This window comes from Ammospiza nelsoni, chromosome 3 (assembly GCF_027579445.1).
Source record: "Ammospiza nelsoni isolate bAmmNel1 chromosome 3, bAmmNel1.pri, whole genome shotgun sequence".
NCBI lineage: Eukaryota > Metazoa > Chordata > Aves > Passeriformes > Passerellidae > Ammospiza > Ammospiza nelsoni.
In genome coordinates, this window is record NC_080635.1 from 2,499,754 (window position 1) to 2,558,190 (window position 58,437).

The following is a 58,437-nucleotide window of genomic DNA, read 5'->3' on the forward strand; positions in this document are numbered from 1 at the left end:
CTTTTCCATGGTGCAGAAGCTCTCCGTGGCTGCAGGATTCCTGAGCAGGACGGGGAATTGCAGGTGTAGCCGTGGCTGCCACGGAGGTCATGGATAAATCCATCCCTTGGGACACAAGAACTAGCAGAGTATCAAGTGTTGCTTGCAGGAGCTGAGCCCAAAGCAAAATCGGGTGGTTCATCAGTGCTGTGGAATTCCTTGCTGAGTTTATTCCCACAATGGACTCGTTAAACCTTTGTGTGAACAGTTGTGGTTATCCTTATGTGCCTCCTGAAATTCCCTTGATGTCCAGTGAGGGTGAGCACCTCACTGGGATTCTCACTTCTTCCAAAAAAAATGCTGAGTTCACAACATTTTGGCCAAAAAAAAAAAAACCCCAAAACCAGTATTTTCTAAAGTTCTGGGCAGAGAGAATGACAGGAAACCAAATTAGCCATGATATTAAAAAAAACAAAAAAGCGTTATGAGATTTCTCACAATGAGTTCTATACTGAGAGGGGAAATAAATCTTTATTTTATAAATCTTATTTATCTTATAAATCTTTTTTTTTTGTTTTCCTTGTGGTTTTAACACACGGATTCTTTAGTCACTGCAATTTGAGGAGGAATTCCCATTTTAAATTTGCCTTAATATGTCTCAGCTCCACCCTCCTTCATTCAGTAAAGATTAGCGTGTGTCATGTACTTTATCCAGGATAAAACTGGGCAAAAGCTCAGCATTTCCTTGTCAGAACTTGAGTTCAGGTTTCCTAGGAAAAACACAACAAATACAGAAGCTTTTCCTGCAGCCAGTGATCTTTTTGGGTTGTTCTTCCACTTCTCTTGTGCCTGTGATTTTAAACAAATGTTGATCCCAAGTTTTCTCTAGAGGCCAACAAAAACTCCAGTTACTCTAAACCTGGCGCAGCTGAGTGTCAGCTGAGCTGTTTGTTTGTTCTGAGCTTTTCTTTTTGCTGAATTTCAGGCTTGCCCAGCATGTCTCCCGTGGCAGAGAAGGACAGAGCAGTTGTTCAGCTCCTGCTCGGCGCTGGCACGTGCCCACGATGTGTCCTGAGGTTCTGCTCTGTGGGCTCACAGCTGCTCTACAGACACCCACAACAGGTCTGTCCTTTGCTGTCCTTTTCCCCGAAAGGAAAAGGAGTCGTGTAAAACTCTGCTTGTGCCTTTAATGGGATGGAAATTTATGGGAAAATGCAGATTTGGTAGGGGGATGAACTGAAGAATTGCAGGGCAGAGGTTGAGGATAAATCAGAGAAATCCTCCTTGGCTTCTCTAACCCCCTCTCTTTATGCTTTGTGTCTGCTGGTGTTTGTCTTGATTGTTTTACCTTTGCTCAAGTTTAGACTCTCCACAATTCATTTTTAACACCTTCCTTCCCCACCTTTTTCCCATTTTTTATCAGTTATTTGAGGCCTGTTCATTCATTGTACCATTTTTTATCCTTTTGCATCTCTACCTGCTTTTCCTCTGAGTTGCAACAGCACAGTAACTGCTGTCTTCCCTACTGAAATCCTCTTAATGAATCCTTTTTCCTGAACTATGTCTTGTCTCTCATCCTCCCAGGAATCAGAGATGTGCAGCTAATTGTTGATTTTTGAAGGCTTCTCTCCTGATACAGAATTCTTACTCTGTGTGTTTCATTTTACCCCTACCTGTGTCTGCTCTCTCTTCTTTTTATTATAGTGACCAACTTCTTCTTTGCTCTCTCATCTTTTTGTTATAGTGGCTGACTCTGTTCCTGTTGAGTTGAAGGAATTAAATTCTAACATGATCTAAATGACAAGAAAGCATTAAATGTCTCTTTTCATGGAATAGTGTTGGGGCAAAAAATAAAAATGTTTCTGCAAGCCAGGTCTGGAAAATGTTGTCATTCTTGGGTGATAGACAAGTCTATTCAGCAATGTTTTCTCTGGAAATTTCTATTCTGAGAGAGATGCAGCTTGGAGCTATTGAGTTGTGTCTTAAAGGTGTTTTTGGGCATAAATTCCCTGTTGTTAATGACATCCACTGAGCCTCAAGTGGAGCAAACACAGTTGCACTGCCCTGTGGGATGGTGTGTGTTAAAGAGGAGAAAAACCAGGCTGCGTTTCCTCTGTTTGTGCCAGGATCTGCTGAAGGATCTGCAGGAATTGCTGAGGAACAGCCAGGAACAGGAGGGCACGGAGTGTTTGGATGTGTCTGACCCCCCTTGTAAGAGACTCAGGCTGGAGCAGCAGGAGGAAGGTGCTGCTGAGCTGAACCACAACGGGGCCACCCCACAGCTCCCCCCGGCTGGGGACACTGGCAATGCTGGCAATGCTGCCCTGGACAGCTCTGCTGGGAGGGTCTGCAACGTGTGTTTGGGAATTCTCCAGGAGTTCTGTGAGCCTGACTTTGTTAAAAAGGTACATTTTTCACCTTTTGGGGTACTTTTGTGGAGTTTCTTTATGCTGGGGCCTACAGGACAGAGCTGGTGACTGAAAACACCGAGCAGTTTTTTTGTTGCTTCTTCAAAATAAATGTTTTCTCTTTTCTTTTGGAAAGAAAGAGACCAGACAACAAACCAAAACATTTGCCTGTTTTGAAGATTTGAAATGTAGATGGCAGAATCCTGCTCCAGCCTGCTCCTGGGCGGGGTTTGCACACCCAGCAGTGCATCTGGGAAGTTGCATCTGTGGTGGTGGCACCAAATTTTGCCCAGGATTTGTCACAAATGCACTTTTTTATTATAAAATAGCAGTGCAGGTGCAATGGGATGACTGCAGGGAGCACACTTTCCCAGGGAAAGGACCAACAGCCACGTGGTTATGTGGATTTAGGAGGTGACCTGAGGTTCAGCTGCTTTCAGGGAAAACCTCTGAGGAACTCTTCACTTTTTATGTGACAGGAAAATGAGGACTCATCAAGTGCTGCTCTCTGCACCACATGTTTCTAATAACAGCATGAACCTGACTTCATGAAGTACCACAGGGCAAGAAAATGTTTTGGTGATGCAGCACATTGTGGATAATAGAGAAAATGTGAGTTAGGAGAGAATGTGGGCACAGAGCCCTGCAAATGCCATCTCTGAGCAATTGTACTGCTCATGTGAGCAATATCAGCTGGATATTTCCAGCTGAAATATCTTCTAGAAAACTCACACTGGCACCTGAGATATTTAACAGAGTTTTGATTGAAAAGGATTTGATTTAATAGCAGGAATGTATCAAAAATGGGACTAGACAGAAAGCACAATACATAGTTTCTGTTGCTGCAGGACATAATTGTTTCTTTTTTGTTTCCATGGGCAGGATCTGTATCTTTTTACAGAATCCACTGCTGAGATTTGTTTCAGAGCTACTCTGAATGGAAAATCTGACAGCACTGGTTAAGGCACCACAAAACCTACTTATTTATAAAGAAATTTCCTTCTCTGAGATGCTGGTTCCACCTAAAATTTCAATATGCAATTGGTCCTGGCCTTAAAAGAGTGAGTTTGGTTGTTTCATAGCACCAAGGATGGTGGTGACTAGTAACTTTGTTTAACAGGACAGAAAAGCTTGTATTTCAACAAGTTGTTAGTGATTACTTTGGTTTGTATGATTAGCATCTCTCTGAGACTGTTATAACATCAATTCACAGTGATTATTCTAGAACAAAAATTACCAGCTGAGTCCCATTGCTGTGGTTTCACACTAAACTCCTTCTCTTGCAGGTGTGCCAAAAAGTGCATTCTGCTGACTACCAGTTCACCAGTTTTGTATTTTCTGTGTCACTGCCCCCACAGCTGTCTGTCAGGGAGGTAAGTAACTTAAATAACAACTTAAATAATTAAATACATATTTAAGAAAGTAACTTTGGAGTGCGTGAGCTGGAGGTGGTTTGCTTTTTAATTGTTATTGTTTAAAAAAAAAACCCCAAAGCCCATGCTGGAGGTGAAGTCTGCTCTCCCCTTCCTTCTGGGTGAGCATTATTGTAATTAATAAAGGGCCTGAGTCACTTCAGCTTTCAGTTAGGCCAGGAGTTACCTTCCATCTGAAGACCTAAAGGAGTTTGTTAAAACCCTCAGGTGCAGATGCCAGCCCTGCTTTGTGGATCTTCTCAGAGCTGCCCAGCTGGTCCCTTTCCAGGGATAAAGGGTAATTGGTAGTGCAAAATGCAAACGAAGGAATTTGAGGATGAACTCTTGAAGTGTTCAGCATTTTAAATGATGGGAAAATACACTTAGTTGTGAGATATTTTGCAATCTTGCTCTGCTTTCTAATATAAAACAAAATACAAGTACTGTTCTGAAAGTGACGTAAAAGTGGTGTTTTAAAGGGCAGCACGTAAATCTGTGCAGGGGGTGCCTGCAGTGGTTGAGATGCTGCAGTGCAGAAGGCAGAAAGAAGTGAAGATGGAGTTGGATTTCTGTGTAGAGCTGTGCTGAGGTCTCTTCTGCTCCCACACAGTTTGGTGAATAATCTGCTGCCCGTGTGGTGCTGATTTGTGCTCTTAGCAAGTGCCACTGCCACAGCTATCAAATATTCCACTCCTAAATCCTCTGCCACATAAGATTCTCTGCTTCCCATCCTAAATTTGGCACAGCTGGTGTGTTTGCTTTGTCCTTCCTGAACCTCCCTGATTCCCACTTTGGGCTTTGATGCCTCCAAAAGGTGAGGTCTGTCAAAAAGCACTTCCAGGCCAGGTGAGCGTTGGGATGCCTGTGGTGCTGTGGCAGACCCCCAAAGTTAGGTCAGGCTTTAGTGGGTCTGAGTGCAGCTTTAAGGCCGGCTGAGCTGAGGTGCTGCAGCAGCTGATGTTTGCAGGAAGCCTCGGCAGAGGGTGGTGTTGCATTGCAGTTCTGGGGACAGCAGGGGAGTCAGAGCTGTTCTGTGGCCCACACAGCAATAGATGGAGGGAAATGAGTGAGTAGGAACTCCAAAACTGGCTCTGTTCCCTTTGGAAGCACTTCTAGTTCAGGTAGGAGAAGGTTTGGATTAAGAAGTTCCTGCTGTCCTTTCTACTCCATCCCTCCGCTCTTGTCAAATGCTCAAGCATCATGTCTGCTCCAGCTGCAGGGCTGAAAAGGGGTGATGGAGGAGGAAGAAAAGGGTGATGATGGAAGAAGAATTTTAAAAATCATGGACCTTATTTACCTCCTTTCTAAGTTTATCACTCAAAAATAAATAGGTGAGAAGCTGTTTTACAGCCACAGAAAAGCAGCAACACACAGTATGTGAAAATGTCTGAAAATGTCAAAATCAGGTATCAGAATATCTCATCATGCTTTGTGCTGAAAAGAGGCTGTTTGTTAAATTCTGCTTTTAATTCTTTGACGTGCTGTGTACAAAACATGTGGAATCCTGTCATCAAAAGCACCCAAAGGCAGCCTCTCTCCCACTGCCCTCTGGTGTGATACACAGATTTTCTCCATCATCTTTTTTAACAAAAATAAAATCAGAAACTGCCTCTGAGTGTTACCTTCATCCCATTTAATTATGACACTTGTCATCCTGCCAAGTGTAAAAGGTACGAGGGAAGCTGGAGAGGAGCAGGACATAAAATCTGCATTTGCATAGTATTTGTGTCTGGGATGCAAGGAAGCAATTGCCTCTTCCACAGCAGATTTGATTGAAATAAATCATAAATCCAGGAGTCCCAGGTTCCTGTCAGACAGCTCTATTGGGATGTGAGGTGAGGGGTGCCCTTCAGAAGGGTGGCAGATCACTCCTGATCCATCATCCTGTGCCTGCTGCAAGGACATTGATGCAAATAACATCTGCACTCATGGCTCCCTGCAGGGCTGCTGGGCCTCATCCTGGAATTCCCCATCTCCAGGCTCTTTGCTGAGGCACTGGAGCAATGCTGGGGCTGGGATTGCACCTGGGGTTTCAGCTGTGCTCCCTCAGACAGCACCAGAATCCCATCCTGGATCAATAAGTGCCTTGTGTGCCACTGATGTGTTTGCTGCTGAGCATTGCCCTGCAGGCTTCAGCTCTGTAATGAGCATTTCTCATTTTCAAACCTCCTCACAAACATGAAGTAATTAGGAAGGAGAGGGATCTGATCCCTTGCTCCATGTTCAGCTGGGAGGGAGGGCGGGGGTTTGGCTGCCTTGGTGGTTGGATGTGATTTGGAATTTGGGATCTTTTTGGCTTCTGTGCTTGCAGTACCCTCATCTATTGTTTCCCCTTAATTGGAGGGGAAAAGTAATTTATTTAATTCTCTTTCAACATGGAAGTCAAGAGAGAGAGGAGATGAAATTTGACCTGTGCTCTCATTTTAGCATAGCTACTCCCATGCAGAAGTTTTGTCTATTTTGTAGTTTTATCCCAAGAAAACAGGGAAGAGGAGTGTGATGAGCCTCCCCTGAGTCCTAAACATCCCAAACCTGCAAGTGCTCTAAATCAAGGCATGAGAGAGGTTCCTCTGTAAATTGGCATTTGTCAAATGCAGCTTGCTAGGCCCAGCTCTGTGGTTGTCACATCCTGTAGTTCAGAGCTACGTTCAAGGAATTTCAATTGAAGCTATTTTTATTTATGATTTTATCTGGGTTATTATGCAAACAGGATTACAGTGTGCTTCAAGTGAAGCAGCCTTACTCATGCTGTCTTCAAATGCAGGACAATGAATCACAGTGGATTTGAGCAAACAGCATTTCATCACTGCAACTGCAATTGTTTTGTTCAGCACTGTGAGGGTTTGTGTATCGTGGATTTAACAAAGTTTGTGTCCTCCCTCTTAATTCCCAGCACTGTTTTTAGGGTTCCCTCATTATTTTAGGTGCACCAAATGAAGGATAAAAGACTTATTTTGTTGATTGAGTTCCTTATCAGCATGAAAAGGGATCTCTGATGTGGTTCCTTCTGATATCCATGTGATCCTGAAGTTTGAGAGCTGTTTCCAAACCTCTTCCTCAGAATTATTTCCTTGACAATGCACAGTGATTCTCTCAGCAGAGTTTGGGGGAGGTTATTCCTTAAATACATGAGAAATAAAAGGTGGGGAAGGGGTTTAAAGGCCTGCAGCCTACAGACTGAAAACTCTTTCATTGTGGTGGATTCAAATCAAACAATTTGATTTTTGGAGTTTGTCTCCAGTGGGGAGGGTGACACAGGCTGAATTAGGTAAGTGCTTTCCTGCCAGTCCTAGTGTATTTTTTAGTAGAGGAGAACTGAAACTGTTGTTGTTCTTCATTGTAGGAAGTTCTGAGGGGAGTTTTTCTCTTTTTACTAATTGTTAGTGAACTCGAGCATTTGTACTGAAAGTTCCCTCTGATTTCTAGAATTATTCCTTCTGTTCCTCCCCTTTTCCAAATTTAGCCTATTCACCTAAACTGTGTTGGGTGCAATTCTGTGATCACCAAGTAAGACCAAGTATATTTTAATTCCATTTTTTTATATTGGATGATAGCTGAATTTGAGGGTTTATTAATTTATGCCAATCAGCTTTTACATCCCATTCATTTAGACACTTTTTAAATTCTACATGGAAGATAACTGATGACTTAGAGTATTTTTGTAGTTACAATATTAATAGCAAGTTTCAAAGTGTTCAATGATGCCTCTTTTTTTTAACCCAGATAGGATTTGATGTGAAGAACAAAGTGATGTCTTAGAAATAGGATTTGATGTGAAGAGCAAAGTGATGTCTTAGAAATAAAAACTCACAGCAATCCCATCTTTCCACTTCTGAAGCAAAACTAAATTCCTGATACTTTTTTTCTGTCAGGAATTTAAAAAAAAAACCCTTTGCAAAGAGTCTCTCAGATTGTTGGCAGTTCTGAATTTCACTTGTTTTTGTTTTTTCCTCTCTTTTCCCTGGGCATGGCTGGTGACCTGCAGCGTGCTGCTTGGCTGGGGGTGAAGCAGCAGATGAGGTGAGCCATTGCTCTTGCTGTCTGTCTGTCTGTCTGTCTGACAAAGCTCTTCATACAGACACCATTTCTCTACATTAATGCTGATTTATAGTCCCATTTACCTGATGCCTACAAAGAATAAGGTGGCAGCTGGGTTTTGTGTTTTGGTTTTTCTTTTTTACCGGGTTTGACCTCACTTGGGGTTTCTTATCTCTGCTCTCTAAGCTCCCAAACAAGGGGTTTGAAATGCATCTCTCCCTTCCTCAGCTTTTCTCTGGGCAGCCTCTGGAAAGACTTTTGCAACTTCTGATCTCCCAGCAAGCTCTGGCATCAGTTTCCTCAGTGCACAGAAAATCAAATAATCCATTTTACTTGGCAGTAGCTACTTAAGTTCCTCCTGCAATATTGTATGTCATGTATCTATTTCTGACAGACCCCTGTGCAAGTTATTATTTCTTTGTGATTCAGAAATCTGGGCCTTCCCTTGGCTAAGGATGACATTGTTCAGCTGAAGGAAGCTTACAAGTGGATTATTCATCCCCAGCTGGCAGAAGAGTTGGGTGTTCCTGCTGATGGAAAGGTTTTGTATAAATAACAACACTTTTGTTTCTTCATTCTTTTTTCATATGGGGGTGTGTGTGTGTATTTATGCACTTATGCACATGGTGGGGAAATAAAAATTTATCCTTATTTTCCTTATTAAGAGAGAAACAAGATGAGTGCCTTGTAAATTCAGGGGGGAAGTTCTTTTACCAGAGCTCTCCAAAGGGGAGTCCTGAGAGCCCAATGTTCATTTTTGTACACACAGATCTTTGCATCTTCTGAAAGCACCACAGGCCTGGGCTAAATCTCTCGTGCCATCTCCTTTTGTTAGACTTTTCCAGTGTTCTCCTTTCCAGGATCCCTGTTTTGCAGAGGCTGAGGAATGCTCCCACATTCCTTCCCTGCTCTGCTGTCACTGCCAGCACTTGTTCAGGTTCTGTGGATAAAACAGATGTCTGAAATGTACTGAGAGAGCAAAGACTGGTCCTTGTTCACTCTAATGAACACTAGAAATGGGCTTGTTGAGACCTGCACTATCCAAAGCAGACAGTGGAAATGTTTTTTTTTTCAAACTGTTTCCAACTTGCAGATTCTGATTAATATCCTTAAAATCTTTCTGAGAGGCACTGACTGAACATGGCAATCAGGTGCTGCCAAATTCAGCAGCACCTTGAAATGTCTTGAGTGTAAATTTTCTGCACCGTGGCTGGCTGTAGGTTTCACTTGTCACCAGCCATAGCACTGACCCCAGCACTAGATTCACTTAGTCTTTATGTTGATTTCTCAGCTTCCATAATAATTACAGGCTGTGTTTTCCCAGGAGTGCTAATTGAAAGCATCCCTTTTGTCTCAGTGAAGAAAACCCCACTCAGTCACTCTGAAGGTGATCCAGGAAGAACCAAACTCCTCACACACAGAGTTAGCACAAGCTCCCCACCACTCAGGCAGGAGCCACCCCAGCCATCCCTGTACCACTAAAGTTGTTTGGTTTTTTTGTGCCCTTTATCTACAAGGCCCTTGAATATTAGCCAATATTTTCAATGGCCCTCCTGAGGTGTTCTGCTATCTGAGCAACACAAGTAATGAGTGTTGTTTGCCCAGGGCCAGAGAGGGAATTGGAGCAGGAATTGAGATTGCACTGGAGTTCCTGGGCTGGCTGTCAGTCCTCCAGGATGTGTTGCCTTGCTGTGCCCCAAGGCCATGCAGGCACTGCAAAGAACCCCTGGCAGAATTCACAGTGGTGATCCTGCAGGGTTTTTATCTCCATTGCCCTCCTGGGAGGGCTCTGGGGTGTGTAATAGGCTCTGAGCCCTGGGTCTGCCTCAGCCTGCACAGGATGGCACCAGGGCAGGGCACTCGTGCCTCTGAAGGGCTCTCATGTCATCCTTGGTGGCTTCAGCAAGGCAAAAAGCTGCTCTGGCACACCTTGTCATGTCTTGGAACATAAATGGATGGGTTATGCTCTCTTTTGTCTCTGCTCTTTTCCTACAACTGCAATGAGGGTGCTTGAGAATGTCCTCCCTTACCTCCTCCTTGCTCTTTTTTCTCTTTTTTAATTTAGAGTTTGTTTGAAGTTAGTGTGGTCTTTGTTCACCCAGAAACAGACGAGGAGTGCCATTTCCTGTAAGTTTCTACATGTAACAAAAGATCTTTATCTAAATGTTGTGCAATATTGTTGGTTTGATTTGTTACACAGGACAATATGCAGTGTTTGTAAACTAGAGTGTGGCCTGCATCTAGATTCCCTCATGTCCACGTGAACTTGCAGAGCTTGAAGTTAAACTATCTCTGGTTAATTCTGCTAATAAAAAAAAATAATCTGAAATTCTGATTTGAACTGGAAGGAGAGCATTCAGATAAGTTCTTCAATTTCAGCCCTCCTCAAAGTCATTCCCTGTATAACTTTTTAAACTGTGAACAATGTAATTGCAGGTGGGGGAATCTTTTGAGGTCATACCTAAGTTTTCCTGCTCCTGTAGGACACATGGAGAGGAGGAAAGGCTTTGAAGTGAGTTAATCCAGCTTAGCTGGTTGATGAAAACAGACAGAAATTCCCTGGCCACTGCACAGAGCCCTGGCCTGGCCCAGCAGGGCACTGCTGTACACAAAGCAGCAAAACAGTTCTGTGAATTTAGCTGCCATTTCATCTGATTTCTTAAAATCTAGCTGTAGTATATTCTGGAAAATTAGGGTCACTCTTCCTGTTTGTTGATGCTTCCTGGAAAACCTAAAGTTTCACTCTGTTAATTTGCACCTCCTGCAAGTGAAATCTCAGCATGGAAGGAAGCAGAGACGTCTCTGTTGAAATGTGAATTCATTTCTTGAGACTGCAGATTTCTCTTGCAGCCTTTATTTATCTCCTGTTTTCTCTTCTGGCAATGTGTGATCTTTGAGTGCTCAATCCACCACCTTCTTGGTTTTCCACAGATGCATCTTTTGTTTGTCCTGAGGTGGGGATGAGGGAGTGGAAGTTTGGAAGGGAGCAGTATTAGGAACAATTATTACCAGTGTTTGCTGAACATCTTTCCTTTCCAGCTTCTTCAAGACTGGGCAAAAGGGGGAGAAAATTTTACTGTTCTAAATAATGATTGCCGCAATCCTGTGAAGAACCGAAGTGTTTGTCCATCCTGCACCTTTTTGTTCTAATTTATTTATTTTTACTTCTTTCCTCTGAAATCTCTTCACTGGTATTTTCTGCTCATCCTTCCCCCTTTTTTTTCTGGCATTTCAGGAATTTTGCTGTTGAGCATGTTATGGTGCCAGTATGAGTGCTCCAAGCAGAGCAGCTGTAGAGGTGAAAGCTGTAAGGAAGTTCCATTCCATTTTGCAATTACTCAGGTTATTCCATGTGACCTGACAATATCCCTTTATTCACCTCCTCTTTGTAGCTCACTTAAACAGCAATTAAGGCTTGAGACACTTTCTGAAGTGCAGCACATCACCTGATTTAATTACACAGCAGTTCCTGAGGTGCCAGGGCATTCTGCCTGTGGGAGTGGCTGGCTCTGGGCACATTCTGAGGCAGGGCTTTGGTTTGCAGGGAAATATGGTGAATTTGGGAATTATCACAGTAGTTTGACAGTCATGGTTTCTGTGGAATAAAGTAAGGCTTTGTCTCAACCTGGAGAACTCCAGGTGTGCTTTGGGAGTGGATATTTCCACTGCTTTGGGAGTGGATATTTCCACTGCAGTTTCTCACCTGTTCTTGCACAGTTGTGTGGAGGTGGGTGTGCTAAAGGACCCATGGTGTGACAGGGAAGATTGAATTGGCTCTTGTCACTTCATATTTAAGGGTAAGGTGGCACTGAAATTTTGGAAGAGGGAGTTTGCATTGCTTTGGGTCACAGACTGTTTGTATAGAAACAGCAAAACCTGCTTCCTTAGAGTCTGAGGCAGTCACAGAGGTGTTGAAAAGCACCAGCAAGACATGGTAACTTGGGTTGGAGGTCAGAAATATCTCTGCCTGCATACACAGAAATCCACAAGTCATCTCTGCCTGCATACACAGAAATCCAGAAATCAGCTCTGCCTGCATACACAGAAATGCACTAATAGGAACAGCAGCTTCCTCTACACTGCTCAGAAAAAGGGTTTGTTTCACTGACTGGGCTTTCACTTTCGTGAAACAGCCAAGTTTCCTTTCAAACAGGCACAGCACAGCTCATGGTGAGCACCTGGGGTTACTTTTTCAGTGGGAAATTGAATTTTCCTCTCCAGAAGGGACACTTTGAATCTCAGGTTTGTGGTGGGTGTTGTCTGAGAGAGGCAAGTACAGATTTCAGGGTGTCAGTGGATCTTGTCTAGAACTTAAAATATTACTCATGACCTTTATTGAGAAGGATTGGAAAGGACTGAAAGCTACATTTGTGTGCTTTTCCATCCCATCTCAAATCTGAGACATGGTGCTGGTCAGAGCAGAGAGCAGAGCTTTGTCCATGATTTCCCTGGATCAAGCAATGCACATCCTGCACCATTTTTAGGATAAAGGGAATTAGAAACTTTGAGCTAAGCTGCGGAATGAGACGCTGGATGTATGTGTACAAAACCATTTACATGCTGTGCTTGTGAGTCTGTCTGTTTCTTTCTCTGTAAGAGGAGCAGCTGATTTTCATTTCTGTGTTTAGAGCCACAGCCTGCCCAGACTGTTTCAAACCAGCAAAGAACAAACAGGTAAGCTCTCATCATTGTATTTCTGCTCTGGCATTCAGAATTTCACAGCAGTAGCCTACAACTTACCTGGGTATTCAGTCAGTGCTCAGTGTCTGCTTTCCCTTCATCAAAAAGCTCTCTGGTTTCCAATTGTGTGAAAATAAAGTTGTGTCCTTTATTCACTTCACAATTCTCAGCTTAGGAAAACCAGGAGCTTGGTGCTTTTGTTTAGGTTGTTCACTTTCCAGGCTGTCCAAAGGCCATCATTTTGGGAAGATTCTCTGTAAATACCTCCCTTAAGATCTAGGCATTTGATTGTCATGCATTAAAAGTGGCATGAAAGGTGATCCTCCAGCTCTCTGTGGGTGAAGCAGTTCAGATAAGCCACGTTGTGAAGATGAGACTCAGCAGCCAGAAGGGAGATGATCACACTGCAGTTTCCATGTGCTCTGATCTCCACGAAAGCCAGCATACATGCAGGATGGTTTTATCCTGCCTGCCTCTGAGGAGGGGGCAGAGAAAAGGGACCTTGCAATTGCTGCAGACCCTGAGCAGGCTCACAGCCACTGATGGAAAAGGGGACACACGAGGATGAAACACCAGCCAGAGGGAAGCTGCTACAAGTGGGACAGTTGGTGTGATCAGAGGGAGAACAGTAACTCCTGTCAGAGGCCACTGCAAGGCCTTTGATTCTCTCTGGTGAAGATCTGCCAGCGTTTGGCAGAGGCAGATCTGGCCCAGGAATTGTGCTGACTCTGCTCCACCTGACCCATAAGCAGCACTCTTTTATTGGAGTTGTATTGTTATAACTCACTGCTTGTGCATTGCTGCCCTTGAAAAGGGGGAAATCCCACATAAGGAGCTAAAGCAGCAGGGCCTGGCTGTTAAATCCACACAGGCAACAAAATGTTGGGGAATCTAAAGAAAAATACCAGCTCTGAAGAGCTGTCAGAGGTTTGTCCTCACAAAGAAGCTGGGCTTCAAGGGCTGTGTTAATCAGAGGAGTGGTGTAAAAACTGGCTTCTGAGGGAAAATGTCTGTGCTGTCTGTGGAGATAGTTATTTAAACCTGCTGCTGCTTTCAGGGCTTTCCTGCTCATCTGTTCTGTGAGGAAGGGAAGTGCTGTTATCTCTGATTTATGCTTGGAAGGAGAAAGAGCAGCTTTCCTGAAGACACCCAGGAACTCTCCAGAGCCAAGATTTGAATTGTCCCAAACAGTCACACAGGGTTTATTTATTTGTTTGTTTGTTTTCCTAAATCCCCAATCCAGCTTGCAAAAAAGACACCATTAACTTGGAAATTCAGGGGACAGCCATCAGGGCAGTCTCAGGGCTGGAGCACATGGCTGAGAGGGGAGGCTGAGGAACCTGGACTTCTTTCTGTTCATGGATTTAGGATTCTGGTTTTAAACTGTTTTGGAAATTTGGACCTGGGCTCCCAGGTAATTAGTGAAAGAACTACACAGTGTAAGTTTCAGTGCTTTTTTTTTCTTCCTCAGGCATATCCTTTCCTTGCTTTTCTTAGCTCTTGACTCATTTTTTTATTTCACTGTGCAGTCTGTTTTCACCAGAATGGCAGTTATAAAAGCCCTGGAGAGGATAAAAGAAGAGGATTTTCTCAAGTAAGTAAATACTGAAACTATTTCTTAGTATTGAGCTTTAATATAGAATTAGGGAGGGGAGGAAAAAATCCAGTGGGTGTGTAGTGGTAGAGTGGCTTTAAAAGAACTTTTGATTGTTTAAATTCTGTTGGTTTACTGCTTAAAACATGTTTTCTTTCTGGCAATAGAAAATAACTCCTGTTCTTTTAATTAAAAGGATGATTTTGAACTTTAGAGTTTGTAAGGTAAGCTTCCCTTTACAAGAAATATTCCCATATTTCTAAAATGTTAGGAGTTGAGTTTCCAGAAAACACCAAGTGCTGTTAAATGGTAAAAAAATCACACACAGTGGCCAGCCAAAATAGGCACTTTTTACTGCTCTGGTGATGCTCCATCATGTTCTGGTAGTGATAATGCTTTACTCTGTTTTCATTTTTAATACAGGCATTTTCCATGTCCCCCGAGCTCACCAAAGAACCTCTGTGATGCTCTGGAAATCCAGTGCAATAATGGTGCAGTTTTTGTGGCTGGTAAAGTGATCCCATTCTTTGCTGCTGTCTTGTCTTGAAGGGAACTTTGTAACCCTGCCCTGAGACCCAGAGCATTCTTGCTCTTTGTTAATCCCTGTAATGAGGTGTAAGGAGCAAAGAAACAAACCCAGCTCTGTCCAAGAGTGCCTTGAAAGGGGAAGAATTATATTTGAGCTCTGCTGAAGATATTATTTTGTCAAAAGTTAGAAATCATGGATCCCCTCAGAATAATGCTTTGAGAAAGGCACCTCCACACCAGAAGCTCCCAGCAGTGCTGTTCCCTTCCCTGGGGTTTGATTTGGATTCAGAGGTTTTCACCATCTGGATTTCTCTGCTTATTATCCCATCCAAACCTGCAAATCTTAATGGGATTTATAAAGGTTGGGGTGGGACAGGTGGTGCAGCAGCAGCTCAGGCAGTGCAACATCCTGAGTTGAGATGGTTGAACTTTTCTATCCTCTGCCTGCCAGACTATCTGCCACTCTCCTTGTCCTTTGTAGGAACAGCTTATTTAAATACATGCAAACTGAATATTGCTGAAAAGAACCCAACCTTTAATTTAAATCAAACATACTGTGCTGATAAAAATCCTGAATATAAAGAAATGGAAAATGAAAAAGTGCAAAAGTGAATGGCAGGGTAGGTGATGTTCTACATAAACCATTCCTTATTTTTAATTACTGATTAGGCAGCCAGATGTACATTTTGGTGAATCCAAGACATCCAGTTCCTTTTAGGCTTTTCCAAACCCACTGCTTTATTTTAAGTTGCTTTATTGGGTAGTTTTTGTCAGAATTCAACAGCATGAAGAGCAAAACAGAGGTTTTGCTTTCTGCCTGTCATTTAATTCTGGTCTTTATTTATAGTTTACATTTTGCTCCAATAAACAATCCAGGCAGGTGTTTAATTTTTGAAGACCTAAATCCAGAATAGAATTTATTGAGTACAGTCCAGATATTTTGCTTTTATAAATGAGATGGGATCTTAATTTGTAAGCACAACATTGTCCTCTTGACCTTACCTTTAGTGTTTACACCCCAACCTTTTTTAAGGATTATGGGGCTGTCAAACCAAAAAACACCTTCTGTTTTTTTAAACCTACTCTTGTTCAGTTCAAAAGGTAAAATTATTAGAATGGGGAGCTGAGAGGAAAAAAAAAAAAAAAAACCAACAAATCTAATTCTCTCCTTTTTCTGGTTTATGGAAAGAGAATTTAGCAGTGTGAGGCTCCAGTGTGATGAGTCACCCTACTTTCATTATTTACCCCAGTAAAACTGTGTTACTCAGTTTCCCCATTTGTTTGTGTGGCTTTTTCTGCTGCTCAAACTGCAAAAAGGAAACATTGTTCGAGATAGGAAAATATGATAGGAAACCCCAAACCCTGAGATGTCAGAGGCCCAAAGCAATGCACAGAGCTGCTCTGAGCTCCTTTGCTTTTCTATTTGCAAGGTTTCAGGTTGAAAGCAGTTTAAGCTCCTTGGCCTTGATGAATTATTTCCTTGCTTTGGGAATATTTTCAGTTCTAATCAAACCTGTGCATAAAAAAGCTCATATTGGTCATCCACATCAGGTTGTTCTTGTGTTATAGCCTGCCATGGAGATGCCACCAAAACATCCCTGGCACCACCCAAAGATGCCAGTCTCTTTACCTGGCACCTTCCCAAGACTCCTGCCATTCCTCCTCATTTATTATGGGGACTTTTCACTCCTTTCATGGTGCTCCTTATAGAGAGCCAAAGCATTTTAGTGTGGGTTTCTTTTCTTAAGCCTTGAGGCAATGGCAGAGCTGGTTTGGGTTATTTCACACAGGAGGGTGGTGCCTGGAGGCAGGGCTGCAGCCACAGGCTCTCCAAGCCCACCCTCAGTGTCCATCCTGCCCCTTCCCTGGACACAGCCATGTGTGACCCACACTTTGGTGTCATGCTCCTGCCATTAAACAATCTGCAGCTCTCAATTTATTTGCACAAAGCTCCCATGGAAGTGAAATGTGCTGGGCAAGAGTGCAGCTTTCACTCATGGCTGTGGAATGGGTTAGGAGTACCATGGTTGTCTTTTACAGGAAGATACAACAAATATTCCAGGAATTTACCTCAGACTCCCTGGATTATTGATGGGGAGAGAAAGCTGGAATCTTCAGTGGAAGAATTGATTTCAGAGCATCTGATGGCAGAATTCAAGGCAGACAGTAAGTCTTCAGGAGATCTCCTTCCATACATATTTTTCATCACTACTAGAAGATTCTTGTTAATATGAGAGTATAATGGAAAAAAATGATGTTTCTTTATCCCTCTTGTTTCCTTCCAAGTTAAAGCTTGTAAACTTTATTTAGCTGTGATCTGGGAGTAATTAGGTCCTTTCATCCTGCTAAAGTAGCTCCTCAGTGGATCTGATGGTGCAGATATGTTGGTTTCATGTGGTAGTGGTTTTGCTCAACCAGACTTCACAGTTAGTAATTCATAGAATGACTTGTACCAAGAAGGTTTTTGCCACAGGATCTGCCTGGCTTTTGAGCCCCTCATGTTTCTGGCCATTTATTTTCCTCAGTGCATAAAGTTCCACAGGTTAAATGCTCATCCAGGGATTGTCCAGATGAAATAATCACTGCCCATCATTTGTCATCTGACAGACTGGAATTAGAGACATAGAAGGCCCAAGGAAAAGCTGCATTAAATAATAGCTTGGAAAAAACCCTGCTACTTCCTTCTCTTATACTCCCAGTGGATAAATTAGTCTGGTTGTAGCAGTCTCATTCAGGCCAAGGAATTGGGAGAGCTCTTCAAGAAACTTGGGAATAAATAGGAATTCCCATGGTTTGTGAAGTGCAGGCTCCAATGTACAAAGCAGATTTTGCAAACAAGTTTAGAAAGAAAGTATTTCACCTTTTAAAAGCTGTAGAGAGAGTTAAAAATGTAAAATAAAAGCTCACCTGCCCTGTTCAAATCTGTTACAGGCTTTAATTTTAGTTCCTCTGGAAGAGAAGACGTGGATGTGAGGACACTAGGCAATGGTAAGGCTTGGGAAACCCCTTGTGAATCACAGAGATGAAATGGGTGTGTGGAGCTCCTCTGACAGATCCTGCTGAATGCCAAGTGTGTGACCAGGCATGCTTTGGAATTTTATCTCAGAAGTTATTCCCAATGTCCAACAGCTTCATAAAACCAGCTGGAAACAGGAGCCCTTTTCAGTGGCCTTGGCTGCATGGGAAGGCGTAGTTAGTTAAAAGTATTTTATTTTATTTTATTCACTCCCTACTTTTCAGCCATTTATGTCAGACTGACTCCTCTCTTGTTTTCTGCTGGATCCTTCAAATTCCCTCACTGTAACTGCATGAGGGAATTGTTTTCTTTTTGAACTTGAGTCCTTTCTAAAGTTCAGCTGCTTTCCTGGAGCTGCTGTAGCCAAGGGAGGAGGGAAAGAAAAAGTAAAAATGAACAACTCTGTGTTTCAGTAGCTGTCTGATCCGTAGTGTGATTCTTGGCATGGCTTGTGCTGGGGATTGTCCTGGCCCTGAGCACAGAGTTACAGCTCTGGCAACAGATGTTGAGCTGAGGGAGTGGGATTTAACATTGCCGTGCACCTGGGCATTGCTGTAGGTGACAGAAAATAAGCTAATTAGCTTTTTTTCTTATTTTATTTTTTAATTAGCACAGACTTGTACAAGATGTCTTCTGGGAAGTCATAATTTGCACTTATTGCTGATACTGGGGTTTAGTAGCCAAAAAAACCTCCCTTGTTTCTTCCCTTGCATCTGATGCTCCATCCCTGAGCCTGCCAGTCCTGTCCCTGTTAGTGTAGCAGCAGACAGTGTTCACACCTTGCAGCCTGGCTGTGGAAATGCAGCATTAATTTAGAACAAGGTGTTTGTGTGGTTTATTTTGTTGCCAGGACGGCCCTTTGCGATGGAGCTGGTGAATCCCCGCAGGATCCGTTTCAGCGCCCAGGAGATGAAGAGGCTGCAGCAGGTAAACCACGTGTGCAGCACGTGCTGCCTCTGCAGCCCAGCAGCTCTGCTAACTGAGTGCTCTCTTTAACTATCACAGGCAATTAATGACTCTTCAGACAAAATACAGGTTCGAGATTTGCAGCTTGTCACCAGGTCAGTGTTCGTGGCCACGCGAGGGATTTCAAAGCGGCGCTCGGGGAGTTGGGAAGTGCTCTTGCTCACTGCCTTGTATAATTATGCTTCTGTTAAGTGAGTAATTAATTTCTTTTGTTTAGAGAGGCAATTGGTCGTATGAAGGAAGGTGAGGAGGAGAAGACAAAGACCTACAGTGCCTTGATATGGACAGACAAAGCGATAGAGAGAGAGGACATCGCGTTTCTCGATGATATCAAGGTAGCAGGAGCTCTTGTTGCTCATTTAAACAGTACCTGTCCTGCTGCCCTAGGAAAGGGTTAAATACAGGCTATCCATAGGCCTACCTCTTGCTCTGTGCTTGGTTTTTGTTCTGGTTTTGTTTTTTATCATCAGGGTTTCTCTTGCTATAGGGACTTCCATACCACCCTTCCTTCCTCTACCAGTCACTCCAGCAGGACACAGGGGTTGGCTGTCAGCAGAGACCACAAATCCTTGTGTGATGTTCACCTTCCTGGGAGACCAAATCCTGGGAGAGGAGGAAATCTCCACCCCTTTGTTACCTTAGTAGTGTCCTGTGTAAGTGAAAGGAGCAGAAAAGCTCTTTTGTTCTGCTCCAAAGCCATTCTCCCACAGTTGCAGCACTCTGGAGGTGGAAATGTCTCATCAAGAGTGCAAAGAGGCCTCAGGAAGGCTCAGCATGTGCAGGAATGAGAACTTTCTCCAGATGTTGGCCTGATGGAGAAGTGGGTTCAGTTTTTGGTGTGTTGCACCATTTGCTATAGGAGCTGCCCATGGGCTCATTCTCAAAGCCATTAAAGCATTACAGATCGGGCAGACAAAAAACTGCTGGGAAGTTCTTCCTTCAGCTTCCCTTGCTCCTGACAAGTTGCCTTTCACACTGCTGCCTCTCCTTTAGGAAAGGGAGTTGGGAATGAACTTTTGAAAAGACTGTTCTGAGATCTAATCTCATTTAAGGTTTTCCCCCCTCACTTTTATTTCTAGGGGGTTGGCTGCAGTTTAGACAAAGCATTTTGTGGGTGGGATTTATTTTTTTCTTCTGATTGCCCTGAGGCTCTGAGCGAGCTGCTGAATCCTGGAGTCATTCCAGCAAAGGGCTATGGAGATTTCAAGGTTATTCCTCTGTATTTGTGATTCCATTAGTTTGTGTTCATGTGAGGCCTCTGAGAGGGCTGTCCTTTTTCCTTTGATAAACTTGGAAAAAACCGGTCTTGCCTTGAGATTACTCGACTGATAACAGCAACTTAACTGATCTTGAGCACAAGGTAAAAGAGATTGGGACCAGTTAACACCACACACAGTTCCTACAATCCAGGCAGCCTTTCACCTTTCCTCCCTCATGTGTTTGGTCCCTCCTTGCCCCAGGAGCTGAGGCTGGAGCAGAAGACGCCGCTGCGGGTGCTGCACCGGCGGCCGCTGGCCGTGCGCTGCCGCCTCATCCACAGCATGAGCAGCGAGTACATCGACCAGCACCACTTCAGGCTGCACCTCAGGACACAGGCAGGAACGTATCCTGGCACCCTGCAACCTGCCAGGGAGGGCCCAGGCAGCTCCTGGGGGCACTGGCTGCCATGAGGGGGTGGGATGGTTGGGATGGATGGAGACGAGAGGTCTCTGGAGCCAGGTCGTGGAACTTGGGGTTCCAGGGCCCTGGTGGGAGCTGCCAGCCACAGCTTGGGCCCAAAAGAAGTAAAGAGAGAGCTAAAGGGAGAGAAGGCAAGAGTGTGGTACAGAGAATGAGAGAGTAAAAGAAAGGATAAGAGAGCGAAGTTCCCGTTACAATACAATAAATGTTCTGTGCTGAATATTCTAATTCTCACTAGCCAATCTAATACAAGATACAAATCCTACAGCATTTACATACAGCCTGTAAGAATCATTACATTACCACACTGTGTTACATTTTAAACCCTACAAACTCCTCTTTGGGCCCCTTCTGCCAAGCTGTAGGGTCTGCTCTGACCCTTGGGCCTGTCTGCAAGCAGAGGGTGTTGTTCCATCAAAAGGGGATCACCTTCAGCCAGCCACACCGTTGTTTTCCAGTTGTTCAGTAACTGAGGTATCTCAAAGCTTGCTTTCATTTCAGTCTCACTTATAGTTTCTATATTCTCAAAATCTTTTGCCAGACAATCATATTTATAAGGCTTTCCTGTTTCATCTTCCCCAACATAAGGGGAAGCTCCCTGCTCAGGTGGCTGTGGTGTTTTGAAACCCTTGCTCCCCACAGTGGTGTCTCTGCCCAGTATTTGCTTTTAGGTCACAATAGTGCATTATTAAGTTTTCATTAAGTATGTGACAGATATAAAATTGTGCTGGTTAAAATACACTTCAGCTTTTTCTAATTTAACTGAAAACTTTTTGCCTCCAAAAATTACCTTTTCCACAATATTTCATGTACTTCAGTGCAGACTGGAGATCACAGCTATTTCCAAGTTACAGTTTTGTCCTAAAGTCACTACTCAGTTTGGAATGAAACAAAATAAAGATGAGCAGTGCAGTTTTTGGCACCAGAGTCAGAAGCCAGGAATTAGGTGCTCTCCTAAAGAAAGGTATGGGCTCAACAGGATATTAACTAAGAAATTACTTAGGAGTAGAAAAAGCACTTTTCCCCCCCGTTTTGATTTCTTTGGTGTGGAATGCACCTCTCCTTAGCCAGAGTTTTCCAGCTACATTAAAGAGTTTGTGCACGGAGACTTTGGGAGAACCAAGCCCAACATTGGGTCCCTCCTGAACAGAACTGCTGACATCCTGGAGCTGGATGTAGAGGTGAGTTGGTTGCTGTTTGTCTTTCCTGGAAATTACTAAGGGAGCTGCCCCGGTTTGATGCTTTCCATGGAATTGCTCTAAGTGGATCAACATTCCTTAGCACAGGATGTATTTCCTAGTGCTACTCCCCTTTGCACATGCAGCCCAACAGAGAGTGGTGCTGCCAGGTGGTAGCAAAAGGAGCTGTGATTCCCTGGGTATCTATAAAACACCAACTCTGCTGCCTTTTTTTCCCTGTGCTTTTCTAGTCTGTGGATGTTGACTGGCCTCCAAGCCTGGCTGATTAACCCTGGAGCTGGGATGAGGAAGCAGCAGCTCCCTGGCAGCAGCTGGTGACCAGACACTGTGCAGGACCTGTTACAGCCTGGGTGCCAAGGGTGTCCCTGGAACACTGGCATCAGGGTGATCTGCCAGAGGATACCCTTGGGCACCACTTTACACACTCAGGACCGGGTATTGGTTCAATCTCAAGCCTTACTTTTATTTCTTCTGTACATAAAAAGATTTTGGGGAGCCAATGTCTATAACCCTCCATCAAGCAAGGTTTTATTTTAAACTCTTTTTCTATTGGATACTACAGCTTTCCTTGTGTGGATGCAGGTAACACTGAGTTACCTGAAACCCACTCCCAACTTTTCCTGACACTGCTTTTTTTTTGTCAGTGGCAGTAGAGATAAGCAGATTTGTCTCTCAGAGTGCTTTTTAAAGGGGAAAAAAAAAGTTTTCCAAGGAAAACTTTGCACTTGAAACCAAGTTTTTCTCATTTAAAAACATTGGGGATGCTTCCTAGAAACAAGAGTTGAGGCTTCCTCAGCCCTTTGAGGAGTAGGAATTCCCCAGTGAGTCACAATGTACAAAAAGACTGGGAACTCCTGGTGGGTGATGGGAATGTAAAGAAAAACAGGAACACCGAGAATGTCAACGAGCAGGCAGAAACAGGAGGTACCACAGGGTGCTGGTATCGAGAGAGAGAGATAAAAACCTCTGATCTAGCAGCATAATACATTTCTTCTTGTACCTCACCTTGGATGGATGCCTGGAAGAGCTGAACACAGCCTAGGAACTGGAATAGGGAAGATCTGAGGTTTTCTTTGGTTATTTTAAATGTTTCCTACCAAGCACCACCAACATCTTTAGGAAGTCATTTTTTATACCAGTATCATGTTAATCCATTAGGGAGGTGCTTCCCTGAAGTACAGAAGAGTTAAACTATCAGCAAGAAATTAAGGTTTGGAATTTCAGATCTCTTTGTTAATATTTTGGGGCTAAAAAGGGTAACATTTGCCACGACAAGCCACTGTGTGGGGACAGGGAGGATCACTGGGATGTCTTCCCTTGAATTCAGTGATGCTCCATGACAGCTTGAGCTGGAGGCTCTAAAAGTGTTAATAAATACATTTTTAAGGAGCTCCTTTAAGGCTCTGCCTGTGCTGGGCTGTCAGAACTTGTGTCTGTAACATAAGTAATTCAGAAGCTCCTGTTTTTCTAACACAGAAACTTGATTCAGACAGAAATACTATTTTTGGTTTTAATATTAAAGCTCTTATGAGCAACACATTCCATGAGTAGTTCTCAGATAATAATCTGCAGCCAGGAAGGAAATGTCATTAATGATAGAAAACTAAAGAAACTGAATGCAGAAAACAAAAGGGAATTTCATATCTTAAAACTCACAGTGAGCTAAAATACAATTTATAAATTCCATAATCTACAAGGGAAAGCAAAAATGTAAACAAGACTGTGCTCTCTGGACACAACAGGCATGGGAAGAGCTGCTCCAAGGGGAAATGGAGCCGGGGGGGAGAGGGAAAGGGCTGCCAAGGACACACAAGGCTCTTCCCTGTGCAGCCCCTGCAAGGCAGAGAGCTCCTCCCAAACTCCCAGGCTGGTTATTTTTATGGGAAATCTGAAGTATCCAAATGGGGAGGGTGGAAGCTGATATGCAAATATCCCTGAGCTCTTGAGGCAGTTCTTGGGCAGAAATGAAACTGAGAAATGTAATCTGGGGGTCTGAACTTTGTTTCCAGTCCAGTTTTGCAACTGTCACACACTGAATATTGCAGCAATAATATTCTTGTTGCACTTGGGCCTTCAGCTGATTTTTAGGAGTATTTTGGTGAGTGCTCAGACTGGGTGTTTGGTGAGAGCCAGATTCCATCTTGTATTTCCCCAGCTGGACACCTCTAATGCCTCCCCCTGCATTTTGGTTTTGCATCAGCTCAGCTGGGCCTGGAGAGAGCTGGACTGGCAGCACAGCTCAGCCAAAAGCATCTGTGCCCTGGTCCCCTCTGCCTAAAAACCAACAGCTCTGCCCCAAAACCTGCTCAGGCACATCAGCCCTCACATGCCTGAGGTTTTACAGCAACAGGGAGCAGAAAATACCCCAAAAAAGCCCAGGATAAGCAGCCCAGAACCTACCTTGTCCCTTTCCCTGCCTGCCCGTGGTGAGGGACGTCACGAGGCCAAGGAGCTGCAGAAGCTGAGCACTTTGTATAACCAGTTTCTTTTAATTACCAAACCAACTCGTTTATAAAGGAAACCAGAGCTTTGAAAATATTTAATTATACAGTAAAAACAAATTATACTACAAAGAGCTTTATAAAGTGAGCAGAGGGTTTTCTGAAGTTAGCAAAATGTTTACATTTAATATACTTAAAACTGAGAACTTCCAAAAAAAAAGAACAATAAACAACACGATTCAAACTGTCTGTGTATTTCTTTGGCCTTTCTATTGCTTAGGAGTGGAGGAGAGGTGCAGAAGTGAGGAAACACTGCTTTAAAACAGTTTTCAGTTTGTTGTGCACCTGGAGTCGGGGGAAGCAGTTTCCAAAGCTCACCTGACTGATGGAACTCCAGCAGCAGCACTGGAGTGCTCCCAATGCAATGGATTCCTGCAGGGAAGGCATCCCTGCTTTCCTGAAAGCCACAGAGGGGTTCTGGAGCACCTTTCCTTGTGTACAACTCTACATCTCAAGTGGCTTGTTTGATCTGGGGGCTGGGTCGAGGACAAGTTGTTGCTTTTTTTTGTTGTTGTGCTCATAGTGCAATTTTGCATCACCAAAAGGTGACAAGGGGGACCTTACCTGCCCTAAAGAGCAGCTGTGTCCTTTAGAAATACTCAGACATTTCCCTGTGTTGCTTTTAAAAAAATAAGAGCATAATAAAGTTGCCAAGGCCAGAGTGTCTTACCCAGCCAGGTACCTCCAGCTGGAGGTGTCAGGAACAGCTCCTGCTCAGGCTAAGAGTGAAGACTGGGAATCAAGTGGGTGGGAAGAACTTCTGGTCCCTGATACAGAGGACAGAGGAGTGGTTTTCATTAGTACAGACTGAAATGGCTTTAAAAGTTGTTAATAGAGGTGAGGCTGCAGCAGGGCAGCCTCTGGCTTTGCCCTCCTGGGAGGGGGTGGTGCTGGGGAGGCAGGACCTGAGCCTTTTTGAAGCAGTCACTTGCATAGCAGGAAACTGCCGGGATACCTGAGGAAAGAGTAAGTGGATACTCTGGCTCCAGAGATTCCTGCCTTTCCAAATCTCACTCACATGGCAGCTGCACACACACACACACACAAGCTGCAGAGCAGTATCAGCTTCATTCCTAAAGCTACAGGGGCATGGCTTGTGAGATTGTGCAGTCTGGCTGGAGTGCAGACAAGTCCTCACTTTCTGTTCCTTGTCTTGTGCAGTGATTTCCTTTACAACAGAGCTTTTACAACTATTTAAAAACTCAAACCTTCCGGTCTTTTTAAATATATCTAACAATGACATAGTCATTAAAAAAAATTTATGAGTAAATTTGCCTTCAAAGCAAACAGAGTGTGGTGACAGTGTGGAAAATCAATACGCATTCTCATTTTAGGAGAAGAATATTTATAGAAAGGGAATTAAAAACCCAAATCTTTCAAGTAAGTTGAGCAGAACTCAGGTGCCATTCATTAGACAAGACTGAATTAGAGTGCTCACGTGCAGGGTTTTTTTCCTAATTTCTGTACTATCAAAATTTAAATTTAATTTCTATAGCAAAAATGGCTATTTCAAAACAACTTCAACCCTGTGAAGTACTTGAAACTTTAACCCTTCTGAAGATGCCAGCTTTTACAGTCCCCAAAGGTAAGGAAGCTTTAAGTGTTAACAGTTCCCACTTCTAAAAACACATCTACAAGATACTTTAAGGTACAGAAACCCCAAACCCCACTCCCACCTCCCTCTTTAGGGGCACCACTGTGGGCTGCAATAAATAACCTTTAAGTTATAACCTGAAACTTGCACGGCAACATTCTGAAAGAGAAGAAAGCAGGGACTCCAGAAGGGTAAATGACATGAAAGGCTCCTCTCCAGGCAGCAGCACCGGCGGAGCTTTCCGCAGGCAGCGCCGGCTCACGGGTGATAGCTCTGCAGGATGTTATCGAAGGGGAACGACTGGTAGAGCTCCTCGGCGTGGACACCGTCGGTGTCGTAGAAGTGCCCGTCGGGCAGGCCGCCCTGCTGGCCCAGCCGGGGCTCGCCCAGCCCCTCCGCGTCCATGAAGCCGTAGGCGGGCTCGGCCAGGCCGGGCTGCGCTGAGGGGAAGGCGGCGCCGGGCCCGGCCGGGGGCAGCTGGAGCGGGGGCTGCTGCCGCTGGCTGCCCAGCACGGCGGCGCTGAAGCGCTCCAGGCTCAGGCTGCCGCAGCCCATGTCCTCCGTGTCCATGGGCAGCCCGGAGCCGCCGGGGAGGCCCTGCTGCAGCTCGGGGCCCGGCAGCCCCGCGGCGCCCAGCCCGTTGGCGCTGCCGAAGGTCCGGAAGAAGCTCGAATCCTTCTCGTCGGGCCAGGCCAGGGCGCTGCCGTCGGGGAAGGCCGGCAGGGAGGCGCTGCCCTGCGGCTCGGTGCTGAAGCTGCTGCCGTGCTGGAGGGAGCCCAGCGCCCAGAACGGGGTGTTCAGCAAGTCCTGCTTGCTCGGCCCCGCCGGCGGCTGCGAGCAGCTCGCGTACAGCTGGCTCGGGTTGGACAGGGCTCCCAGCCCCGGGGACATCGTCAGCGAGGAGGGAAACACGTTGGGTTCTATGGAGAGAATGCCGCTTTTTAGGGATTTTGGGTTTTTTGTGGTTTTTTTCCTTCAAATCACAAGCGGTAAAAGGCAAAGGAAAGACGGCAAGATTGCACGGATGTTCCCACTGTCTATTTGCTTCAGTGCTGTCCAGGATGGACCCCGGAGTTGTAGGCAGCAGCAAGAGAGCTGCTTACTGTCACAAACATCCTTTCCTTAGGATTTTTCCTCCTGAGAAGCTCAGAGGCCTCAGGAACAAAAAGCAAACATTGATTATCTGCTGCTGTGGGATGCAACAGGTGCATCTGTGATTGGTCTCATGTGGTTGTTTCTAATTAATGGCCAATCACAGTCAGCTGGCTCAGACAGAGAGTCCAAGCCACAAGCCTTTGTTATCATTCTTTGCTATTCTATTCTTAGCCAGCCTTCTGATGAAATCCTTTCTTCTATTCTTTTAGTATAGTTTTAATATAATATGTATCATAAAATAATCAAGCCTTCTGAAACATGGAGTCAGATCCTCATCTCTTCCCTCATCCTCAGACCCCTGTGACCATGGTCACAGCTTACCTCACCCCCCTATGGCCCATATGGAGGGTGACACAAAGAACTGATAGCTTGAAGTCTGTACAGTCAGAAGGATTGCTGTCTTACAGGAGCAAACCCTCAAGAGATTAGCATTTCAAGCAAAGAGAGGGCACTATCTGCTTAAAGCACTGTCAGACTGCAGGCAAAAACCCACCTTTCTTAATTGCCTTCCCCTCAGGAGTGACCACAGGGAATGGGGATACCTTGGGCCTCTCCATTGTGTTGGATCCTGTGATGGAACAAAACATGAGTGTGCAGCATTTACAGGGTACAGCTCCAGCTAAATGTAAGTTCACTCAAACAAGAAGGAAAAGACAAATATTTTCCTTACCACAGTCCTGTATGAGCTTCTGCCAAGCCAACGTTGATCTCTGCCTTTTTGCTTTGTTGCCATATGGATCTGGAGAGAAAGGAGTAGAAGGGGAAAGTTGTATTTCTGTTTAAGGATGGCCTAAAGGAGCTCCCTAGTGGCACCAAGTTGTAGTAGGAATTACTTAAAGGAAAACATTGCAGGCATGGCAGCACTAACAAACCATGCCAGTGTTACCCAGCAGTAATTCTGGTGATTTCACTGGAAGAGAGAATAACTGACTGCTCTAACTTTCAAACCCCAAACTCTACTTTGCCGAAGCAGCACTGTGGATTTCCTATTAATTAAGCCACCACCACGAGTCCTGCATTGACCATGGCTGCTCAGAAGCTCATCCCACGGTTGGAGCCGTACCCTTTTCATCTGGCAGGTATCTGAAATCCATGGGCTCACTGACTTCCTGGTCCGAGGGCCTGCGCAGCTGCATCTTCACGGTGACGGGCTCGGAGATGTCCCTGAGGAACGGCGGCGTCCGGAACACGATGGCGACCTGGCGGTGCACGTCGGCCTGGGAAAAGGAGCCCTTGGCCTCCCAGTTGTCCAGCACAAACCTCACTTCTATGTCATCTACGCCAGGAGAAACAGAAGGTGCTTGTCAGGCTGGACAACTGAGAACTTGCAGCAGAAAAAAGAGGGAGCGAAGTGAGGAGCTGAGATCCCACAAACCTGGAAGCTGTTCCACCCAGCTCCAAACCCAAACCACTCCAAGGTGTGTGCTGAAGGGTTTCAGCCCTCCAGCAGGAATGTGTCCATTTGGGAAAAAGGGAGAGAGAAAACCCAGTCCAGGTTACCTTTCTGGACTTTGTCACACAGCAGAAATATTTCATCTCCTCCTTTGACGCTTCCACAGTTCTTGTTCACACGACAAATTCTCAATTCGGCGGTGTTGGGAGCTCCTGGAAGCAAACAGGCAGATTTAATGATTCAGAATTGCTGGGACTTCAGAGTGTGACACCCTGAAATCCACACAAAGCAATTTCCTCCATACAGGAAATTCAGCAGCAGGGTCTGACATTCCATGATCCTACAGCTTATCTCCAAACACAAGACACCAGCACTGTTGTGCCACCACTCCCTAACCATTGTAGAGCAGTCCTAAATACTTCCCCCACTGAGGTGGTTGTGCTCAGCCCCACTGCCCTTCAAGCTGCAGAATTCAGAGCAGTTCTGTGGGTGACTGATTACCTGGTACAGTCACACTTCTCTGGAAAGAGCTAGGCTAGCAAGTCAGGAGAATTCCCCTCTCTGAGGATCTGGCTGCAGCTCTGTTCTCAGAGCTGCTTGGCCATCCAGCCTCTCCTCTGTTCCCCTCTGCAGGTGTCCAGGAGCAGCTCCATAATTTCACACCTTCACTGAGGGCAGCAGGTCCACCCCAAAGCACTCAAACTTCCAGCCCCAGACTGTGGCTGTGCAAGAACAGCCCTCAGGATAGCTGAGGATGGAGAGCTGCCTCCCTCCCAGCATGAATTAGCCCCCACTGAAAGCTGCACAATCTCATGGCTATGGGTGACTCCAGCAGGATGGAGCCACGCTCTGCCTGGTGGTGTCTGGCTCCATTCTGCAGCAGCAGCTCCAAACACATTTAAAATGTCTGGAATGATCCAGCTGGTGCTGCTTGGACACCATGAAACTGATCCTTCATGAGGCTCCACCACAACAGGCTCCCCATTCCAGACTCAGAGAAGAAACCCAAAAATCAAAGCTCATGGTATCAACCTAAAAAAAACCAAAAAAACAAAAAAAAAAAAAAAAAAAAAACAAAAAAACAAACAAACAAAAAAAAAAACAACAAAAACCAAAAAAACAAAAAAAACCCCAACAAATAATCAACAAAAACCAAACCAAGCCAATTTGCTTTAGACTCTCAGTACCTAGAGTAGAGCTCTGGTAACCTCTCACCAGTCCCCATTAGGCAGTTACTATCTGCAGCTCTACTGTCACTGTTCTAGTGGGAGCTCAGCCCCATGCACTACATGACACACACCACTTCATTTGCTGAATGAATCAGAACCCTTCAAGGGAGGGGAAACCAAACAAACCCAGAAACAGCACAGGGCCATGTGATTGACAGCGTCACAGTGAGCTCTTCACAGGAAGGGTAAATTAAGAATTGTGAGGAAAAGCCTAATTTTACCATGTTTCACTTCTGTGTGCTTGAATGGCATCAACAGCAGAGAATCAAGGAGTGGTCTGGGTTGGAAGGGACCTTAAAGATCATCCATTTCCAATTCCCCAGCCATGGGCAGGGACACCTTCCCCTATCCCAGGTTGCTCAGAGCCCCATCCAGCCTGGCCTTGGACACTTCCAGGGATGGGGCAAACACAGCTTCTCTGGGCAGCCTGTGCCCTGGTACAGTCACACTTCTCTGGAAAGAGCTGGGCTAGCTATGAAGGACAAGAAAGAGAAGAAAATACTGGATTTGAAGAGTCCAAGCTGGCTTCCATGGTATCTCTTTGCTCCTAATCTGAGCAGATCTGTGGAGGCTCAGAGCCCAGAGCCCAGGGGTGCCCAGCCTGCAGTCCCTGTCCCCTGAGGGCACAGCCTGGCTGTAGGACAGAGCAGCTCCAAGCAGGCTGACACTTTTAAAAGCAACTAGGATGTGAAACTGAGCAGGGCTGTTCTTTGCAATGTGTGATTGGGTTTATTTACAGAGCTGCTGTGCTACAGGGAGGGCTCTGGGTGTCAGAGCTGCCCACAGACACCCAGCACCGCCCCTGCTTCCCCCACAGCAGCTCTGCAGGCTCTGACATCAGCCCACCAGCTGTAATCATGATTTGGCACATTTCTAAATGGTAGCTGAGGCAGAGCTGCAAATCTGGTGCATCAGTTTTTTATCTCAGCCCTGATTATTTCAGTGCAAGGGTTCTCAGTGACACAATGCTAGCAGCTCCAGCTTCTAGATCGTTCTGGAGGAGACTCTAATTATATCAGAGCCATCTGAGATCATACTCAGCTTACTCACAATGGTTTGTGCCCACATCAACACAATCCTAACAACTTCAGGAAATGCAGATTCATTTTATTCAGTACTTTCTGCTAAAATGGACGTCAAATATTTAGCACGGAAATGCTCATGGTGCAGAAATTAAAAACGCTGCAGGGAAGTTTTTCAGGATTAAGAGTTCTTTTGCTACTCTGCTCCCAGAGGAGTCCAGCACACACTGGGGGCTAAAATCCTCAGCTGCTGATGCCCTAGGGATGCCCAGTTTTGTGGAATGTGGAAAACAATGCCAAGGAGTGTCACACACTTCTGCACCCTCCTGGAGCATGACCAAAGACTCCTCCATTGCCCACCTGTACATGGAACAGCCACCAACCAGGACACAAAAGGCCTTCACACAGTTTCCCACTGGCAAAAATCTCTCCTGCAAGTCACATTCTAGAGCCCTCACAAGGCAAAGGCAAGACTCCTCAAGGGCACAAACAGGCTCCAGAGGACTCTTGGAAAGCAGATCAGCCTTGAGGCAATCATGCACCTCACTACTATCACTTGAATCACTTGGCACATCAGGCATGAACCCTTCCTTGCAATTACACTGCTGTGGTGAACAAGGGCTGGAAAAACACCTGGGTGTGAGTCCAGGAATGCCATGGACAATCCTCACTCTGGCTGGCCAACATTTCACCCTGGGATCATGTCTGAATGTTTGCTCACTGTGCCTTGCCATGGGACGCTCATGCACCTGGCAGTCCCAAGCCACAGAAGCGACTCAAGAGCTGGCACAGACCTCAGGAAGAGAAAGAAGCTGAAGAGAAAACAAAAAGGAAGGCAAAGAGAGCCATGTGGCTGAGCCATTGGTACTCACTGTTGTCGTAGATGGGGTTGGAGATCAGAGGAGGCAGGGCTATGCTGTAGTTGCCGTGCTCATCAGGGAGGAAGGCCTGGAAGCAGAGCCGCACCACGTTCAGGTCGTACTCGTCGATGTTGTGCAGCTGCTCCTCGGGCACTGCAGGACACACAGCACCCAGGTCAGGCACAGAACCAGCACCAATTCCTCACCAAACTGGGGATGAGCCCTCACCAGTACAAGAGATGGAGTTGCCCAGCTGGACAGGGGCTGCATGAATTAATCCCTTGCTCACACCAATGACACTGAAGCCTTTCACGCCTTCCCTGCACCCAATAAGGCTCAGCTCTCTGAGCTCTCCAGCTGTTCCTTGTGCCTGGGTTCCTCACCTTGCCTGCCACAAGTTTCATGTAGCTATAGCTTAAAAGTAATTTTTTATTCTTTGTGCATGATAAAATTTACAAACTTAATGTTGTTGCCCAAGAGAAATACTTTGGTACAAAGGGATCCTAGTGTCCCATTAAAGATTTTCTTTGGCCACATGGTATCATTATTTTCCTCTGGAGACTGAGATGGAAGGCAATGCCTGGGGCAAGAATGAAGCTGAAACAACAGAAACCTCTCCCCATCACCACCAGCAGTGTCACAGCTGTACCTTTCAGAGCAGGGATCAGTGGAGCCATTGGGACACAAGAAGGAAAGCCCTGCTGGAAAGGATCCATTTCCTTGCATATCCCTCCCAGTGTAAAGCCCAGCAATGCATAACCCAAACTCAGCACTTCAATTCTGTTCACTCATTATTTTAATTAATTACAAGACACAGGGCTTGGAGTATCATTACTGAACACTTCATGTATTCCCAGCTTAATGGACAATTCTGGGAAGAGCAGCCCCCTCTGAATTCGACACTTTCCTTTAAGGTGTGACACTAAACCATTGTGTTGGCATTCAATGCTAGTAAAAATGAGAAACTGGCTTAGTTTCACTGAAATAGAAGTACTGATAATTAAAATAATTGCAAGTGTTTCTGTCTCCCCAAACCCCTCCCAGCAGCAGTGCAGCTGTTCCACACTCCTCACAGCTACCCAAAGCCAACATGTGCCAAGCCACCAGATCACCAGCTCTCCACTCCTCCCCTCCCTTTCAAAGGGCTCTTGCAAGAGCAGAAGATTAAACGTGGCTGTGATAAGCAGCCTGGGGACCATGCTGCACTGATTAGATTGCCTGCTCTGACCTTTAGCATTTATCACTGGCTCAGGTTCCCACCCTGCCACGAGTGGGATTCCACAATGCCCACTTGAGTGCCTTCTCCCTTTCACCTTTTGATAAGTGTGAAATTTTAAGTGTGATGAGCTCAGAATACTTTCCACTGGGCACTCTGAGTCCTTCTGCTGCTCTGAGCATCAATTTCTCCTGGTCTCTGGTGCAAAGGGAAATCAAGTCACTTTTCCCCTTTCCAAGCCTGTGATCTGCAGTATCTCAAGGCAAATACTGCAGTGAGTACAAAACTGAGCAACAGCTGTGTGAGTTTCAGAAGTGTTGAGCCCAGGGGAGTCCTGCCTGTGGCACTGCGCAGGTTGGTGCTGGCTGTGTCACCAGACACACACAGTTTTATACTTTAATGCCCTTCCTTAGCTCACCTGCTACCCTGAAAGAGGATCGTTAGGAAATGGGTCTGGAGCAGAGAGCTCCTCAGCCTGACCTGGATTTGGCTGAGTTACAGCCCAGCTGCCTCCGGGTACAGCTGATTCAGGGAACACAGAAGGAAAAGTGCACTTCCAAAGGGCACCTTGCAGAAGGGCTATCAGGAGAGCAGCTCTAATCCATAATCCATGCCCTGACATCATGGAAGCTCCCAAGGACACCCTGACATGAGGGCTCAAATTCCTGTTAGCCATTGGTGACCATGTGGGTCCCTGCAGAGAGCCAAGGGGTGCTCACACCTCAAACCTGTTCACAATCAAACCAAGCACGCAGATTCAGTACCTTTTGCCTGAGTAAGCTGTCTGTGGATGGAAGCTGAGCACGAAATCTGGATCTGGCTCCTGACCCTGAAGCCAAAGCGAGGACATTGTGGTTGTGCAAGCAAGGCCCTCTCTCACGCTAAAGGAGCCTCAGCCCCGCTCTGGGCCCTCCACAGGGAAATGTGACTCTTCCTCAGAAACATCTAACAGCAGACTGAAGCCTAAGAGTACTCTACAAAAGCAAAAATACTCTAGATATGGAGAACATTAGCAATGCTAATGCTCAAATCATGTCATTTCCTCTGCCACAAACTTGCGCAAATTCCCAATAAATCTGTCCAACACCTGACACAGGAGTGGTGTGCCAGGAACAGCAAGGGACAGAATCACTGGGTACAGCTCATTCTATTGCAGCAAAACCACTGCTCCTGATTTGCATGTTTGCATAAACCATTTAATAGAATCTTTAAAAATCTGGGGTTTGAAAGAGGAAGCGTTCAGTCAAGAGTGATTCCTCTTGGGCTATTTTTAACCCCACAAGAAGAACATAACAGTGCAAGAAAAGGAGAACAAGACAGCTGCAACTCCATCTTGTGATGACACGCTTCAAAAAAGAGAGAGACACCAGATTCCATGTGCATATGAAGAAGCACACAGCTTTCACCAATTTCAAAACAAGACAACCATCCAAACAAAACAAAATGCTGTTATTTTTAACAAACATCTAATCCTGCTCCCTCTGAAGTCCATTTGAGAGCAGCCTCTGCCTTGGAGTGGATGCTGGCTGACACCTTGGGAATATTAAAAGCAAACAAAGCCGAGGCAGACAAACAGCCTGAGCAACGCCCGGAGCGCGGCCGGGTGGAGGACGGCCATGTCACCCCATCTTATTCCACCAGCTCCTGTGCAGAGGGACAACAGAGGGGTTAAACCTGACAAACCTGCAGTCATTAGAGTTAGGAAACGCTGTCGAAGATTTTGGGAACGCTATGTACTGGAGAGGAGGAGCAGCCACCCCACCAAGCTCGGCGCAAGCAGGACAGAAACCGGGGCCATCGCAGGTGGGAAGGAAAAACATCATCCCGTGCGGCACCTTGGGGGCACAGGTGTGGTGAAAAAAGGCTCCAACACAAGAACCAAAAAAAAAACAAAAAGGGAAGGAGTTCTCTGGTTTTGGCAAGGGTTCAACTTCCTCTTCTGACTGCTGCTCACTGTGTGGTACCACACCTTAGTGTCTTCATCTGGATCCAGCTGAAAGAGCTGGAGCCCAACCAAAAGCCTGGGTATACTCCTGTGATGGCCCAGCCTAATTATAAAAAATAGCCTTCACCTGGCAGAAATCCTTTAACTGTAGTTAACTCTGCACACAGGAACACATGAAGGACTATTCGTAAGCTTTACAAGGAGCTTTCAGAAGCAACTCAAAGAAATTGAAATAATATTTTAAAAATAACTAAAATTCTAAGGTAAATACGGAGTATGATGTAAAAAATGCTCATAAAAAATACCAGCAGCACCATGGTAAAAGAAATGCAACCCCAGTCACCAAGATTCTGGCAATAGGGTTGCAAAAGGAAAACCTGCAGTTATGGCCAAACCCAGGGAGGATTTGTTGTTCATCTGGAAAGGCACTACAATAACTAAATAATTTCATTATAGATCTGTTTACAACTCTTCTGAAAAAAATGCTGGTTTCTCAGCTTTACTAAATAATTATCTTGGAACTAATTCCCTAATCCACTATCTGCTAAGGTGGGAAGGGACCAACACAGTCCCAGTGTGGGCAAAACACCCCACACATGGGCTGAACTGTGAACTCCTTCCAACCTGAGCTGGCTGATCCAGGCAGCTCCCAGGCATCAGGTTTGGGCTGTCTCTGTCTCCAAGATATTGTCTCTAAAATCCAGAGATACCTTGCTGGGATTCCACTGAATTCCACTGCGAACCTGCTGGATTTGTTTCTGTAACACAAAATTGAAGACTTTTTGGGTTGAACACACCAACGTGCAAGCCCAAGTTTGGAAACAAAATTAAAGATGCTGGTAATGTCAGGCATACTCTTTATTAATTTCTAATTATAGTTTTATTGATTTTTTTAGTATTTTATTAGCTTTCAACATCCAGCAAGGCCAATAAAATGCCATTTATATGATTAACTTAATGGGGGGTTAAGGGCTCTGATGTTCACTCATGAGGTGATACATCAGGGAAAGTGGAAGTTTATTCTGAACACTGAAATGATCAAGGGTTTGGTTTTTTGACTGATAACACCTATCAAACAGCACATACCTCACACAGAGCCCACCATCCAGCTAATGATGTCACCATCTGGAGTGGGCAGCGCTGGAGGCATCTCAGATTAACCTGCATGGAAACTTCCAGGGCAATGTGGTGTGACACAGTCAGAGAGGGGGCTCTGTGGAGAGCACATCTCACCCTGCTGCAAAGGGACATCCTGTGACCTTCCCCTGTCACTGAGGGGCTGCAGGGCCACATGAGCCACATGAGATGTCAAAGAGAATGCCCTTCCACCAGTTAAAACACCCCAGAGATCACACCTCATTAATAATCATCACACATCACTCCCCACATGTGTGGGGAACACACATCATTAATAATCATCATGAGTTGTTTCTCTCTTACGCAGATGAGGGTTTTTAATTTAGGGATATGCTGGGAGCTCAGTTTCATTTAAGGGATGAGACAGAAGTGGTTTGCCTGCAGGGTTTTGCTCCTGGAGTACAAAGATACCCCCCTTGGCCCTGATACCGACTGGGCAGTCTAACTCGGCCCATGCCCGAGGTTTTGCTGCCAAAGGTGGCTCTGCCCAACCTTTCCAGCACTGCTCAGGCTGGCTCGGCTCTCATGTGGTGAATCAGATCAAGGAACTGGTCTGGCTCAGAACTATCTTGCCAGAAGGGAAGAGGAAAAGGCTTGTTTGCAGCCAGCTGGTTCCCACGACAGGCAGCCCTGGCGCAAGGGAATCGGTGGAAGCAGAGCTTCTTCCAGGGCTGCTGCTGATTTACAGCAGGATCAGCCAGGCAGGGAAATGGGCTGCAAGCCACAGGTCCCTCTTGGTGCCCAGGAGATCCATTTCAGACCCAGCTTATCCCCCAGCCTGTGTCTGCTGCAGCCACTGCTGTGCTGGGGCAGCCTTTTACTAACACTTCCCAAGGGGCAGGATCATGGAATGGTCTGGGCTGGAGAAGACCCTAAAGCTCATCCAGATCCATCCCCAGCCATGGTCAGGGACACCTTCCACTGCCCCAGGTTGCTCCAAGCCCCATCCAACCTGGCCTTGGACACTTCCAGGGATGGGGCAGCCACAGCTTCTCTGTGGGCACCCTGTGCCAGGGCCTCAGCACCATTAAAGAATTTCCTTTGTATATCCAACCTAAATTCCTCTCTTTCTGGGAATCCATTACTCCTTGTCCTATCACTACAGTCCCTGATGAAGAGTCCTGGTGAAGCTGGGAACAAGGGGAGGGAAGGACTGCAGCAGCACAGTGTTTCTTCTCCCAATACACCCACACCTGTTTATTCCACTGAGATTCACAAAAGGTAATTTTCAATCAATTTTGCAGAAAAAAAGAGAAAATTTTACCTGTACCTTGAAACAGAACGTGCATCAGCAACACCCATTTTTCAAAAAGCACAAACTCAGGGAGCTGATGAATGCAAACAGCTAAAATTCAGATGCCATTCTACAGTCAGTAAATGTCCAAACTTCTGTGGATTCATTTCCCTGGTTTACAGAAGAAAGAAATGCAGGGGAGGCAAATGGCCTGGCCAAAGGAAGAACTGGGAATACAAATTACAACTTTCAAAACTCAGCACTTGTTTTGTGTAGACGGTGTTTCTCTGGTTTCCTTTCCTGTTTTAATTCAATGTGAAAAAGGTGAAGCTGGAACAGATTTAAACGAGTGTATCCATCAGCCTCTGTACATTCCTGATACCTTTCTTTGGCAGTTTCTGTTTCTATCATAAATAAACAAAGAAGTCAGCATTTTTGTCTTGCTACCTGGTTATTTTCCTTTTTAAACAATTTGAAAGGGGGCTGTCCTTCATTATTAACACATGCATTTTGGAATGAGCAGAAAGGAGCATTTGCATGAGAGCAGAGGAGCAAAGGGCTTCCCAAAGCTAAGCCAGGGCCATGCCCTGATCAGGACACGCAGCTTCCCTTGAGTGGTTTGCTCGGTGCCCCTTCAAAAGGGATTCTCACTACTAAGATTTTACACCTCAGGATGTAACTGGGGGGCTGCACATTTGTTTTAATAAAAGAAAAGAAGCTCAAAGCTCCTTGTGATGTCCGAGGAGATCGTTACAGCAGACACCTTCAACCCATTGCCAAGAGCCGCTCACGGAATCCATCAAGCTCCACAACACTCCCTGTGGAGCTGGCGCAGGTGGAGAGGGGGATGCTGGGGACAACACAGGAGAGCAGCAGCAGAGGAGAGGGGGTTTCTCATGGAAGCAGAGGCGGAGGAAGCGCGGAGGGGGCGGCGTGGGCAGGGCGAGGGCGTCACGGCACAGTGACGAGCGCAGGGTCAGCCGCCGGCGGGCGGAAAGGGAAACGCAAAGGAAACGCTGCGGAGGCACAGCAGACGTGCTGAGGTGTGGGCTGCAGGGAGAGCCTGAAAATGAACTGCATGCTCCTCAGCACGAGCAGCTGCAAAGGAGCAGGAGGATTGAGCCAAGCTCTAGGGAGAGTCAGGTTATCCCCGCTGATAAAACCGCCTGGAATTTGGGGATTCTCACTCCGAGATGAGTCCAGAGTTTTTGTGCTGCCATGCATTTGGCTAGAAAAAGGTCAGTCCTTTGTAACACTGCACTGAGTACAGTTTTTCCATAATTTAAAGAAAACATTTAGGGCTTTTCCTCATTGACAATTAACTCCAGTTGTTATTAACTCAATTGTTGTCTCTATGTCAAGTCACACCCACTCACAAAAGCTCTTAACTGAAAACTGGCTCTTCTTTTAATTTGAGTTGGCTGTACATCAGACAGTGCATGGGAAGACAAGGATATGGCACAACTCAACAGCTCCTAAAAGAAAACAAACACCATAGAAAGCAGACATGGACCAGCTCCACTGGCGGAGTAACTCTGCTCCTTCGATGCTGTGCTATTTGTATCATCATCATCACCATCATCATGCCAAGTAATCCCAGTTGCATGTTAGGCTGACACTGTGCCCCATTTCCCTGGAGTGCTCAGAGATGAGAGACAAAAGGGATTTCTAGAATTCTTGAGATTGTTAGAGGACTAAAATACATGGCACGTGCTTTGGGAACTCCACAGATCACAACCACAGTGTGGAAACAGCAATTCCCTCTCTCTCAAACAAGGCTAACACAAGAGGAGCAACCTGATTGCAAGTCATCCATCCTAGTGAATGCACACAGCTCTTACAGCCTGTGCTGAACTTCACAAGGCACAAATGCTGCCAGCCAACACTGGGAGCTCATAGGGAGACAGCCTTACACAGATGCACTTCAAAAATGACCCAATGCACCTCCAGCTGGGCACACGGTAGTGATCTGCCAACAAGTTCTGATCATCCAGGGATTCCAAGGTAGGCATCAGTCGTTTAGGGTCAATACTCAACCTCTCTTCCCCAAAAGGAGGCTCAGGACAGGGAATGCTTGTCCCAGAAGAAAGTGGGAAAGAAAAAAGAAAAGCCTACCAGCCCACAAGCACCCTCAAGGCTCGTTTTCCATGAAGTTCCTTTGATGATGTCATACAAGAAATGAGTAACACCAACTTGCGACCTGCTCCAGAATGTCTCTGAACAGGGCAGCCAGATGCCTCTCTGAAGACACAGAGGTAAAGCACAATGCAGGATGGATTCAGCACAGCCTGCACAATCCTGGAAAATGTACCAACACTCCTCTGACCTTAAAAAACAAACTAAATCCATACATAAAACTCTCAACCTTGTCAAGCAGCGAACATTTGCGGCGATTGCTGCTCGCAAAACCCTGTTCTGATCAACTAAATAAACACATAAAAACATTCCTGTCACTAATTCTGTTTTATTAGACCTTGGTCCCAGGCCTTTCTGGGCTCTGCTCAGCGTGGGACTGCCCTGGAGGCCGCTCTCAAGTGGCTCTGCTTTGTGCTGACACGTTAACATGCGCCGAAGGGCAGTGACACAGCTGGGGATTGCCAGCGGCCCCTTCTCAGCACAGCCCCTGCCCAGAGCAGGCTCTCCCCTGTGTGTCACCCAGGCAGGCTCTCCCCTGCTGCCAGGGCAGAAAAGTGGCCCCCTCCACTGCTGGACTGGTGGGAAGCAGCCCAGGATCTGCCCGGATTCTACAGAGCTCAACTTTCCGTGATCGCCCAAAATTTATTAGTGGATGTGGAGTCAAGTGTCAACAACTGTAAAAATCTACTTCCTTCTAAAGAAAAGTTCCCCTTTCATTGCTTGAAATCAAGGTAGAGCTGGCTGAGTCAAGGCAACACAATTCAAACCCTTAAAGTGTTTAAATTGTGCTGATGAACTAAACTCTTGTCAAAATACTGTGTGCATAGATAATCCTAACTAGGATATTTGTTCAGATGGGTCATCAGGGCCATCAGCCTGATTCCAAACAGCTGCTCTAAAGTGAAGAAAACTATCAAAGACATTTCTTATTCTGTGATAAATTCAGCATCCTTCTTTCTGTCCCAATTCAGGGACATGTATTTTTAAAGCCAGCCAGAAATCCAGCTCTCAATTCTCCATTAAGGATCTTACCTGAATATAGCAAGAGTTCTGTGGGTATTAGAAAACCCACTGAAGTGTCTGGAGAATCTCCAAGGCCCTGCTTGGGGAAATACACTTAGGGAAATGCATGACTACATTGACATTGCTTAGCTAATAATTTGGGGTATTTATGCTTTTAATTTCATTCCCCCCAGTTGTGCCTGCATTCTGCATGTGCTCGTCCCACTGCAATTGGCCAAAAAATGTTGCAGTGTGCTCCCCACCACCTCTGCGCAGAGAATTAGCAGTAAAATTGCTGTGAGGGGAGCTGGTTTAACAAGTTTATCTGAAGGGAAACCACTCTCCTTTTTTCATTTTTTGCTTTCAAGTTGGTTTTCCACTGGAGCACTCGCTGTGGGGCCACGCAGCCCCTGTGTGTGGTGGTGTGAGGAAAGTGGTGGGAGTGTGTGAGCAGGGATGGAGGGGAGAGCAGGATGACTCCTCCTGAGAGCAGCCCACAGATCAGTCACGTCAAACAAAACCCTTCACAGGTGTGGTTCTGCAGCAGCAGGCCCTGCCTCTGACCCTGATGAGCCCAACCACAGCATCACAGGATGGTTTGGGGTGGAAGGGACTTGAAAGATCATCTTGTTCCACCCCCTGCCATGGGCAGGGACACCTCCCACCACACTGGGCTGCTCCAAACCCTGCCACTGCAGTCCTGCTCTGGGTTTCTGAGCTGCCATGCTGTGAAATCAAGTGAGGGGCAGCTCCCAGGGGGCCATCAGCCCCCTGGCCTGGCCACAAGAGACACAGCAAGAGAAGAGATGAGATGAGAAAGTGACAAGTGAGATTTGTACTGGCTTAAGTAACTCTTGTTGAAGAGTTATGCTAATTCAGTCTTTTACTCTCATCACTGCCAAAACTGGGGAAATCCAACTCCCAAGATACTTGGAGACATTTCCAGGAAAGGTTTCTGCTGCTATTCCATTCCTTCAGTCCAAGCAGCAACTCAGACTGCTGCTGGGAATTACAAAAACTCAATAGAAAAAGAAAAAGGGCAACTATCCAAATAGATGCATCATGTGATGACTGGGAAGAAAGACTGGGAGGGACACAGAAGGGGAAGACTGCTTCTCAGAAAGAGAGTTTTTGGAGAATAAAATAAAGCTCCAACCCAAAAGCAAAGGCAGGACAGGACAAACAAAACCCCATCACCCTGCCAAGAGAACCAGCTGATTTCCACTCACCATTGAAAGGGTTAATTTTCTTTGAGATTCGTAAAGAAATGGATTCCTTCAGGTCTTTCTTCTTCACACACTGAATGCCCAGGTTCTGAAAACTGAAGCATATGTGGCCAGATTTCAGCAACTAATAACATCTTCAGTGTAGACTATTAAATAAAATATTTGATTAGTGTGATAACATCCAGTGTCAGAAATTTTAAAAAAGCTTCTTTTGAGAAGGGTGTACAAGACCTGAAGAGCAAAGATGCTTTTTTTCCTAAAGTAAGGGCAGACACAGAAGGGAAAAAAATCCTAAAATAAAATTCTAAATAATTTACATTCTTAAAAATATGTATTTCTATATTAAAATTTATTACTCTGCAGTAAACCTACAGTGATTAAAAAGTAAGATACTGAGTTTGGGTGATTTATAATGACAATCATTTTTGTAATCAATAAACCTGGTAATTTGCATTAGTTAAAGGATTTGCTCTCCTGCTTTTATCAGGGAATGTAAATCTTGAACACTATTATAAAGGGGTTTTTTTAAACAGGTCAAAACAAGTTTTTAAATCTCACATAGTTATGGAAAAGTTCTGAAGAGCTCAGCTCCTCCTGATTTGCATAAAGTTCAGGTCGCCCTGATGCAGGAGGTGGGGGGAGTCCCAGGCAGGCTGACTCTTTCCCACATGGAAAAACCATGACATCATCAAAGCTGAGTGGATGAAAAGCAGGAAGTTAAAAAAAAAAAAAAAAAGAAAAAAGAGAAATAATCTGTGTTTCATGATGTTATAATAAGCTCTGAAGATGGGTTGTGCCAGGCATCTTTCTCCAGAAGTCCCAGCCATTTCCCTTTCTTTGAAACTCCACAAACCTTCATTGCTTCAGCAAAAGAGCATCTAAAGATAGTCTTTGTTCCTGCCAAGAGTGCTGGTACACCTCTGAACCAGCCTATCCTAGCAGGGTGTCAAGTTTAATCTCCCTAAACTCCCCTGTCTGTGTTCAGAGGCTCCCAAACCCTCTACCATCAGGCTCCACTTCCAGAACCTCTGCTGGCAGAGGAAGGCACAGGCTTCCTTTGCAAACTGAACATGGCATGACCCAGGGGAAAATAAAACACAGCAGCATCTCATCATTCACTACAGCACTCTGCCTTCCTGTCGTGGCTACTGACACTCACACTGGGACTGCACCTTGATGAGCAATCCCACCGCCACCTGCTCCTGCAGAAGTACTTTCTTTGGGGCTGGATCACAGCACACATCATTTCCCCCCCTCAGAACACCCACTGTGCTCCACAGATTGTTTGAAGCACACCTCCAAGTCCACAAACAGGGGCAGCTCCTCTTTATACCCCCAAAGGAAGCCTCTCATGCACAGGAGGATTTTCAGCAGCCCGAAATTGTCAGATTACCAATTTATTATCAATCATCAATTGTCAGTTTTCAAAGGCTGTGCTGTCACAGTGAAAGTGTGTGTTTAGCCATGCCTAGGCAGAGCTGGGGCAGAGGAGGAACTGCTGAGAGCCCCAGCAGGGCTCTGGGGTTTCACATCGATGGGCACTGACAGGAAGCAAGTGAGATAACGAGAAGAGAGAGGGAGAAGTAGGAAGAGAGAAGAAAATTAAAAACAGCTAAGAAAACTATGATATCATCCTTGCAGAGAGAAGAAACTAGGAAGTAAAAAAATCTGAGTACACAAGCAGCCCCACAAACTCTGACTTTCATAGCCTTGCCTTGATGTCTCAGCCAGGGAGGGCTCTGATCAACTCTGGGCAGCAGTACAAAGATCATTATACCACAGGCAGAACAAAATGCTTGGGAACTTTCAAACATGGGGAACTTTGAACAGCAGAAAGCAGAGTAATTACTCAGAGCAGCCCAAACTCTGTGATTAATAATTTCACTTCTATTGAGAGAAAAAAAAGGATTTCTGCTCAATTTGGGATGCTCAGCAAGAGTAGAGAGCCAGAAACACTATTGACAGAGGACATCTCCTGCTCACTAGTACTGGATGAGGCTTTTCTCCAACACAGACACGAAGAGAAGAATGTGAAGGTTGAGTCACCAGCCACAAAAAGGAAAATGACTTTAAACATCCAGATCCAATTATGGATCACACTGTTCTTTCATCTTAAAGCAACCAATGATTTGTTAAAAAAAATGAGTGTACCGATGCTGGAAACATTTCAAAGGGAATGTGTCGAGCCTCCTCCCATCAGGACCTCCAATGTCAAGCACAAAGCTCACAGTTTCACATTATCAATAACATGAAAGCAGCCCACTTACTATTCTGTAGGTAACTGAGAGGCTCATATCCTAAAAATATTGAGAATTCATGGATGGAGCAAACAAGCACCAGTGCTAGAAGCGAAACATGGCACTATGCCAAAGGACAGGATTTGATGCAAACATATAATGGAGATGAAACCACAATCTGCAAATAAATATCTGCAGAGCTTCTTGGCGTGACATCCTGCAATGGCCTCTCCAACAGGCTCGCCTGTGCCCCCACACTGAAGCTTGTGCAACCAAATGCCAAGAGGAGAAGCAATCCTCAGGGTCTGCCTGCACTCAGTGATGGGAACACAGGGCCAGAAAAGGAGTTAAGCAATCAGGCTTTCTGCTTTGGGTCAGCAGGCACAGAGTGAGGGGAGGAAGTGGGATGGGCCAGAACAGCAGACTTCCTTTGGCCTTGGCTGAGGAAGCTTGGTCTGAGAAGACCGAGGGGAAGCTGGTGAATGGATGGTCAGAGGAAGGTGGAAGGTCCTGCTGGAGTTTAGGATGCTTGCAAGTCAGGGTGCTTCGTGCCCCAGAACATGCTGCAGCACATCCCTGATCCCTTCAGCCTGGGCTGGATGCTGATCCCAGCCCTGATCCCTTCAGCCTGGGCTGGATGCTGATCCCAGCCCTGATCCCTTCAGCCTGGGCTGGATGCTGATCCCATCCCTGATCCCTTCAGCCTGGGCTGGATGCTGATCCCATCCCTGATCCCTTCAGCCTGGGCTGGATGCTGAAGAAGCATCTCCACTGTTTATTTCACCATCAGTGAAATAAATCACCACCCTCAAAACAGATGTGTCTTCAGCTCTCTCCTTTAATAGTGTCCTACTGACTAAACCCACGTAAACATGGAGTAATTTCAGCAACACCAACAGAATCCCATTGGCCTGAGAACTCTGTGTAAGAGCTACTTATGCACTGAAATATTCACCTGATTTTCTTCCCAGCTCAGTTATGCTTACCCCAAAGCAATAGCCTACTTCCATATTTCCTGCATTGCAAACTGTGAACCACAAACAGCTTGCCAGTTCTAAATTCCCTTCTCCAGCAATAATCACTCCATGTTTGCTGCAGCTTATTCTGCTTTTATTTTGTTACACGAGACCTGGTAAACTTGGAGGAAACACCACCAAATACAAGAATATCTCAAACACAGTTAACAGCACTGAGGAATGTCTTGCACACATCCTGAGTTTTCCTCTCTGCACCCACAAGCAGAGCCTTCCCTGGCACACTTACTCTTCAGAGCTGGGCCTGAGCAGAATCCATATCTTCAGTCAGAAAACTCCAACCCAAACAACAAGCAACAGCAGTGACAGCCACCAACACTCCCAGATGTGTCACAATCACTGTCTTCTAGATTATATGATACTCAGCCACTACAAACTTTCTCCAGAAAGTCCAAATACAATTTCCATGGAAGGTGTGAACTTCCCTCATCGCCATGAAGCACAAATTCTAATGCTGTTACCCTTTCTATTACTCATCATTTTTACATGTAGGAAAGAGTCATGCTCAAGAGTAAGATGTATTAATGAACAAGGCTAAAAAAAGTAAGTGGGAGAAAGGAAAAGAAGACAGACATTGGGGGAATGGTTGAATGAAAGAAAAGGGTGACAGGAAAGAAAAAGTACACATGTAATATCAAAAAGAGAAGGAAATACTTCCGGGGAAGTTCCCCAGGACGGATTAGTAAACTACAGCAAAGACAGCATTGTAATTGCTCTTTTAATCATTAATATGAGTTTCAAGACACACAAGATTAGCAAATCACTTGCACAATTAATCAAATTCCCAAGCAACAGCATTACTCACGACAGGACTCGTCGATCTGGCCCGAACTCAGCCTCGTAGTAGCCATCTCTGCAGTCTTTGCCAACCAGATCATGGGGGTGTGGCTTGTAGGGCTCATTCTTCGTTACCAACGTGGTTCTTATTTTGAATTTTCCAAAATAGTTCAGAATCTGCAAAAAAAATGTGGGATATTTTCAAGGTTTTAGGTATCGGCCCCCAGCTGTTACAGAAAATCAATTCTATCCTGAAATGCTCTGTGGAAGACACCAGAGCTACACAGGGGACCATACAGAAATGCTGCCTGAAGAACAAGTCTACCTCCAAAGATTTTAGGAAAAAAACTCATAAAACCTCTGGGATGAGGATAATACCTGTGCATGGAACACTAAGTAGTGAAAGAGGATCTTAGCAGATACAGGATAACATGACACAATCCCCTCTGAAGTTGTTGGGTTTTTCCCAACTAACTCTCAGATGAGTAGTCAATCTTACACTCAGGCTGGGCAGCAAAGTCTCAGGCTCCTACCAGAGCTCTCACAGCAGTCATCAGACAGTTCAATGCTCCTTTCTCAGGTGCATGAAAGCAACCTCAAGCTGATGGCTACCAGTGAAGTCACCGAGTGTGGGGGAGTGTAAAAGGAAAAAAAAAAAGGAGGAAAAACAGTTTGGCCTCAATTGTTTGACACATAAAAGCCTGAAAGCAAATACAAGACTTACTCAGGCAATGTTTGTGCAGAGGTGAGTTTTCCTCCTCCACTTCCCCTGCCCTATAAGTAACAGTCCCTCTCCTCCTCCTGAGACTCCAAGGATCCACAATGTATCCTTTTCAGTCAACACTTCAAATCTTTAACTTGAGCTGTGCTCTTTCACCTGTCATCATCTGTTTGCATCACTCTCCAATTTAGCTCCATTCAGTCTTCACACAAGCCACTGTAACTTTTTACCCTTAAAATGATACTTCCACTGCTCCTTCACTTTCTGCAACCATTACATCATTGCTCCCTCACTTTACACCCAGCCCCATGAATGTGAAGCCTGATCTAGCTGCTTTTGGTTCTCCAGTTCCCCCTTGATGTTCATCTTCATAACCACACCATGAAATTTAATCTCTTCCTGGCCTCTCTCTTCACGTTTCCATCTCGAGAGGGGACTCCCCTGGAACCCAATCAGCACTAAAGCCTCCCACGGGCTCCAGGGAGGCAGGAATTCACCTAGAAATCACCTGCTATCCGCACAATCAGCTCTGTCATCAATAGTCACCTTTCAAAAGAACAAACTTGGCCAGGCTTGCATGGTCACAAACCCATGTCCCACCTCCCCTCTGGGTTCTGCCTGGCCTTCATGTGCAGCACAGCTCAAGAAAAGCAGAATCAAGGCTTGATTCAGCCCATTCAGCTTGTGCCCTGACACAGACTGGGGCTGAGAGTCTGTGCAAGCCTCTACTCTTGCCAACAGCCCACACAGTTCCTTGTTCAATTGGCAGAGTGCTGAAAAATGAGTCTGGCACCATCTCCATTTCCTGCATTCCCTAACCAAACCCGGCACTGGGATAGTCACAGGGAACCCTGCTTTGCTTCTTCTCTCACTGATTCTGGCTGCAGGGCTGGAGCAGCTTCCACAGCTGCTTTTGTGCAATAGAGACTCACTCTGCTGCTCAACACGACTGCCAACACTCTCCTTCTCAAACCCTCCCTCTTAAAGAGCTTTTTTGCCTCAGCATAAACCATCTCATATTTCTCACATCTTCTCTGTCAATGTCCTGCTGTGATTCCAGAGACTCCATTTTGGGCTCCCCATTGGTTTTTATATGCTGGCACACTCTGCAAACACAGATACATAGCCTCTGCTCCTGGGCAGGAAGATGGCAAGTGCTCTTAACTTCCCATTTAAATTTGAGCTTTCTCCTCTAATCTCAGCTCTGACAGACTTCCTCAAGTGAAAGAGACAAAGGAAACACTGGCAACTTAAACATCAGAAAGGGGATCAGAAAGGATCTTCTCTTACCCTACCTGTCTACGGTCTCCTTTGTCCAGCCTATGAAAGCTGCTGCCCAAGTGGTTCCATTCCAGCTCTGCTGTCTCTGTCTTTGTCCCTGCTTTGGCACAGCTCTCAGGGCTCCCCTGAATCCCTCTCCATTCTGGATTTCCCAACCCATCCATGGTGCAACCACCCCACCCATCATCCCTGCAGATGCTCTGAGGACTCAGTTCCCTGTTCTGAGCTCATTTTGAAGTTCTGCCTTCACACACTTCATGCTGGTGTCTTTTTCAGAGCCCATTCTCCCCATCACGGGTGATTGTTCGCTTGCATAAAGCGCCTTCTTTCATGTTGTGCCCAGCAACCTTTCAAAGCCTTTCCACATTTTGTAGGCAAATTCCTTCAACTCTCCCCCAAAATTCATGCTGCAGTCCAAACCTTAAAACCAAACCCACGTCACCCAGCTAAGAAAGCAGAGCAGATGTGCACGCAGAGAAAGCTGCTAATGAATGGCTCCCAGCCCTGGAGTCTTCACTGCGGCCCCTCTAGCAGCACTTTGTAAACCACCTCTGCACCTTCTCCTCCTCCTGGAAACCAAATCTTTTCGTGACCAGGAGCAAGTAACTCTTTTCCCACTCTGCTGCAGCTCCATTTGCATGCCAAGGAAAGAATCCCAGAAGGAGAGATGAAAAGCATTGTATTTACAGTGCAGAGTCCAACACATAGCTACGAGCACACGGGCACTGCTAATTCCTGGATAAAAGCAGAATTTACCTGGATGGAAGGGAAGGACTTGTTGTTCTCAGTACTGCGTTCTCCTGGGATGCTGCCTGCTGATCTTCCCTCACATTTGTATCTGAAACGCATGCCCCTTTGCCTGGGTTGCTCAAATATTTCAATGTAGGGCTCAGGGCCACCTTCAAAATAAAATATTTTCAATGTTAGGACACAAGAGAGCTTAAAAAGCAGCAGAAGATGCAAGAATTAGAACTTCTAGACTTTTGATTTACATTACCATCCTTCCACTTGGTCTGAAATCCACTCGGTGGATTTCAGGAAATCCACTCTTTATTTTTATGTACATGCACATGTTGAAGCTGGGGTACAAGGAAAGAGAACAGATTTGGATGAAACATCCATGGTATCAACACCATGGAAGTAATTAGCAAAAAAAGACACCCCTCCCTCCATCTCTTCTAGAATTTAGCTTCTTTTAACCATTGTAGAAGATGTGTCTGATGAAAGAAGGTTTTATACTACAAAACCCAAATCATTACTTGGGATTTCTCAAATCATCATCCAACATTTTTAGGAATATTACAGTTCTAAGAATGGCTGTCCTCTCCAAGCACTGGTACTGTGAACTGCTGTGTTCTCTTAAGCATCCTCTGGAAGGGAAGATGTTTGCTCAGAACTCATTGATTTAGTTCCTATCAGAGTGCAGCAGAAACTACTCAAATTATGCAAAAAAACCCCATACTCCTAATGGATGGAAGCTCACTATCACTGTGAGCTCAAAAAATACCTGATTGCTCGTATTGAATTCTACATTTTGAGCTGCCCACCTCCCATGGGGCTGGTTTCTAGTTGCAGTATCTCCCCAGACAATGAAACCTCAGAAATGTATTGGGCAGCTGTCAGAAGGGAGGTTTTCAGGAAAGACAGAGTGATAGCTGAGAATAAGAGACAGCAGAACTCTTAAATGGGGGGGGGGGGGGGGGGGGGGTTAGAAAGACATTAACTTAGAAAGAGCCTAAGAACTCTTCAAGTGATGTTTTATTGCCAGACAGCAACAAGCTGTTTCATATATCTCACTGAGAACATCAAACAGGACAGTCAATCAAACAGTGACAACAGTGGGATGGCATGTGAAAAACAAACAAAAGAGGCTAAGTAAATATTGTTGAAGCTGAATCATCACAGTGCTACACAATCAGAAGAACGTAGCTTATGGAAATGTCTACTGAGCTCTCTGTCATCTTCACATAATAGCATCCTCCTCAAGCAAGGCTGAGCATCACAAACAAACAGACAGACAATATCCTGTGGCACAGCACAGGAAAAAAGTGCTTGGACTTCAACATAATAAGCAAAACAGTTATTAAACATATTGAAAGTGCTGAAAGGGTAAAAGAACCCCAACTTCCTTTTGCCCAAGGTCTGTGAATCCACAGCACACAGGTTTTGGCAAAGAGGTGGATTCCAACCCTAACTCCATAATAAAGGCTTCTCTTTTGTGCACCTATATTGGTTTAGGCACCTCTGCCAACACAAAGCTTGAACTTTATGCCTGGGATTTGTTGATCACAAAAGATTTCCAGTGCTGCAGCAGTTCATACCCAAACTAGGAAAATATTATAACCTAAGAGATAAAGCAATCAAGAGCAGCAGAGAAGGGATGGATGGAAAGAACGACATGTGAGACATCACCTCAGTGTGACCTGGATGCACATTTATCTGTCACACACCTACAAGCAGGGGTGGAACTGCATCCTCCACTGTGTGAGAGCAGCTCTTGGATGGGCTTCAACAACTGGAGCCTCTGCAAAACCTTCACAAGCACAATGCACTTCCACTTGGGACTGTGTTTGGGGTCAGAACCTTTGGGAACTGTGGTTCAGGACTCTTTATAGACCTTTCCAACAGTCAGTCAAATGCAGTTTCTAAACTGATCGCCTCCCACCAGGTAGATTTTAAGTAACTTTCTGATCACCAGCCATGAGCTGTCACATTAAATACACATTAGCCACTAGTCTAGTCTAGGTTCCTCAGGGGGATGGTCCCTTTTCTAGATACTTCCAGCTCTTTACCTAACTCTCCTTTAGATGAGCTTTGCATATTTTCTCTTTCTGGAAAACAAGCAAAAGGGAAGGGGAAGGCAGGCATTGATAACAAAAAAACCTAGAAATGACGTAAAGCTGGTTTCAGAGAGAGAGCAGAAGTCTGGGCTTCTCACAAAACCATGCTCACGCATCTGTGCACGGCTATTTTAACCGCCACACTTCAGCTTACTCCAGTGCTATTGCATTGATCAGCACAAATACAGACACGTATCCATTTATAAATTAAAAATCTGTGTTCAAGTTAAAACAACCACATTACAGCAAAGTGCCTCCTAATCTGGGAGATTCTCATGCTTACATAGCTGCCCAGCAGACATGCAGGACACCCACAGACATTGTGTATTTGTCAGAACCAGCCAGAGCCTCGCTGCTCACCACAAGAGCGCAATCACTTGAGGTCTTTAACTCTTGCTGCTTTAACCAACAATTTCCCTTCAGTTCTAGCAATGCTCGCTTGAGAGGGCTATTTTCTCACCTCTCAAGAGCCCTTTATTTTAAGGCTCTGGGCTCAGTGATCTTTACAGGGCTGTGGTTGAAACAAATGTCATTGAAGGTAAAGCCACCGCTCAGCAGCAGGTGTGTTTGTGGGAAAGTAAAGCTCGGTGACACAGCAGCCTCCAGAGATTAAACATTAAACTTCATTTTGTCTTGGCTGCCTCTCTCTCTATTCAAGAATCACGTTATCATCTCTGCTGTGATTATCAGTGTCATCATGTTTTGTGCAGAGAGGAAACACACAGAAGTGTTTGTGAGAGGTATTACCAGCACTCTGCAGCCAAGTGTCTGGTGTTCCCTATTTCTGTAAATCAGCAATGTGCTTGGAACTGGCACAGCTTAACTATGTCACAATCTGCTCTCTCTCACACACAGAGGTCTGTTAGCTCCCACACACACACTACAGACCTGCCCTCCTCAGGTCTTGCTTTGTATGTCAAACAAATGTGAGATACACCAAAACCCAAACTCTCACTAATTCTAGAGGAGAAACACACAGCTATTCCTATTTATTACCTGCCTGCCCACAACTACTCCATAAAGCATTTGAAATGGAAGAAAAAAATCTAGCTAATCCTTCATCTAAGTTCTTAAGCGTTTAATTTGTCTTTGTAATTAATTCTAATTGCCTATACACATGCTAGCAATAGAAACATTGTGCTGCACATTATAACCTGCCTGTCATTCTTTTTGTTATTGAATTGCTTTTTCCCCCTCCTGCCCTGAATACAACACTGAATAATTTTAAAACCTTCACAAGCACAATGCACTTCCACTTGAGACTGTGTTTGGGGTCAGAACCTTTGGGAACTGTTGTTCAGGACTCTTTATAGACCTTTCCAACAGTCAGTCAAAATGCAGTTTCTAAACTGATCACCTCCCATCAGGTAGATAACCCAAACTATCATATATAACTGGGACATTCGATCTCCTATATTCTCTTTAAAATTATTCTGTTTTAATAAACTGAATAATTTTAAAGAGGATATAGAAGATCAGGTGTCCCAGTTATATATGCAAGGAAAAGAGGCAAAAGCAATGGCAGCTCTGAGAGTTCAGCAAGGAAAAGAGGGAGAAGCAGTGACAGCTGTGAGAGTTCAGCCAGTTATGATCACTCAAGAACTGAAGGGTGTTTTATTCTCACATTTTGAGCAATACAAAGAGCAACAAAAGGACAATCCCTAAAACTCGGAGCAGACTTCCATCAGACCTCTCCATGACAAGAAACCTGTGAGAGTTTCAAGTTCAACACAGCCTGTGCCACCAGGGAGGAGGTGTGACAACCCGATCAAGGGCTCTGTCTCATTCCTTTGCTCCAAGCAAGCAGGCTCTGGGGGAACTGCCCAATTTGCCATTTTCTTGCAGGGCCAGGGGTGAACAGACTCTCCATCAACACCTGCATGTGAAAGCAGAGCAGCTGTGGGTCTTTGTGGAGATGTGAAAGTATCACCCGAAACCCTCCGGCCTGCAGGGAGACACAGATGGGAGAAGCGTCGCTATTTAACTCTGTCACCGCTCTGAACAAATCCCTGGTGGCACAAAGTCTGTCATTTCTAAAAAGCAAGAATCTGCAACACTTCAGGCAAAGCGGGAGGATGGCAAAGCTTTGTCACAGCACACCCCACCCAATTTAAGCAAAAGCAACTGGAACCGCAACACGATTTGATTTGGAAAAGCAGTAATCTACCTAGGGCTCCATAAACTGCACAAATTCTAACAGAGACCGAACAACGCTCGTGAACTTCCTCTTTACTATCGTGTTACATTACAAAACGGCAACTAAAAGAGAAAAAAAAACAACCGACAAAAGCTAGCTAGTACCAGGAAGTTATAAACTTCCCCCGCTGAAAAAATTCCTTATCTGGTTCCTAATTACACTGAAAATACATAAAGACACGAAGAAAAAAAAACAACCCGAAACTGCTCTCTCCTGCTTCATTGTTGCGAGTTTAAAATACATCATAACATTTAAAGCACAAGCCCAGCTGTTTTCTCCCCGCGTTGATAGCTGGCACACCTATATATTTACCAGGAGTGAAAGTTCATACCTTGCTAAGAGAGAACAGAACACACACTCATGTTCTGAAAAGCAGCTTTGCCTAGAGATACTATTCGAATTAGTATAGCCAAGTTTCAAATTTAGGGGCTTTTTTTTAACCCTAAGAAAGATACCAAACAGACGCCTCCCGAAACTCGGATGACAAACTCGGTTTCATTTAGCCTCTAGAAACTTAATTGCGCGTTTTGTTGTAATTACTCAGAGCAGGACCCCTTATCTGCATTACTTTTCATTTGTGCCATCACTATTTCTCATTCATTTGCATTCTCACAGCCGCGTTCCGATGTGAACGGGATCCCGATGACCACGACCCAACCTCTAAGCTTGTTGTCTCCATCCCAGACTGGGACCCGCGCGATTATTTAGCACCTAACCGCTCCCACCGCGCAATTTTAAGACCCATTTGGAACGGAACAGCCTTGTAAGCCATCCGAACGCCGGTTCGACCCCGCAGAGTAAACACCCGCCAAGAGATGCAGCGAGGGCGGGCGGGCAGCGCTCGGAGCCCCCCGCCCAGCCCGGCCCGGCCCCGCCGCCGCTCACCGGCCATGCTGACAGCTCCGCTCCGGCCTCTCGCCGCGGGGCTCCGGCCCGGGCCCGCACGCCTCGCAGGGACACTGGCACGGCCGCGGCTGCCGGGCTCGCCGCCCTTTTCAGGGGGAATTTCCCGTGGGGCGGGCGGGCGGACGTGCGCGCTGGGCTGAGGGGCGGTGCGGGGCCGCCCCTCGCCCCGCCCCGCGGCGCCGGGACAGGAGGATCGAGCCCCGCGGCACCGGCAGGCCCCGCTCCGGGATGGAGCTCCGAGGGGACAGCAGCAGGCACGAGTCCGTGCTGCGGCCCTGCCCTGCCCGGTAGCCAAAAGTACGAAGGAAAAGTTGAGCGGTTCTGATTCCAGAGCAGGGCAGGTACAGCGAGAGCTGTTTCGTTCCGAGGGCATCGCCCCGACACCCCCGCTCTCCTGCTCCACCAGCCTCGAGAGACCAAGCGCTCTCCTTACCCAGCTTTTTCTCGGTTCTATGGAGCCTGGTGGTCAGCCCAGGAAACGAAAAACTCCAGGCAAGACTGTACTGAAACCTTCCAGCACCTTCTAAGCCCCCCATGGGGTTTATAAGATGGACAAGGACAGACTTTTACCTTTTACCAAGCCTGTAGCGACCGGGCAAGGAGGAATGGCTTTAAACTGGCAGAGGGCAGGGTTACGTTCGATACTGATAAGGAATTCTTTACTGTGAGGGTGGTGAGGCAGTGGAACAAGCCTAGCCAGAGAAACTGGGGATGCCCCATCCTTGGAAGGGTTCTGGGCCAGGCTGGATGGGGCTTGGAGCAGCCTGGTCTAGGGGAAATCTTCCTGCCCAAAGCAGGGGGTCAGAACGAGACAGGCTTTGAATGCCCCTCCTAGCCCCCTGTGATTCAATAACTAAGCTGTACATAACTAGGGACAGACCAAGATTGCAGCTAAGGTAAGAAACAATCACCAACGAGCCCATTCACTCACAATGATCAACTCTAAATCTACCAAAGCTTTGGAGCATCCCACATCCTGCATCTTGACACAGCGAGAGGAAGCGTTGCTGCACACTGGGAACAACCCCGTGTCTGGACCAGGTGGAGAGGTCAGCAACAAACAAACAAATCTGGGGGCAAATTAAAAAACACCTGAAAAAAGAGGAACACAAAGGAACAGGAAGGCCACACCTAGCTGTGGTGTAAGGCTGCTTAGTTACCAATAAAATCTTTAATCTGGTAGCGGAATAAACTGTCCTGTGTGAAAATGCAGTTAAATCAATTAGTATCCCTGAAAAAGAAAGATTTACAAAACGACAAGAAGAGCCTGAAAGAACACTCAAGTGAGGTACAGAACCAATAGGTTTTTGCTTTTTTTCCCTACTATCCTATTTCTAAAGCTAAGGTTATTGGGATGTACACAGAGAAATGAAGCACAGCTGAAAATGCTGTTCTATAATCTGCAAATTCATACACCAATCCATGTAACTAAGCAGAAGCTGCCAAATGCTTATTATTCTTCCTGCTCTGTAGTCCATCTCAACAAGACTTCTCTTTACAACCTTAGTTTTGCTCAGCTATCCTCATATTTCCTATAAACAAAAATTATCTATCTTTCTCCACCCCACAAGCAAAATTTTCCTTATTAAAGATTCATGGTTTGTCACATGATAGGATTGTTGCACCCCTGTCAAACTTATAACTGAAATTAGAGTAGAAGAATCCTAGGGAGAACACAGAATAATCAAAATGTCTGTGACATTAGCCTTAGATGATTGAAGAGAAGAAAAACTACATTATTCAGATGTTATAATAAAATAATTCTATTGCTGTGGCTTAGTTTCTTGCCAGAAGAATGTAATTTCTTATTTTCTTTCCCACAAAAAAGCCAAAACAAAACAACACAAAAGATATAAACCAGCAATGCCCTAAAAGTATAAGAAATTCAGACTAGACTTTTACATCTTCAGGGACTTCTTGGATCATCTATGATTGATTATGTACAATAAAGCAGGTCTAATGTTTTAAATCAAACTTGGACTTGACCTACACAAGCACACGTGAGCACAAAGCACAAACTGACAAAGAGACCACAAATAAAATAAAATTGTTCTGCTCTACAACAAAGGCAGCAAATAGGAAAAGTGCACAACCCAAACTGTCTGTGCTAAGTGCCCCATCCAAGCAATCAGCTCATCAACACCTCGTATTAGAAGATACTTCAGTGTTTAAATTGCTCACCTGGTGGAGGAAGTTTTGTACAAATCTTTATTCACAGGGCTGAACAGCCAGAGAAACGCTCCCAATTTGAGGGCATCCCCGCAGATCACAGGAGTGAGCTGGACAGGATTTTTAAAAGGAAAGGGGAGCAATTCCTGACGGATAACTGAAGCTGTAGATGTGAGGTTTGAGTTTGGATGTAAACTTAATCTAAATACTTTCCCTTACTTATCTTCAGGCTGGTTTTCCAAATCTCTGATAGTAAAACCTGTGACATCTCAGAAAGAATGAATTTAGTTTCTCCCCTAAATACAGTTTATATCCCTGGTTCCCAGGTATTTCAGCCCATGACACTACTGAGTAAGCACAGACCAGGGAGACTGTGGCTCAGAACAGAAGTATCCCCTGATTTCTTCAGAAGGAAAGTGTTAGTGTAGGGCACACAATCCAAACTGATGTGAAATTAAGGGCAGTATTCCAGGCAATACAAATACTGTGTTATGACTAAAACATAGTAAACATTCCCTACTTTTCCCCAGCTCTTTTGAACTCTACCTCTTAGGGCTTGCAAGAACAGGCTACTCAAAGATAATCCTTAAGACTGCACGTTTGAAATTGGGGTGGTATCTCACATACACAGCAGGGTCTTTGGTACAAACTGCTTCTTGATGTTATTTTAAAGAAAAAATACAAATGGCTTGCACTTATAGCATCCCAAAAGCTTTATCTCTCTTCCTTCAAATGAAAACGACTTGTGATTAAACAACCAACCATGTGAAGAGTTTAATAGTGTAAAATCTATGAGCTCCCATCATCAGAATACACAGACTAGATCTGGCTCAGGAGGATCCAGAACAAAGTGATTGGAGGAAGGACAGCACGAAAAGGAGATGCTTTCTTGATGGTTTTTCTCTAGCAGTAGCCATAAGCCAATGGCCAGGGAAAAGCACAACAGTGGGACAAAATAACCTTTCAGTTTTTTTCAGCAATCACAGTCTAAAACCAGCACAGCTGTTTTTATAAAACATTCTATGGAAATTAAGAAGATTTCCCAAGAAAAAGGCAAAAACCTAAGCAAATGAAGAGGCCTTACTCAAAGCTGTGCAAGCAGGAGGATATTCCTCTATTCCTGACTGCCCTGTATGCAGCTCTGCTCTGCTGCTACTGGAATCCCTGGCCCAGGGATTATCCCGGGAGAGCGAGGTGAACTAGAGGATTGCAGTACAGCTTTGGCAATCACAGAAACCTCGTCAGCAGCTGCCACGAAGTGTAAGAACATGTCACAGCTTTGGCTATACGCAGATCTCTGCAAAAAGCAGGACGGAATTCCCCTCCTGGAGCATTGCATAACAAAAGCCAGGTGCTTCACTATTATTTTTGTCAGCTGACTTTGGCTATAGCCAGGGGCGAGATAGCAGAATTCTTAGGCCAGTCTGATCCAGTGCTTCACTTCCTGTCTTCCAGTTAAAGCAAGAGTTTTAAGATCCCATTTCTCTCCACTTATCAAGTCCAAAGACAAGTCCCACCCTCCTGCTTTTCACTGGCTGATGCTCTAGCACAGTTAACACCTACATTGCTTCAAGGAGTAAAGCTCCATGTTCTGGCAGGGAGCTCCATGGGGCAGGCAAGGCTAGAGTGGAGAGATAAAAAGCCAGCACTAAAACCTCCTGCAGCAAAGGACTGAGTGTTTGACATGGTATTTGTCAAGCCTAGGAGGATGGCTCTTCAGTGGTGCTCAGCACAGGCATTGCCCAATGAAGCTGTGACAGGAGAGCAGCACAGGCAAACCATTAAATCTTTATTTCCTGTTCCCAGCTATCTGACTTTGATCAAAGATAAGGCCCTTGTCACTGGCCTGGTTAAGCAGACACTAAGGTACTTTCAGCATATGGCTCTCCTAATAAGGTACACCACCAGGAGCAAGAATAGTATTAATAAAATCATTCTCTCCTTAAGGAACAAAGTTAAGTCTTGTTTTCTTGTCCACTCTATCTGAAGCCTCACCTACTGCCAGATTAGAAATTTCCACTCCTCTATGCCTTAAGAAACTTTTTGCTCTTAGAAGTATGTTTTTTAATCTCAAAGGAGACTTACTTAAACACTGTCAGACCTTTTGTGGTTATTGGTCCTGAGGAAGGCTCCAACGCAGAAGCCACACTCAAAAACTCATGGCTTCCAGATTAATGATAAACTCAAAGGTTGTTCAAGTCACTCTGCTGGAAGCGTTCCTGTGCCACACTTGAGTTTGTTTGACATTAGAACAATGCTACTGTGCCTCCCTCAAAACAGGGTGGAGAGAAAGGAAATGCTAATAGAGAAAGGTAGGTCTTGTGGATAAGGCACAAGGCTGTGATTCAGAAGACTGGAATTCAGCTCTTGGCAAGTCAGCCTTTCTACTCTTAGGCAAGTTGTTTAATTCTCTAAGCCTCCATTTCCCCAATAAAAATCAGAGAAGATACTTCCTTGCTCCCACACTTCTGCCTTATTCACTCGTGATGCAACTTCTTCAGAGGATGACAGCTCAGTACATGAAAGTGCCGAGCACAAAACAATGATAGTTAAATGAACACTGGGGTAGTGCCAGAAAAGTGTCCCTCTGACAGACTCTCTTGTCAGAGAGTGTCCCCTCTCTGTTTCCATCCTCCAGGTAACTCACTCCTGTGCATTCCCACACTGTTCCAAGCACTCCTTTGGAGACACAGGACCATGCATAACACTTACCTGTAGGAAACAAGATTATTGTGTTTTTTCTGCTGGCTCAGTTTTTCTGCTGGAGCCAGCTCCATGTGCAGTCAGAAATGAGCTGCCAGCAGGAAGGAATGTGGTGGCTCCAAGGCCAGAACAAGTCTCTGGAAGACAAATCTGGGCAGAGGTGCCTGCTTCCTGACAGAGTGCTCACGTCATGGAACTGTAGCATAACACTGTATTTTTAGCCTGAGAAATTGATAAACCTCCCTGAAATGTCTAATTCACACTCCTCCTTTTCCAGAGTCAGTACTCAGGGCAGAACTTGTCAGACACTTTCTCCCCCAGCCCTCTCAAGCATTTCCTATTCCCTTCTACTCATTCCAGTGCTATAAACACATACCATGGTTTGGGAGTTGGGTTATTTAACAGAAAAAATTTTAAATGTT

The 58,437-nt window shown here is 45.4% G+C and overlaps 2 protein-coding genes across 2 annotated transcripts; one reads left to right on the forward strand and one right to left on the reverse strand.

Moving 5' to 3' along the window:
* The first annotated feature begins 762 nt into the window (after positions 1-762).
* PUS10 (pseudouridine synthase 10) lies at positions 763-23,939 on the forward strand. The gene is made up of 17 exons (XM_059468555.1): positions 763-1,101; positions 2,106-2,384; positions 3,674-3,760; positions 7,785-7,819; positions 8,267-8,378; positions 9,903-9,964; positions 12,466-12,511; positions 14,047-14,111; positions 14,535-14,620; positions 16,680-16,805; positions 17,571-17,627; positions 18,506-18,582; positions 18,661-18,716; positions 18,839-18,956; positions 20,082-20,224; positions 21,383-21,482; positions 21,731-23,939. The coding sequence occupies exons 1-17, from the start codon at positions 976-978 to the stop codon at positions 21,767-21,769; spliced, it is 1,614 nt and encodes a 537-aa protein (XP_059324538.1). The 5' UTR covers positions 763-975; the 3' UTR covers positions 21,770-23,939.
* Positions 23,940-23,969: 30 nt separating this feature from the next.
* Positions 23,970-53,243, reverse strand: REL (REL proto-oncogene, NF-kB subunit). The gene is made up of 10 exons (XM_059468554.1): positions 53,123-53,243; positions 47,957-48,099; positions 45,227-45,375; positions 41,154-41,245; positions 31,267-31,407; positions 28,251-28,355; positions 27,814-28,026; positions 27,421-27,489; positions 27,244-27,318; positions 23,970-26,515 (listed from the first exon to the last, which is right to left on the reverse strand). The coding sequence occupies exons 1-10, from the start codon at positions 53,127-53,129 to the stop codon at positions 25,854-25,856; spliced, it is 1,656 nt and encodes a 551-aa protein (XP_059324537.1). The 5' UTR covers positions 53,130-53,243; the 3' UTR covers positions 23,970-25,853.
* Positions 53,244-58,437: the final 5,194 nt, after the last annotated feature.

What these genes read in the sequence shown, in the direction of transcription:
- REL (XM_059468554.1), bottom strand. An exon ending in CCAGATCGACGAGTCCTGTC is followed by an intron (nt 41,246 to 45,226) that starts GTGAGTAATGCT and finishes CATATGCTTCAG; the next exon opens with TTTTCAGAACCTGGGCATTC. An exon ending in GTGTGACAAAGTCCAGAAAG is followed by an intron (nt 28,027 to 28,250) that starts GTAACCTGGACT and finishes CTCCTGGCGTAG; the next exon opens with ATGACATAGAAGTGAGGTTT.
- PUS10 (XM_059468555.1), top strand. Translation starts at nt 976, where the DNA reads ATGTCTCCCGTGGCAGAGAAGGACAGAGCAGTTGTTCAGCTCCTGCTC. An exon ending in CACAGCTGTCTGTCAGGGAG is followed by an intron (nt 3,761 to 7,784) that starts GTAAGTAACTTA and finishes GGTGACCTGCAG; the next exon opens with CGTGCTGCTTGGCTGGGGGT. An exon ending in GTGTTCCTGCTGATGGAAAG is followed by an intron (nt 8,379 to 9,902) that starts GTTTTGTATAAA and finishes TTTTTAATTTAG; the next exon opens with AGTTTGTTTGAAGTTAGTGT.